Raw genomic sequence first — 72089 nt, 5'->3', positions numbered from 1 at the left:
TCAGTCCATAAGGATTATGAGGACGTTACATTGGCTGGATAAATTTATCTGAGCCTTTCTTGAGAACTTAGGTTTTAAGGAGTTTGGACAGGGAGTAGGATGGAGAGGGGAGAGGGTAGGGATAGTGGATGAAAGAAGGGAAGAAGTAATAGTGGATGGAAGAAGGGAAGAAGTAATAGTCCAGGGTAAAAAGAAAGCAAAAAGGAGAACCTACAGGGCTGGGAAAAACTTGTCTTCTTTCTAAGCCCTGTAGGGACTGCACTGATGTGCAGTATACTATATACCTGGAGATATGGGGATATAAGACTATTATGTTTAAAATACCTACAAGATCATACATCATGGTAGAAATTCCAATGCTAATACTGATCTCTTGGGATGTGGGGTGAGTCACTTCACTTACCTTAGATATCCTATCTGTTAAACAACAGGGTAGACTAGATGATCTCTAAGGCAATTTTCTATTCTATTTTAATGGGAATATGGGTCATTTGGAACAACAAGTAGGGGAGTGATTGTCCTGAGGCTTACTTAACTTGGTAAAGAGTAGGGACAATATTAAAATCTAAGGTCTTATAACCCTTTCTTGATGTACTACCAGAGCATTTTCAACACAACAGCCTACTGATCAAACTGTATTGAATTCTATACTTTCAACCTTAAAAGACCTCAGCCAAGTTCAGATGCATTTTGAATAATGGACGTTTCATCTCCATGGTAGATTACTCTGCATTTTTTTCTTTCCTAAGCTCTTGTTCAGAGATGCCTAACTTGTGGTTCTCCGAGTTGGTAAGAAAACTTTTAAAGTGTTTCATTAAAAACGGAACTGTTATCTACAAAATTCTAAATTTCAAAGCCTTTTCCCAGAAAACAAGAGTGCTAGATTATGGGGCGCCTGGGTGGCTCAGTTGGTTAAGCCTCTGCCTTCGACTAGGTCATGATCCCAGGATACCCGGATGAGCCCCAGCATGGGGCTCTCTGCTCAGCAGGGAGTCTGCTTCTCCCTCTGCCTCTCCCCCTGCTCGTGCTCCCGATTGTGTGCTCTCTCTCTCAAATAAATAAATAAAAACTTTTAAAAAAAAGAGTGCTAGCTTATATGTTAAAATTCTAATTGCTGTAAGAATTCAGGAACTAGAAAGATCATAAATGGTCATAGGTATTCAGAAAAAGCTTCAAAGTAGAAATGGGGCTTAAAGTTCGGCCTTGAGGAAAGGTGAGACTGGAATTGTTGGAGAAAGTGGCTTTCTAGTTCTCAGAGTTTCTTAACAAAGAGCAGGACTTCCCAAACGCCGGTTTAAGAATCATTCTGGCTCAGAATGAAATTTTCACTGATCCATGACTGCCCAGAAAAGTAAAGAGCAATATAGTTAGATGTGTCCAAAAACTAAATATAAGCTATTTAAAGGACCATCCTTTATTTGAGACAGTGTCCTTCCTTTGTTTTAGTGTTAAAACCTCCTTTTATGAAACGATGTCATTGGGATAGTAGATGTTTTTACTTGGGGAAATAATGGCTTCGAATTTGGCCTCCATATGATCGTCTCTCTTTTTCCCTTTGAAATTTTATTGGCTACTGAAATCCAAAGATCTGGGCACCACCAGTTAAGTGAGTATTCTTGATATGTGGCATTTACTGCCGCCCTCACTCATGTAGGCCAAGAGGTCGAGTACAGCTTTCTAGCAAGGAAAAGGACCAGTGTGTATTAGGATTTTATTTACCTGTTCCTGTGGTATGTCATGGCAGTAGACGCTGATCAGGCTTAGCCATGATGTTGCTAGAGTTAAGTTTAATATGCTGGACGTAGGACATGTCCCAGGTCTTTCACTATATAGCACCCTGGAAAACACCATCTGCTTTGTAGCCTTTAATTTATTTTAAATCTTCATGCCACGTTGGCAGCAGGAGATCTGCCAGCCTGCTTACCAGTGTCCCTGCTTTGTATTGATTAAATAAAGGAACTTGTTCACGATCCTTCCTTATTCCATGGTTGTAGATTGCTAGATGGTTGGATTTTTACTTTAGTCCAGGCATGCTGAGTCCCTCTCGAAGAAGCCAACCTGGGGTGTTTAACATGCTCCTTCGCTCTTGCATTCAGGGTGGGACCTTCCCTCGAGGCCACATGTAAACAACTCATTTCCATCTGGAGGAAACAAGTGTGGGGACACAGTGTTTTATTACAACACTTCATAGTTTTCTGTTTCCAAAGTTGCCCCTTCCCACCCCCGTCCGCCCATCTCCTGGCCTCATATTAAGGAGTATACCAAGGAGTAGAAGGAAATTTTAATGGTGGTGCTAGGGCTGGTGCTGTGAAAAATTAGCTTTCTATATTTCCATAGGCAAATTTTATACATGCTTTTATTAGCTCACTATGATCTTTGAGCTGATATGGAAAAAAAAAAAAAAAACACTTTAGAAACACAAATTCTGATTTCATCGTTTTCAACTCAGAGGTAGAGGAACCAGAGGCCAGGTTAGATAGTGAGTAGCTCAAGGTCACCCAGCTAGTTAGCCGAGGTGCAAGGACTCGAAGTTGATCTAGTGGTGTCTCTCCTACCTCCCTCCAATACCCCACCGGAATTGAAATCATTGCAATAGTGACTACCAAGTACTTAACAATGGATATTTGTTGGTGGTCCTTTCAGTCTGTGCCGGGGTGGTTTTCACTTTTTCCCTTCATCAGCACAGGAAGGCAAGGACATTGCACTACCTCTAATATTTCATGCTTAGCTCTGGATTCCCTTGGTTTTATACTTCTGACTCTTCCTTCAGTTTCTTGTAGGGCTTTATGATTTAATTTAATTTCAGCTTATGGCTGGCTTTGGTACCCAGAAGAGTGGTAATTTGTCCTTTAAATTATTCACCCAGGGGAGTCAGTGTTCTTAGAAAGTGAGGGAAGAGAAGCTACGGGCTTCGTCCCCTCGGAGGGATACGTGACACACACTGATGCCTCACTCACTGGTTCTCTCCCCACAGTGCCTTATCTCCTGTGTTCAGCCCTGGTTCCTATAATACCTTGTATTTCTGCAGAGCTTTTCACATTGACAAATAAAGCAATTTATTTACACGCTGACTCATGACTAATTATACACCCACAAGTATACACTCTGGACAAGCAGCATTCCCCTACATTAAGTTCTCTGTAGGAAGGTGTCCTAGAGTTATTTGCCGAGAGAAACTTGGGGCAACAGTCTTGGCTCTGACATTCAGTTGTTCAACGTAGGGACAGCTTATGTGATCTGGGATGCACCTCTGGACCTGGTAGCTCAGGCCCGAGGTAGGTGCTGCAAGGGTTACAAAAGAAGGGAAGGAATGGGTCACCATGACCCTAGCAGATCTTGCTGAAGTTGCTGACAAAACCAGACAAAAACGTAAGCAACTACTTGTGAAGAACACAGGGTGTTCTTCTGTACCAAACACCCTGGCCCGCACAGATATACAGCTTCTATTTTATGCATACCCAGAGTCCAGAATGGAGAGATTGTTGCCATTTTCAGTTAAAAGATAATAAGGGTAAGAGATGGGAGTGCCTGGGTGGCTCACTCAGTCAGTTCAGCATCTGCCTTCGGCTCAGGTCATGATCTCGGGGTCCTGGGATTAAGCCTCATGTCAGGCTCCTTGCTCAGCGAGGAGTCCGCTTCTCCCTCTCCCTTTGCACCTCCTTCTGCTCAAATAAATAAATAAAATCTTAAAAAAATATGGGTAAGAGATGAATAAGATTAACAGCTACTATTTAGTGAGTGCCTACTAATGTGCTAAATCCTCTCTATATATTCTTTCATTTAATCTCACTGTCAGGGGCACCTGGGTGGCTCAGTCAGTTAAGCGTCTGACTTTGACTCAGGTCATGATTTCAGGGTCCTGGGATTGAGCCCCGCGTCAGGCTCGCTGCTTGGTGGGGAGCCTGCTTCTCCCTCTCCCTCTCCCTCTGCTCCTCCCACTGTTGTGCTCTCTCTCTCTCTCAAATAAATAAAAAGTCTTTAAAAAATTAATCCCACTGTCAGTTAATCCTACTGTCATCCCCATTATCACATAAAATTTACTCTTCTAAAGAGGTAAAATCATGTTCCCCAGATTACCCAGCTACCTAGTGAGGGAGAACAGGAATGAACTCTCAGGTCTGTCTGACTCTTCATCATGTGGTTATACCTTCCCCACCCTAAGAAGGGGATGAGAAGCATTAACAAGAGGTCAGTATCTAGCTTGTAAATGTTGAGTGGGGTTATGCAGAGGAAAGGGATTGCTAGCATTCCATTTATAGGCACTCTAAGAAAAGGAATGAAATATTTTCAAAGCTTAATCTTTGGCGATACAGTGGACTGGAAGCAATGGAAAAGCCCCTAATAAACTGATACGACTCCACAGGGTCCTCTCTGATGAATTCAAACAGAAAACAGACAAGCAATCATGTTCAAAGGTAAGACAGCAATGTAAGCCTGTAAGAATATTAGACCCTAATGGCCAGGATAGAGGGAAGTATATGAAACATGCTAAGCATCTGAGGATGTGTACACTTATGTAGAGAGAAGGAAGAACAAGTAACAGATGGCTTTGCCGTGTGGTGCCAGGGCTCTGTTTGCTGGGCTCTGTTAACCTGGTACCATTCTAAATACCTGTGTGCAAATTTTCTGACATTCCTCTCATTGAGAGCTGGAGTCTGTGTCTCCTTTCTCTGAATCTGGACCAACCTTAGCCATCGGTTGACCAAGAGAGGATGGCAGAAGTGATGCCATGTGACTTAAAGGCAATGAAGCTGCTCCCTGGTTTGATCCACAGCAGTGGATGGCTGGAACACCTGGTGGGAATGTCAGACCCAAGGAGATTGGCCAAAGGCAAGAACCCATTTGCTGAGGAGGGGCATTTACCCTTGGGGGACCAAAGCAGGAGCCAGAGAGTTAAGAGCAAAGAGAAAATCGGAGTATGGGGGAGTAGTAGGTCTCAGGAGAGAAGCAGAAGTGAAAGATGAAAGTAAGTCCGAGGGTCAGAGTGGAAACAGATCAGACTGTGAAGTGCCAGCATTTAGGACTGGAGTTGTGAACAATCCAAATGTAAATGGTTCAGGCCGGAGGTAATAAGTCACACAAAGCACGTTTTCATAGATGGCACAGAAGTGTGCCCAAAGTTTAAGGAGCCTACTACTTGCAGTGTTAAAAGAGTAGAGGAGGAGAGTAGAACCACTTCACTGCTTAAATTCCTATGCTTTCTCCAGCTGAAAGATTGCCAGAGAAGGAAAAGCAACCCTAATACTAGTTTGTAAAAGTAAGGTAGGGAAGAAAGCTGTAAGAAAGCACTGGCTGTTCAAAATGCATATAAGTCTCACGGCTTGGATGAGGCACATTTCCTAGAGAGTACAAGAATCTTGGGATAAAACCGAGGAACTCCTGTCAATAATTTCTGAAGAACCTTAAGAATTAGGGAAAACTGAAAATGGACAAATGTCTTATTCTCAAAGCAGAGGTGAATCCTGTGAGTTCTGGGAGATGGGCTTGACATCTGGGGAATTTTCTAGAACAAAGCATTAAAGAGATCATTTGCAAGCTCTCAGCAAAGGAATCGGCGTCAGTTAGTGAAGATGAAATAGTTAGCCTGACTTTCTAAATGCATTTGCCAGGCTGTAATGACACCACTCTGAATGAATATAAGCTGGGCCTATAGTAAACAGAATTCTTTTTTGATGAATGGATTCATGTCAAACCAAATGGCAGGGCTCTCTCCAGAGCCCACCACAGGCCTCTGTGCTTGGTGCTGTACTATGCAAAGTATTGATTAAGGACTTGGGATAAGATTCTGATGGCATGCTGATGCAGTCTGCAGGTAACACAAGGCTTAAGGGGGCTCATCATTATGTTGAACAGTGGAACAGTGGAAAGAAATGGTTTAAGAAGAAGAAATTCAACAGGAAACTCATAATCTCTTTTGTTTAGGCATCCACCCATCATCCTCAATGGAAAACATGGAAAAATCGAAACACCCCCAAATTCTACCCTCAACTATACAGGAACAGGATAGAGAAAATATGGTTTGTGCACATGGAAAGGATTTAAGAGCTGTTTAAATTTAACAACTCAATACAACTTAATAGTAGGATATGACTGCCAAAAATGCTACTGTAAAGGGGCATTGTGTTCAAGGAAGTATCTAAAATGGGGGATGTGGTGATGCGGCTTTGGTGTTTGTTCTGGAAGTAACCCTACGGAGGGGATGTTGGTAGTCTGAAGCATGTCCAGAAGAAAGCAACAATTATGGTAAGGGGATGGAGAACCTGTCATATGGAAAATGGCTAAACAAATGGTATCTTTAACGAGGACAAGAGTCTGTGGGGAGCTCAGAGCAGGAGGAGAATTTCACAATTTCAAGGTTGTCACATGAAGTGGTGTCAGTGGGTGGGAAGCCATCAAGAAGCTGGATATAGTTGAACTCCAAGAGGAACTTTCTTGCACCTAGAGCTCTGCAGAGATGAAACAAGTTTCTTTAAGAGGTGAGGAATTTTCGATCCTGGACGCATTCAACAGAAATAGGAACATCATTTGTCAAGGAGAACATCAAAGTGATTAATGGTAATACCCACATAACTATGACGTTTTATGACTACTTTATTACATGTATTCCTTATGACAAGAAGCACTTCAATGATGAGGAAATGGAGGATCAGATAAGGCAAGTCACTTGCCCAAGAATAACCAGCTGGTAATAGAGAGCAGAGCCTGGAACCCAGATATTCCTCCTTCTATGCAGCGCGCATGCTTTTCCTTTACCCCAAGCTCCCTGAAATAAAACTGAGCTCTCGGAGTGGACACCACAGCAATTTTTAAAATAACAGAGGAGCAATGGGACCTACTGGAGCTCAAGCGTCTAAGAAAGCCTCTGAAAATAGTGAGCATCACCAGGACTCTCCAAGCCATCATTGAGCCACACATATTATTTTCCAGCTTGGAATGTCTTTTCTACTCATGGTTTTATCATACTTCAATACTAACATTACTTTTATGAATCTAAGATCTTCTTCTGAAAAGTCTAAGTTCTTTTAATGATCTCTAATCACTATTAAAGCATTGATCCCTAGTCTTTAAAAAAAGCAATGCTTCTCAAATTCCAAAGGAAATAAATTTAAAATCATTTCAAGCGATGTCTTTATCTCTACAGAAAATTCTTTTGGTAGTTTCCGTTTTTGGCAAATGTGAGTCCCAGAAGAAATCTAAATCCAAGCCATTGACTTTCTGTAAGTGTGTTTTATGTCTGTTACATCACCTAGCCTTATATATATTTCTTCTGGGAAATTTCCAACTATTTGATTGTTTGTGTCTTCCATTTGTTATCAGATGAAATCCTCTGCTTTTGTGAATCAATTTATATACATATACACATATAATTGGCAAACCAGAGGAGGTTCTCTTCTACTTTTTTCAGTCTCTTATAAAAACAGTATATGCTCTTAGACAACTATAAGTCTAGCTTAATTTCAACTAGAGATTGGAATACACATTTCACCTTTGGGAGAGACTGAATCCTACGTAAGACCCCAGTGTGTGAATTCGATTAGAATGCAAGAGTGTCACACAACAGAAACAACAGTGTGGTGAATTAGCAAGAGAGAAATCCCTTAGAGAACACCTTGTTATGTTTTTTGACCGCAAATTGCAATGGGCCCTTGTAATAATTAATAGCTAGTGTCGCCTCTCTGTTCTTGGTCTCTATCATTGACTCTCTGACAAATAGTTTATAGTCTATAGTCTTTCCAGGTGTCTTCTCACCCTGATGTTTTATACCTCAGTGATTTTGTCTTAGAGTTGTGTTCTGCATTTGCTTGCTCATCCGTGGTGACCTTGTTTGGGCTTTGTTTAGTTTATTTGTGGCCTGATGATACATACCAAGCCTTACAGGGACCATTTGACTTTATATACATTCAGTTTATTGACTTTAGTTGCCACTACTTCCTAACAGTCCCCCAAAGCACCCTGACAGCATTACACAAAGATCACTACTAAAAGGTGACTGCCCTTCTTACTGACCTCTTCCTTCAGAGCTTTGGGGGTTCACCCTGCCCCTGTTCTCTGTCCTCCTCCCCTCTTTGGCAACATGTTGTTTTTTTCCTCTATAGCCAGCATTGATCTTACTAATAATCACAGATTGAAGCAGTGCAACCATGAGAACTCAGGTTAGTTTGCCTCCTTGTGACTAGATTAATTTATAAGCACCTCCATCACTTCGTCTCCCACCCCGACCCTCAATTTGTTTGCATGTGCTGTGGAGTTTGCCACCAAACAAAAAATTATAAAAGCAGGCTAAGGTCGGTAATTGCAGAAAACATTTAATGAGTTTATATCCAAGAAGATAAACATCCCTATTATAAAATCACCTCACATTTGTAACTATGACCGAACGGTTGGTAACTTCAGTGTATTTTCAGTCTAGAGTTATGAAAAGATAGACTGAATATTCTGGGCATATTATCAAGGAAACGTACAAAAATTTTATCTACAAATATACCAAGAATTATTATCATCTCAGAGTGTGTTAGGCTAATACAGTAGAAAAAAATTCTTTTTACATGATCTAAAAGATTTCAAGCATGGTTCTTAGATCAAGATGAATTCTATTAAAAAAAAAAAAAAGGACTGAATTATGAACCAGCAGATCTGATTTCTATTCTGACCCAACTGCTAGTAAACCTTGGGTGAGACTTTCCTCTCTGTGAGCCTCCCCTGTCTATCTCACAGCACTGAGAAAGGGTGTAAGAAGGTCTTACACTTAAAGTAAAATGCAGGTCTCCTTTCCCTGGTAAAGCAGGCTCCGTTCCTGGGGCTAGTTACCCCCTGCACATCCAGCTCCAGCAAGTAGATTTTGTGTCCATCAAGAGTCCACTGTGATTATTGCCAGTTATGTTGTTGTGACTGCATAATGTAATTCAAAATTTGGAAATTGATGAGGGCACCTGAGTGCCTCTGTCAGTTGAGGATCCCACTCTTGGTTTCAGCTCGGGTCATGATTGCATGGGTCATGAGATCAAGCCCTGCATGGAGCTCACCAGTCAGCATGGAGTCTGCTTGAGATTCTCTCCTTCTGCCCCTCATCCTACTCATGCGTGCTCTCTCTCTTTCTCAAATAAGTAATCTTTTAAAAAATTTGTAAATTGATTAAATGGAAATATTGAAAGGGCAGGTTTTTTTTCTAGGACAAATAAGTTAAAAGCTATGGGTGCTTGGTTAAGGTGAGTGTTACTAAAAAATGTGCACATGTATGAGATGTGGGCTAGACATTTGTAAAAGACTGGAAAGACATGCAGAAGAAGCATTCAATCCACAGGTATTTTGGACTCCATCAGTCTAAGAACACTTTAAACAAAATTAAAGACATGAAGTTTTTGAATTTACTGAGGTGGAATGAATTTGGAATGCTTTGCCTGAGGGTCAGCTTGTGCCTACATTTCCACAGGTACTTATTTATGTTTTTATTTCCTTCTGCTCTACTCATTTCCGTGTGTGGGTGGGGAGTGGCCTCACTTCCCAGTACCTTTACGCCAAAGGTGCTATCCTTTGCTGTCCCACCTTTTAAACCTGAGCTCTCTGAATCCCCAAATTAGCAGGCCCCAAGCTTTTACATTTGTCCTCTCGTCTGAAAAGTCTATCAAAACAGAATTTCAGTTTTTTTTCCAACCAGGAAAACATTTCAGGGCAAGTAGCTTTCTTGCTCTGCTTACTTCTCCAGGGTCCTACTTTCCCTTATATTTTGGCCTGGTAATCTTTCTTTATCTTCTCAGCTCTTTGATGATACTTAAAATATATTCCAACAAACGCTTTTGTTTTCAGTAGGAGGGCTTTTCTTTACCACCCGATCTACATTACATGGTATAGACTTTCTACTGGCCATCTGCTCATGACTCTTATTGAGAAACCAGACTGTCTTGGAATTGGTGCATCCCTCTGGAAGAGGTTGGTGCCAGGTCTGAAAGTAGAGAATGCCATAACTCAAACTTTTTCCTAAAGTAAAACTAGAACCACTGGGTCACTTTGCATTATATAATTCTTTCTCCAACATGCTAAAAGAGGTTATAAATTTTAAGGACAAATTGCTGGGAGGTAATAATTTAATTTCAACTCTATTTCTTGATTTTTTTCCTTCCTTGTTAGTATTTTGAGGAAACTAAGTTTATGTAAATCGTCTAATACAGGGCTTTCCAGTAAAATTTCATGCGATAATAGAAATGTGCTGTAATCTGCCCTGTTTACATGGGGTTATTGCACACTTGATACGTGTGACTACAGAACTAAGTTTTTAATTTATTTCATTTTAATTAATTTAGGGGCACCTGGGTGGCTTAGTCGGCTAAGTGTCTGACTCTTGGTTTTGGCTCAGGTCATGACCTCAGGGTCATGAGATCAGCCTGTGCTGGGCTTCACACTCAGCAAGGAGTCTGCTTGAGATTCTCTCTCCCTTTCCTTCTGCCCCTCCCCTGCTCACACTCACACTCACTCTCTCTCTCTAAAATAAATAAATAAGTAAATAAAATCTTAAATTAATTTAAATAGCTGCACATGGCTAGTGCCTGCCATATTGGACAGTGTAGATTCTAAGACAAATTTCTTTATGATACTTCAGGATAAATATTGGTTATATGACAGGCTTCATAAAAACACTTTTGTGACCATGGTCTTCTCTCCAGAAGATATGTAGTTCATTAAATCAAAATAGCAGCCACTGCTATTGACATAAAACAAATAATACAACAAAATACTAATTAACCCCCAAAATATTTATTGAGCTTGTATTATGAAATAGGCACCATACTAGGCATTGAAAAGTGTGCCATATGCCTGATGATGCTTCTGCTTTCTATGTAGATGTTATTGATTGACAGATGACAGAGGATTTTATAAACAGCCTTCACTGTAAAATACAACTTCATTCCTTCAACTTTCCGTAAGTGTACTAGACCGAAATGTTTGACAATATGTGAACATAGTCAAATACTAGCCCTGTGAGATGCCCTGAAGGAGGGAAAGAATCACATGTTCCATCGGACAACAGTGTCCTGGCATGTTAAAGGATTTCAGAATTCCCATATTGAAAATATGTTTCATTTTTTTCTAATCCAATGCTTACCAAATACAAATGTAGAACCCCATCCCCCTCCCCTCACAAACTACCTGTTAATATTGATTCTATGGGATACATTTTGAGAATTGGAGATTTATGCTAAGGAATTTTACAAAGCATAAATAATCAAAAACACTGGATAATCTAGGATAGGTTTTTTGTTTTTTTGTTTTTCAAAGTGGCATCTGCAGATCTTTAGGGACCATGAATATATTCTGAATATATTCTTAGTATTCCATAATTCCTCTGAAGAATTTTGAAATGATGTGATTTTACTTACATGATAAACTTCAAATATTAATACAAGCCTGTTCTGGATTATGTTGATCAACACATTCTAACAGAGTATTGTTACATGATTTCTCTTAAGATTGCCCTGTAATTGTTTTACATTGATTTGCAAAAAAAAGAGATGGATTTAAATGACCATTTGCCTCAAATAAAGGCCCAGTAATGGTGGGTTTACTATAAAAATAAAGGTTTAATAAAGAGAAGTGGTGAGAGAACTGAGCCATCACATGACATACAGTATTAAAAGCATGTTTTATCTTAAAATAATCCATTCTGGAGCAATGATTTAAATATTTACTGAAATTCTTCAAGTTCAAGAAAACACCTTTCACATTACGATTTGAAGCTTACTTATTTTATGCTTCTGTTCCTATTTATTTTGTAAGGGTTCTGGTTTATAGAAGTATATGGGCTTAAGCCTAAGAATTTTTTGTCTAGATTTATGTCTAGAATATTGTAATTTTTGTAGGTTTAAGTAATATTAGGATAAAATAATTGAAGTCAAAACTAGGGGTGCATAAATGTTATTTATGTGTGGAAACACTGCTCTAGGATATTTCTATTACATTTCTGAAGGCATCATATTGTGTTCTTAAATATTTAGCCAATATTTAAAATTGGTTTGCATTCCATGGCCATGCATCATCTGTTAAATTTGATGTGAGGCTAGGGAAATTCTGGAAAGTATTAAAAACTCATCACGGACGATCATGAGTTGACTGTATTTAATATCACTGCAGATAAAAATAGATTTATTGAACTATTCAAATATGGCAATGTCAAATTTGGTGGTTTTTTTTCCTCCCTGATCTCTATTGTCTTTTAAAAAAAATTCCATACATAGCATACACATTATACAAAGCTTGGTTTCAGCTACCACTTATAAGTCAGTGACTCCAGATCTTTATTTCCAGACTATTTGCTCATTTGAATTCCAGATGCACACTTCCAGTGGTCTACTAGATATTTCCATCTGAATGTTCAACAAGTATTTCAAGCTCATTGAACCCCATTCTTGTGTTCTTGATCTGGGTGTTACTTCCACTCAAACTCAAAACTCCGAAGTCATCTTCTACTTCTTTCTTTCCTTCCTTCATCCTCTCATCAATGTTCAGCAAGTCCTGCCAATTCTCTTTGTACCCCTGTCATTGTCTTAGTTCAGCCTACAATTGCAATAGCCACCTACCTAGATTTCCTGCCACCAGTTACCTTCCATGCCAATCTAGCTCAAAATTGGAAGGAAATACACAGAGTTTTCAGTTGACTTGCTTCTACCTTGTGTGAGCTGGCCTAGTTTCATTTACTGAGACTTCTGCCTTACAAGGCTTGAATTTATTTAAGGCACAGGCTCTGTCTCATTCATCTTTGTGTCCCAGTGTTTAACAAAATTCCTAGCATGCAAGTGGTGTGTGCTACATGTTGTTGAATGTAGACGGTGCTAATGGGCAGCTAAGAGCACAGGTTTTGGAATCAGATAGATCTAGATTAAGTTTCTGCCTCCTCTGCCACTTACTTAGTTGCTAAGTGACCCTGGGCAAATTGACTCTAACACAGTGATTCTCAGCTTTGGTTGCACATTGGGATTACACAAGGAATTTGTTAAAATGATTCAGCTCCTCTTCTCAGCCCAGTTAAGTCAGAATATATATGGAGGATGAGGCTCAGACACAAGAAATTTCAATAGATCCATGGGTGATCCTAATATGCAGCCAGGATTGGGTATCACAGCTCTTGGTCTTAATTCCTCATCTACTACATAATATCTATTTTAAAAGAGTTTTTGAGCAGGTCAAATGAAATTAAATTTAGCAGTGTCTGGCACATAGATTGAGTATGTGCTCAATCACGATATTAATACACAACCTCAATTTGTAACCTCTTCCTTCTCAATTGCTACCCCCCAGCGATTCTATCTTCTTTTCAATTCCTGGAATATACCAACGTTTTCCAGCTTTAAATAAATATTTAAACTAAAATAAATGCCTCTGTAGGCTAAAATTTTCCATAAGGATTTTCTTGAAGGCAATTTCTAAGTGTTTGAAAAAGATGGCTTAGGGGAGACATGAGCTGGATGAATAGAACTCATACTGTTTTACAGAGAGTCTTAATGTCAGGACATTTTTGAGATTGTTGTCTCTTTAGTATGTACTCTTCTCTTTTTCTTTTAAAATTCCTCATCCATCCGTATAATCTGCCCAAATCTTATTTTACTGGTGGTATAAAAACCTATAGAAGAGAAATTTATGGCAAATTTATGGCAAAATATCACCTGGGTGGCTCAGTTGGTTAAGCATCTGCCTTTGGCTCAGGTCATGATCCCAGGATCCTGGGACCCAGCCCTGCATCTCCAGCGGGCTCCCTGCTCAGTGGGGAACCTGCTTCTCCCTCTCCCTCTGCCCCTTTCCCCTGCTTGTGCTCCCTCTCGCTCTCCCTCTCAAATAAATAAATAAAATCTTTTAAAAAAGAGAGGGGCACCTGGGTGGCTCAGTCGTTAAGCGTCTGCCTTCGGCTCAGGTCATGATCCCAGTGTCCTGGGATCGAGCCCCGCATCAGGCTCCCTGCTCCGCAGGAAGCCTGCTTCTCTCTCTCCCGTTCCCCCTGCTTGTGTTTCCTCTCTCGCTGTGTCTCTGTCAAATAAATAAATAAAATCTTTAAAAAAAAAAAAAAATTTATGAGCTACAGGAAACAGAGTAAACAAGAAAGATCATATAAATACTTGCCTAGATGCATTTTGTTGCAGATTTAATTTAGACTTTAATTTTGAGAAATAAGTGTACTTATATAAAGGTTGGAAACACAAAAATCCATCTTATTGTTAACCACTCAAAGAAAAAAAAGAAGGTATTTCATTAACTGATACTTTTATGGAAAGCTCTTAAACAATTACGCGAGGCCCAAATTTCACCTAAAACTTTCCTCAAGACCACTGTAACCTGATCACATCCATATTACAGCACACCTCCTAACAAAGATAAGATTCTGTATTTCCTCTACTTTTTTATCCACCTCTAAAGCTCTTCCAAAGAGGTAGCTCAAAGTGTGCTACCTGGTCGAACTTGGGGAACGATTATCAATAAAAACCTTGCGAAGTGCTGTGGGATGGAGATGAGAGAAATATCAATCATGCTTTTATGATTTAGTAGGGAAGGGGAAAATGTAAAGAGTAAAGCCCGGCAAAAGCACAAGGTACTGAGTCAGCGTCTCCGGTGGGAGATCCGGCGGCCTGCGCTCGAGCCCTCAATTCCCTTTGGAGCAGAGGGACGCGCTGAGGGTCACGCCTCCCAGAGAGTGTGCGTGTGTTTGTGCGCGATTCTCTTACACCGCCCACAGGGCCTGGATACTCGTCACAACCCACGACTGCCTGGTCAGCAAACAACAGCTGACCTAGCCACCTCCCACCGTCTAAACAGTCCACACCTACAAGCAGTGGCTGGTTTCGGGCAAGCCGGAAGCCCTTTTGCCCCGTCTCACGGGCCTAACAACAAGTGCGGGTACGAACCGGAAGTTCCTCTGCCCCGATCGTCGGAGCACCGCCTCGTGGACTGCACAGGCGCAGTGGGGCTCCGGCGGAGTTGTGGGAGGGGAGGAGGAAGAGGCGGGGGGAGGAGGGGGGCGGCAGCCGGTCCCAGAAGATGGCGGAGGCGGGGGTGAGTTGGGGTCCCCCTGCGAAGCTCGGGAGATATGGTGCTGAGGGAAGCGGCCTGAGGAGGGGGATGGCCTTCGGGAAGAGGAACTGCTTGTGTTTTTGCAGGCTGGGAACCCTGTTGGCAGGTGCGGGTAGCCAGGACCACAGATGGGGCCTGAAGGGCAAGGGGCCCCGCTTACCTGGTGAAGGGTCGGCGAGGTCCGGAAGGAGACAGCGGGGTCGGGCGGAGGTCATGGGAGAGGCCGAGGCTCCCCGGACAGTGCAAGAGTGTCCGAGCGGAAAGAAGACTGGAGGACGGCGGGAAGGGCGACCCTGGAGATTTGATGAAGCTGGAGGTCGGCGAGCTGTCAAGCATAGAGCTGTCAGGACTTGGGAGGCTGGTAGCCAGGGAGACTCAGGCTGGGGAGGAGGATGGATCCAAAAAGGTGGCTTTTGTAGTAAGTTTAGAATCCGCAAGAAGGTATGTTGATACGGGGTTGAGGAGTGGGACTTTGGCATTTTGGTTTGGAATTGGACACCTTTGGAGTAGGTGTGTGGGTCAGTCCAAAGAGAACACTTGCCAGGACCTAGAAGTCAGCTGGTGATAAGCTACTGGGATTTTGGGGTTGCTCAGTGGGGATTGGCCATCTGGAAAAGGAAAGAGGTGTGGATGATAGGGGACGGGGGGTGGGGGTGGGAGGAAGTGTGCTAAAACCAGTGATCATGACCCATGCCGTTAATGTTGGAAAAAAGTTATAAAAGTATGGCGTTAGCTTGATAGTCTAGGAAAATATACCATGAAGGGCTTCCTGTTTTGTAGGATTGATGAGGAGATGCTTTAAGAAGGAATGGGTAGACTTGACTCCTGGGCCACTGAAACTGGCCCAGATCAGTATTGGCAATGGGGCTGAGGATTGCAGGGGAAGGCACGCTCCAGTGCTAGGTACAGGGAGAATGAAGGCAAACAGTGGCTAGATTGTGTTTTCCAGCTTTGGGGCTTGGCCCTGATTGCCACCCACCGAGTGAAAATGAATGAAGGGATACCTGACTAATAGGGTCTCCAGGGAAAAAATATTGGCCAGGTACTGTTCCTGGGACTCTTCCTATTTTCCGCTTTCATTCTTTCTCTGCCCATTATGTTGACTAGTGTGATTTTTTGTAGTTGTCAGTACATATCTGATACAAAGTGGAAGAGGTTGATTCTTTTTAAACTGACAACTGTTGTTTTTAGGAATGGTCTGCTGTAAAGGAAAGGAGAGAATGCAGTTCAGTAATTTGTTATCAGAAAATTATTCCCAAATGATAGAGTAACCTTTTTAGTGACTGAGACTTGACATTTAAAAGTAGTAATGGGATGTGAATGCTGCTTGTTTAATGGTTTCCGTGTTTGGGTCTTAACATAGAAAGGAAAGATGAGTTGCATTGTCTTAAGACAAAATGTTTGTCTTTCTAGAAGTTTTAGTGTGCATAGCCTATGATTCACATTTGTGTTTATTTATTTAAGGAGAGTTAAATTTTTTCATTGATATAAATGTATTTTTCCTGATGTTTATGCTTATTCTGTTTTGAGAATGCCATTATAATTAAGAGAGCATCTGATGAAAGATGTGAGGTAGTAATTTAGTTTTATTATTTAGTAGCCTATCTGACCCAAACACTTGAAGAGATAGGGTGATATGAGGAAAGAAATATACTTCTGTGGCTGTTAATCATTGGAAGATGAATGGTCTTGTTGGATTGAGGTGTAGAAATTGATAAAATACAGCCGTTTCTTAAGGTTACTAGAAAATTGTGTGTTTGTTGTTTTCAAATGCTTATTGCCTGAAAGTTGTTTCAGTGGAAGACATAAACTTTGATTTTCATTCACAAATGAATTCATTCACAAAGTCCTGAATCACTTATTACTTATTTTTTTTAAAGGAATAATATCACCCATTAACAAACGGCCATATAGCTGGATTAATGTTTTTCCAGTTTTGATGATTTGTTATTGATCTGTCTAAACTATTTGAACTATTTTTCTTTTTGTTCAGTAATGTACTTTATATAAATTGTAGGTCAGGGCTCAAGGAAGAATAAGAATTTCTTATATACTGTGGGAGATTTTTCTTTGTCAATTTTTGGGAAAAACCCCCCCACATTATTTTGGTATTAACAGTGGTTGATCAGCATGACTTTAAAAGCTGCCATTGTGTGGCGAGGTAATTGTTTTTGTATGGTGTTTGTACTTGGAGCAGTGTGGTGAAATGGGAAAGAACTCTAGAAGGAGCTAGAGTGTTGGGAATGTGGGGGAGGATGCCAGTCCTGGGGCTACCTGGTAACAGTGTTATCATCTCAGGAAGTTACTTAACTTACTTTGTTCTGTAAAATGGGGATTAAAAACACTTGCCTCGGGGCGTTTGGGTGGCTCAGTCGTGCCTTCGGCTCAGGTCATAATCCCTGGGTTCTGGGATCGAGCCCCACACTGGGCTCCCTGCTCCGCGGGAAGCCTGCTTCTCCTTCTCCCACTCCCTCTGCTTGTGTTCCCCTCTCTCGCTGTGTCTCTGTCAAATAAATAAATAAAACCTTCAAAAAAACCCCAAAGAACCAAAACACCTCTGTACCAGGATTATCATTGAGGATCTATTGAGGTATTGGTCTCTCTAAATAATATCTTAATACCAAAGACTTCTTCCCTAATCAGCAAATTATTTCTTGAGTAATCTAAATTTTTCAAATATAGATTTTTTTTTTTAAATTTTGGAGAAGAATCAAATTTATCATTGATGTAAGAGTAATATTTAAAGGTATAGGTACATTTTGTTTTAAGAAAAAAAATATCAGTACCTAATCAGAAAACCCGAACTTTACAATAAACAGATTAAGGGGATACTTAATCCCAAGAGTTTTCATTTAAATAACCCACTCCCCTGTTTTGTGACTGATATTTAAACAGCATGCTTTTTAAGGAACTGAACTGTTGCATACTAGGGAGTGAGTGGTCTTGTGGAATTTTTTATCCCTTTAATGAGCCTGTTCATTTCCAGGAGTTCACTTTACACATTTGTGGTAGCAAGATCTAGTAGTACACAGCCTTGATCTTGTCACCTCACTTGACCACTTTGGGTCTCATTTGATATGCCAGTAAAATGAGAAAACTGTTAGATCACTGGTTCTTAACTTCTTTGGATCATGGGCTTTTTAAGTATTTGATATAAACTGTGGAACTCTCCAGAAAAATGCATATATACACAACTTTTTTTGTTTTGTTTTGCCTCAGGGCTCATGGACCCCCTGGGATAGATGATCTCTCAGTTCCCTTCTATTTCTTAAATTTTAGGTTACTGTGATTCTAAAGCATCCTTTTATTTTTGTCTCCAGGAATTATATAATATTGTATTATTATGTAGTCGCAAAAAGTAGCTTGTTGGATTTTTAAAATATAATCTTTAAAAAGAGAGCTCGTTCAAATATAGTCCTAAAAATCAGCTTTTTGGATTTTTAAAATATGATCTTTAAAAAGAGAACTCATTCAAATAAACAGCCGCCAACCAAATATTGTGTTAATTTTAAAGAAAACTTTTGGGGTGAAGTAGGAAACTATAAACAAGCATTGCCAGGAAAGGTTGAATAGACAGCTGTGGTAGAATAACATAAATAAACAGCTTCGAAAGTCTCTAGCTTGAGGAAATAGTCTGTGGCAATCAGTGGTCCTTAATGGGAGGGCATTGCCTCTCTGGGGGCATTTGGAAATATTGTAGGAACAGTTTTGGTTGTCTCAAATGGTCGAGGGGGCATGCCCTTGGTATTTAGTGGGCACGAGCCAGGGACGTTAAGTGTTTTGCAATGCCTAGGGCAGTTCCTTCTACACAGCAAGGAATTGTCCTGCCCAAAATGCCAGTGCCCTCTGACAAACACTGGTGATTGTGAGCTGGGACCTGGCACAACTGAAAAACGCTTTTTAAGCTGAAGTTACTATGCTCTTTTAGAAACATAATTCAACACAAAACATCCTTTGCCATTAATTCCCGCTTGGAAGGATCACAGACATAAAACGAGGATTCACTAGAGGAATTGGGGCTACTTAAAATTATATACTTTGTCCTCGAGTAGCCATTTTAACAGCAGAAGTTGGGGCACGTTGCTGTGTCTACTGGAAGTCTGGGAAGTGAAGGGTCTTACGCGGTATGGTGGTATACAGTATGTAAGTTGTCCATATGATTTTTTTTTTTTTTAAAGATTTTATTTATTTATTTTGACACAGAGAGACAGGGAGAGAGGGAACACAAGCAGGGGGGAATGGAAGAGGGAGAAGCAGGCTTCCCGCCGAGCAGGGAACCCGATGCGGGGCTCGATCCCAGGACCCTGGGACCATGACCTGAGCCGAAGGCAGACGCTTAACGACTGAGCCACCTAGGTGCCCCTGATTTTTTTTTTTTTTTAAGATTTTATTTATTTATTTGACAGAGAGAGACAGCGAGAGAGGGAACACAAGCAGGGGGAGTGGGAGAGGGAGAAGCAGGCTTCCCGCGGAGCAGGGATCCCGATATGGGGCTCGATCCCAGCACCCTGGGATCATAACCTGAGCCGAAGGCAGACGCTTAACAACTGAGCCACCCAGGCACCCCCTGATTTTTTTTTCTTTAAAACATCTTTTTACACCTTGATCTAGTAATTTTGAAGAAAATTTCAAGGCCTTGGTACATTTACTCTCATGGTCTTTGTGCTATTATACCTACTTATATTGAGAATATATTATAGTTGAGTTAGTTTTTCTCATGTCTACTGTCTTTTCAGTAACCAAATCCCCTTCCATAAATCCATGTGCCAAAAAAGAAGTCTGAGGAGTTGGGCTGGAATGGGGCTCAGATTTAGAGGGAAGAGGATGGGTTTTGGAATCAGACCTAAGGTAAAATTCAGTTCTGATACTGTGTGTCATGTGATGATAAGCAAGTTCCTAAATCTCTTTGACTTTGCATTTCATTTGTAAAATGAGGGTGGTAATACTTACCTTTGGATGATTTTGAAGATTAGGGTTAATTCTATGTCTGCCATGGAGTAGGCCCTCCATAAATGGGTGCTATATCAATAGTCATGATGATGGTGATGATGAAGAATCCTGTAGCAACTAAACACCTGGCATGCTAATTTGCTGGATAGCACAGCAAGGAGGAGTCTGCAAGATCAGATCAGAAGGAGCTGTGTTCCAGGCGTTTTCAGCTGGTGTGTAGAGTGTATTTCTCCATGAATCAGCCGGAAGACGTACTATTTTCTGTAGTCCTCTAAGCTATAGAGCTCAGTCATGCTATAGACTAAGTTAGGTTTATGAGGACTAGCTTGAGGACAGATGTCCCCCTGTGATCTGGGCCCAGAGCTTTGGATGTGACAGAGGTCAGTAAAACAAACAAACAAACAAACAGTCTGTTGTCTGTGTTTATCACGTGGAACTGATCGGCTATGAGAGTTACTAGTACTCGTAAATGTTCTCATTTTCATACTGGTTATTTCTAAAGTCAGCACCCCTCTCCCCAACCCCCAGTTTCCACATGGGTTGTGTGCTCACAGAAATGTCAGATGTTCTTTGTCTTAACCAGATGAACACAAGAGGAAGACTACTTTCTGTGGCTTTCAGGAGCCAAGTGGCTAAAACTCCTTACAATCTAGCCATGAGGTTACTCTTCATTTTCTTAGCTTCCTTTCTTCTGCTTCCTATTGCAACTTTGTCACAGTAGCTCTGTGGTTGCAACAGAGGGCTGACAGGGTCCAGGCAGGGGTGGGACACAGCTGTGGCCCTGCCAAGAGTCGGGCAGGTCTGCTTTCTGGGCTTGGTGTATGTGTAGGTAAGTGGGTGCCAGTGTATGTTTTGTAAGATGCTTTTGTGCAAAAATTCAAATACATAACCATTAAACGTGAAAACATTTTGTTCCCCTATGGAGGTCATCCTCATGAGCAAGTCACATTTTATTGTGAGCAGTATAGAATTTTCAGTTAGAATATGTTGATTTTCTGTATAAATTCATTTATCTTTTTGTAAAGTATAAAGATTTTTATCTAAATTTCTAGGCCCATCTGTCCTAACTGATGGGGTTGAAGATGGAGATTTAGGTAGAAAAAAACAGAAACCTGGATTTTAATCTTCCAGATTCTGGTGGAACTATCTCAGGTAACCTGCTCTGCTTTTCTCTGAAGCAGAGCAAGCTGTTTTTATTATTATTCTAACCTTTGAGCCTCGCAGGTCACTTAGGCTGTCCTAGGAAATATTAAGTGTAACACTTTTTTATTATATCATGCTTATAAGAATGCTTTTTAAACCACTTCTTATTTAATAAATAACTAATTTAAATAAATAGATAAGCTTGTCATTTCATTATTTGTACTTTGAAATTAATTAGTATTAAAATCAAAAAAATTGTATGATCATTTATTAGGCAAACATTGATTTCTTTTTTCTTATCTCTTACAGGATTTCTGGTAGGTCCTCTTTTAGGATAAGATGCCGTAACTGTTGAAACGCCAGTCTGCATTGATTGACAGACAGTTGGCTTTTCAGCTGGAAAGCCTTTTTCTCCCTCCCTTGCTGGTTTACTGAACGTATGAAACCATGGCAGAAGGAGAGACAGAGTCACCTGAGCCCAAAAAGTGTGGCCCCTACATTTCTTCTGTCACTAGCAGGAGTGTGAACTTGATGATTCGTGGAGTGGTACTGTTTTTTATTGGAGTATTTCTTGCACTAGTGTTAAACTTACTTCAGATTCAGAGAAATGTGACGCTCTTTCCACCTGACGTGATCGCAAGCATCTTTTCTTCAGCGTGGTGGGTACCGCCATGCTGTGGCACAGCCTCAGGTATGTGTAGGTTGCTTCTATACTGCTTAGAAAGGAAGGAGGGCACATGAGTGTGGATGTTGTCTGGGCAGTACTTGTTTTTCAGCTTTAATTTAAATGCAGGACAGTGGACCTGTTTTAAATGAACAGTTCCATGAGTTGAGGCAAACACTCACCGTCGTGTAACCAACCACCACAGTCCGGCTGTAGAACATTTCCATGACCCACAGATTCTTTTGTGCTCTCTTGCCGTCCGTTCCCCACCCTCAGCCTCAGGCTTCCACTGATCTTCCTGTCCCTAGGTTATTTTTGCCGTTCCCCCATGTAATATAAATGGAATCACAGGGTAGGTACTCTTGTGTCTGATTTCTGTCTGACCTATGAACTTTAAAATTTTAAGCTTAAAAGAATCTTGCTTCCCTTTGGGATGAGGCTTTTAACTTCTTACTTTTGTCTTTTCTTCAGCCCACCTCATATTAAGTCTTACTCTGAGTTATTTTGATGATCATCGTCACTGTGGTTTTAAGGGTTAGGTCTAGGTGTGTTATGGCCTTGTTTTTGAAGCAGATGAAAACTTGAAAGATGGAGTAGTGTTATTCAAGTTTAAAGCTTCATGTTATTTTTTATTTTTTTTTTATTTTTTAAAGATTTTATTTATTTGAGAGAGAGAGGGAGAGAGTGAGCACAAGCAGGGGGAGAGGCAGAGGGAGAGAGAAACGGAGAAGCAGACTCTCCACCGAGCAGGGTGCTCAACGCAGGGCTTGATCCCAGGACTCTGGGATCATGACCTGAGCTAAAGGCAGATGCTTAACTAACTGAGCCACCCAGGTGCCCCAAGCTTCATGTTATTTTTTAGATTTTTGTACATGCTTTTTTTTTCTCGGTATCTCATTTTCAAATGTGTTTTAAGGATAAAGAATACTTAAAGAGATTAATAAGTAGATTCTCTTTGCTTAAAGTCATTATCCTATTTCAGTAGTTATTTTAGATCTCTTTTGGTGGACAGTGTGTCACAGATTAAGTGGAGCATTTCAGAAAGCGTACTTAATGGGGAGCTTCCATAATGGATACTCTTTAGCTTTTTCTAATGACTGAGACCACTAGATTAATAACATTTTATAAAAGGAAGTAATAGGAGGAAGCCATCATTGTGTGGTAGAAGAAAAATCTGATCGAGGAAGAAAATTGCTTTTTAGAATGTCCATTTGGTGTCTCATACTTAAAATACACCAATACCTTGCAGTATAATGTAGATCCTTCTTGACTTCCATCCTCAAGCTGGAGGTTGAAGGGGGAGGAATTAGGTGTGAGATGTTTTAGAATGACCTCGTGGAACCTACTGGACAGTTGCATGGATGGAAAGGCATGTTGTGGTAAGGTTTCAGTGTGGTTTATGTGTCGATGTCTCTATTACAATATTCACATTAAAAGTTTATAAAGGCAGTGATTCGTAGTTTCCCCAGGGTTATTACATTTTCTGAGAGACTAGGCAAACTCGTCCAAATAGAGGAGAAAGCATAAATTATATTTTATCATTCTCTGTTGTGTCTACTAGTCCTCATGTATTTTCTTTCATCTAAACTCAAAAGAGAAAAATTAAGTTTTCCCATCGTCTCTTTCTAGTTTGTTTATTTTCTTGTGTGGTGTAGCTGCTGTCTGGCTACCGGTTGAAGCTTCTTGGGATTCAGAAGAACATGTCTTTTCAGAATAGACAAAAGGAAGGTCAGGGGAGGGACACTATTACTTACTGACTGCCTCCTAATGTGCTAGGCCCATCCCTTAACCCCAGGGATCTGTAGGGCAACTTTGGGAGTGAGATTTTGGCATTGTGCCTACTTTGGGGAAATGAGGAGCCTGAGATGAAGAGAGGATGTCATTGAGCCCAGGGTCTCAGAGCCGGTGAATGGTGCAACTGGGTCCAGCATCACAGGCCAGAGAAGGGGAAAGAGGAAGCTCCTCACACTTCCCCATGACTCAGGGGGCCTCTTTTGAAGCTTGCAGAGGAAGTGCCAGGCTTGGATGGAACATACTGTTGTGTGCTGGACATTTGTGGCTGGGGCAGGAGCACTTGACTGAGGTTTCAGTGTACCTCCATTAAGGAGAGGACCAGGGCCTGCGTCTGTCCGTGTGGCGTGGGCACTTTTGCCACAAACTCATATTTAGGAAGGAAAATTCCAAATGTTAATGGCACATTTCAGTTACTTTGTCCCTGCTTTCCTTCCTTTTCCCAGCCATTAGGTCTGTTACACTTGCAAACCTAACTTCATACTTCTCCGTTTGGGGGATTTACATTTACATTTCTTGCTTAAGTGTTTCTCCTGAAAGCAGTGCATTCCACTAGGTACATGGGCACACGGAAGTAGAGAGGCATTTGGAAATCTAGATTCCAGTTGACTCTGCTACTGATTTTGTTGGGTGAGTCATGGCATTTAGTAGATTAGAGTGAAGATACCAGATTTATGAAAGTTGCCAAAGGTGGAAAATGGATTCTTGCACCTCCTGCCCCCAATTTTAGGGAAAATATCAAGGAAATAAGAAGTTAATGATACAAGAAACATAGTGTGTACATGTTTACGTGTGTTTGAAGTATGTATATGTTTTTGTGTACATGTGCTGGTATGCATTTTCAAAACACTCTAGTTCTTACCATCTTAAGTCAGAAAAACTGATAATTGTCCTTTGCTTTTCCTATCCAACTAATATTCATAGACAGAGCAGCTACCTTCTGGAGATTCTGCAGAATCACCACTTTCTGCATGCAAACAGAAGGGTCCCTGGCTATTTGCTATCTTCCCCTATAGCACGTAGTGCTGGAAAATTTGTTAGCAGTGCTTCTGGAGGGACACCCAGTAGAGAACTCTGGTACATTTCCTTTGATCTCATTTTTCTTTTCTTAGTTCTCTATTTTTAATTTAATAATGGCTGGTGTTTCAAGTTGATTAACTTCTCAATGTGTGCAGTGCATTAGAATCAGAGTTAGAAACCTTTTGAATGTTACGGAGGGCTGCAAAGGAATCTTTCTGAGGAATGAAAAGAGGAAAAAGATAACCATCATTGTGTGGGTAAAATAACTAGGGAAATTGACTTGAAAATCGCAAGTAACCAAGTTATATTCATACCTATGAAACTAATATCTAACATTAAAAGAAAAAACAAATCTTTCTAGTTTAGCCAGGCAGTCATTTACCCAGTTCCTGGAGAGCCTTGCAAGACTTCTGCTCCCACCTCCCAAGTTTCCAAGTTTCCATGTTGCCTCTCTCTCTTGGACCAGGCCCTCTACCACTGTGATGGGAATTTTCAGGTTTTTCTTTTTCTGCTTCTAATTTTGTCCTCTGACCACCCGCCAGTCCCCTGTCCCCATCATGTGTTGTTGTACACTCAGCACTGTAAGAGCGAGCACCTCTCTATCTGCTACAAATGCAATGGCATTATTTCCTGATTCCCCAGTGTCTGCAGGGTAGTCTCTGCGATATGACCCTTGCCAACTTTTGTCTTTTTCAGAGTCTTTCTGAAGCTCCCTTTTTGCCTAAAGCTTACAGTTTCCAGGTGATGGTGGATATTTTGAACTGCCCATGCTTTTCCCCAGAATTTCCCTTGGATTAGAAAACCATTTCCACACCACTGACCTGCTGAACTTGGCTCCTACCTCGGGGGCCACTTTTTCCGTGAAGTTTTCCCTACACTCCAGCACCCTGCCTCGCCTTAGCTCATGCCAGGAGAAGACTGGGCCCCCACTAGGCCCTGTCAGTGCCACCCCTAACATATTACTGTATTGCATCATTTCTGTGCTCACTTTGGGGCTAGGATCATGTCTTATTCTTTTTTCTTTTTAAATTCCCAGCAAATAATCAAGAACTTAAGTGTTTATTGAATGAAACATTGCATATCCTGTCGTAGTTTTCCATGAAAGTCTGTCTCATTCAGTGGCTTTGTTTTTTTCAGCCCCTGCTCCTTGCAAAACATTTGATTTAACTGTTCCTCTTAGTGCATCACTGAATTAAACACACTACCGTGAAAAAGTGATGCCTTAATATTGATGTTTTACAAACTTCTTCTGGTTTTGGCTTGGTATGCTGTAACTGGTCACTGGGAAGTAACTTAAATCTATCCCAAGAAATGTTATTTTGCATCAGAGAGCCCTCCAATTAAGCAGGACGATGTTTGCATATAATGTTACACGGGCATGATTTTAACAATCTCTTGTTAAAATAAAAAAGTCGGGAGAAAGAGAAAAGAAGCCCAGACATACTTATGCTGAGCTCTCAAACGGTGGAGCCTCCCTGTGCCATAGATATTGCTATCAGACTCTGCCATGCCTTTATTTAAAGGGAAGGAAGAAGATGTTAATGGGAAGTGACAAGCTTCCTCGAATTCTCCTTCTCAGTGAGCAACCGAGAACCATGCATACTCAATGGATTTGATTTTTATTGGCAAATCCCAAGGTTGGCAGCGTGGCAGTTTAAATTCCTTTTTGTGTTTTTGCTTTCTCTCCTCAGTTGTCTCTCAGTTGTGAGTCTGACATCACATGCATACAAATCTAGTCAATTTTACTTATTTATATCTGTGCACACACGTCAGTATTCTCTGTGTGATAATTCTTTACCTATGGCATCAGCTGCTGAGGAAAATTGACTTGGAATGCCTGATCTTAGTTGATTTTACTCAGCAACAGGCAAAGGGAGGAGAGAGAGGGAGAGTGAGAGTGAGGAATGACATGAGCTGTTAGTTTCATGACCCCTTGAGAAAAAAAAAAAGAGGTAATATTCATTTAGATGTATTTCAACTGTTAGGCATGCTTATTGCCATTTTAATTTTGTAGGAATTTGGAAATGCTGTCAGTTAATCTCCCAGGATTTTAGAGCTGAGCCTTTTAAATAGGAATATGATATGAAAGTTTTAAATTTACTGACGGTTGTTGGAGGTCCGCATTGCTGAAATTTGTTGTTAATCTCTTGATGGTCTGTGAACCATCTATACTCAGCAAAAGCCTAACTCAGAAGAGTACTTTCAGATTTGTGGATTAGAGCACACATACATCATTGCAGCCGCTCACCCCCAGATGGAGGGGTGACTCTGCGGCCTCTTTTTAATACTGCTCCATTGGTATGCTAGCCTGTGATTTTTGATATTAATTGATTTCTGTTTTTCCTTAAAGGTTGATTGAATACATCATTTGTAAGATAGAGCTAGCCAACGCCAGGCCAGGCAGGGGGTTCCTGATACTCAGGCACTCGGATTTTGGTACAGTAATTTCAAGATACATCATAGGTAGCACTGGACATTTTAAACATTGCTTTCAACCGATGTGACAATTGTGTCTTTATTACTTAATGGCAACATGACCATTCTGTTTTTAGGAAGATTAGCAAGTCAAAGCTGCCTGGCTATTTCCTGTTAAATTTAATCTGTAGAAGTACATTTTCTTTAGAACTTGTTGAAGAATATTTTGGTTCATTAAGGTCTTTTTTTAGTGACTAACTTAGCATTTAAAATCTTCTCCCATTACATGAATAAAATGTTGAAGTTTGACATGTATTTTAATTAAAAATTGGGTGTGAATAATTGGAGTCTCAATCACAAATAGACATTTTGCCTACAGTTATTCATAATTACATGGTTAACATTCAAGATGTTCTTTCCAAAACTAAGAAATGTACCAAAATGACTTCCGATTTTTAAGAGTGAATTTGAATTTTAACCAAAAACGTATAGTTCTTATAGATTATGTTTCCTAAGTTTTCCTATGTGCAGAATGAGGCTTACATGTAGATTTCTATTGCAAGTTTCCCTGTTTTGACAGTATGACCTAGGGACTCATTAGAAGGCCAGGGGGGAAGGGAACGTCAGGACACAGCTCTGGGCGCAGGAGACAAGCTAGAGGCAATAGAATAATCTGTAGGCCGGCTGTAGCCATCCGAACAAACACTGTGTGTGGGGTGACTGTATTGTACACATTTATACTTCCAGCTTCTCTTTAGACAGTTTGGGGCATTTTATAGCGCGCTTCATGCTTGTGTGGTTCAGAGAGAACATTGTTTAACTGCCAGCTGGTTTGATGTTTTCAAATCTCAGAGATAGTAGTCGTAGAGAAGTAGCATGAACCATCTAGTCCAAACTGCTAAATTGTGAATCATACACTGAAATAGCACTCTGCCAATTATAATTTGGAATACTGTTGTAATCATTTGCAGTGCTTTCTGCAGTGGTGTTATCTCTTTTTTTTTCCTTTGGGGAGGTAAGTTTAAAAATATGGGTGATTGATGTTAAGTAACTTGGAGAGCTTCTGAAACAATCTTTCAAATGCTTGTGGGGGTTGTAGTGACTCTTTTAGCTTAAGTTTTGCCGGTATAGCATTGGAGATGACTTAATTTTTTTTCTCCTTTTTTCCACAGCTGTGATTGGGTTATTATACCCCTGCATTGACAGGCACCTAGGAGAACCACATAAATTTAAAAGAGAGTGGTCCAGTGTGATGCGGTGCGTAGCCGTCTTTGTTGGTATAAATCATGCCAGCGCTGTATCCTTTCTGCTGTAACGAAATGCATAATCACAAAGCAGCGCCGACAAACCAAAGGTTAAATAGTCCCTTGCAACTGCACTGTTGTCAAAATGTGGTACTTCCCCTTAGCATAGAAAGAATGTGCTCTATTCGTGAAACATCACAGTAGCAGCCTTGCAGTTACTGGGCGGGGTATAGCCTTCCATTTAAATCCCCGAGTTTCAGGATCACTGAGAAGCTTTGCACGTTTAAACATTTTGCATGTTTTTCTTAAATTAGGTTACATAATTCCGTATAGTTTTGGTAACTCCAAGATTGAAACAGATACATTTTCAAAGGATTTCTTTCCTCTCTCTTCATTTAAGACTTGCCAGTGAGGACATGTGGTGGCTTCCGGTGCTGGCTGTTTTTTGGTTTGTTTTTAATTTAAGGAACCTATAATTTTTTTCCCAAAAAAAGGACTCATCTTTTGGTTTTAATCGACGCCAGCAAACCGCATAAATGTTCTTAAAGGTGGCATAAGTGGAAATGTTCAGCTTAGACATTGGCCAAAAAGAACATTTGTCCCTAAGGTACATATTTTTAAAGTTTGATCATTTAGGGTTTTGACATTTTATTTCGTGAGTAATGAGTGTTTTTAGAGTATCCCAGCTAGAAGGGTAAAGTAGCCTCTATTTCCCTTCTCCCCGATACCACAGAAAAAAATGTCCACCCCAGAACAAAAGTTTTTGCCCTCATAAGACTTTCATCCTGTCATCCTCCCTGCTGCTTCTCCTCTTCTCCCCCACCCCTGTCCTTCCTTTGGAGAAGAGAGCCTGTGACTGGCTAGTTCAGTTGTCCCTTTTCTAGAAGATGTGGCTTAGAGAGTGGAGGGGGCAGGAGCTTTGGTGCTGGGAAGAGCACGCAGTGCAGGTCAGGCTGCCCAGGGTTCTCTCTTGTGGCTCTGCACTGGGCTCACGGCTGGTGGTTAGCGGGAGAGAGGGTGGGTCACGTGGCAGGTGGTTTCCTGTGTCTGTTATGGGAAGTATTGCGGTGTTCTGGAGAAGCCTGGGAGAGGAACAAAGGCAAGTGGCAAGGTCCTCCATTCTGCAAACATATTTGCCTTTCTGTTCCCAATTGTGCTAGCCCTTGGGGATCTGTGAATTTGGAAGCCCCCCAGTGGCGGTTACTAATCTGTTTTTCCATTTCCTTTTGTATTAAAGAATTTCCCAACATGTTTAGCTTGGAGGAATCTTTGAGATTTAGGATTTTATAACAAACAAATCTAGTGGTTGGGAGGGCTTCAAAAGATAGACTCATAGAATATTGTACCTAGAGGAAAACTTAGAAATCACCCAGTTCCACATTTTCTTTATTAAAGATAGTAAGACAAATGAAAGCTAGAGGGGTTAGGTACTTTGCCAAGGCACTCATACTGCGAGGCTGGGACAGAGCTGAGACCAGACCCCAGAGATCCTGGCTCAAATCTAGGGAAGGGTTCCTTCTCCCATTCAGGAGCCCCCTAAGCATGTAAATTTCCCTCCCAACTGGTGGGTTAGGCCGTTCTATCCCAGATGTTTCAGGTGTTTTTAAGTAGAGAAATTTAGATAGCCTTTTCTGTAATTTAAAAACCTTTATATATCTAATTTAAAATTTTTGCTTCAGTCATTCTTTTCTTTCTCTGTCAATGAGATACTTGAATATAGCAATTTTTAACTGTTCTGTCCGCCATTGAAGCAAAGTCCAAAATGTCTGCAAAATTTATAACATAGACTTAATAATATTAGGTCCCTTAGACTAGAGAAAATCCCATGGCACTATTTTTCAGGTAGAAGTATTTTACCTATTTACCCTAGAAACCTTATTTTCCTCTGACCCTTAATAAAGTTAATTTAGTTATCAAAGATAGAACTCAGTGAATATCAAATTCTACTGTTTATAAGAATGTCTATTGCATAGAAAAATCAGAACATATAACCTTTCCTTTGGAGTGTTAGGTATAATGTCTGCTAAAGAATAAGGAAAGCTTTTGCAGAAAGCATACCATAAGCTATAGGGTTTTTTGGGGTAAATCAAGCCTAGTCAAGAAATGACCTTGAGGGAATGGCCAGCAACAGTCCTCCGATGCTGAGAAGTAAGTGAAGAGGGAGTTGGAGATACTAGCTGGTGTGGTAAGGGTGGGGGTGGCTGGTAAATGATGGGATGTTAAAGGAAGTGGGGAAATAGTTTTATATGCATTTTTTGAACTTCTCTCTTCTCTGTAGTTGCAGCATGGCCAGTTAGTTTGGCGAGCTATCTAGTTTCCCCTGGGGAGCTGGATATAGAGCCAAGATGTGGCCTTTGGGACATAGATAATGCCCTTTTAATGATATTTGAAATTAATTCCTTTAGTGTAATCCTCTAGCAAAGAAATGAGAAAATTGAATTTGTAAAGCTTTATTTTGCCCAGAGATTTTGGAGTAGAAAAGGACCGCACATTTGTGAATAGATGCTTAAGTAAGTGACGGAAATAAAATATCATTTGAGCAAACTGTCCTATACCAGAAAGTCTCAGGCACCAAAATAGCTTGGCAGGTTGCAAGATAATGTTCACTTCAAGGCTTTATCCTCAACAAATTAAAACTAGAACAGTTGACATAATAGAAAGGGATACTGTGTCCTTGGTCCTCTTGTTTCTGAACTGCATTATTATAAAATGTGTCTGTCAGTAAATCATATAGAGAATGTGGTACCCTGTTAAATAGCTGTCAACTCTTCTATTTTCAAGTTCTTGTATGATTCGCAAGTAATTCTGAACCTGTTTGAGAAGTAATATTGGTTTCTTTTTTAGCAAAAGTGCGTTCCTTTAGCAGTACTTGTGTTCCGAGACTTCTGGTTACGTTTTTAGCAAAGAAAGCATTTCTCAAATAATGGGTCTGATCTTATAATTGTGAATGTAGAAAGAGGGCTTTTTTGGGGGGCTGGGGGGAACTACAAGTAGGTGGGATCTATTAATGAAATATCATGCCCTCTGTGTATCTTTAGTAAATATCAGAGACAGTTTTAATCTCACCCAGTGTCCTGCGTTGTATGAAAGGACTGAACTCACCCTAGAATAAGCAATCAAGTCCCATCTCAATAGTAACATCTCTTATTTTAGAAAAATGAACAGGTGGTATTATTTGGTTACAAGTTTTAAGATGACTCTTTAACACTGATCTCAGAAAGTAGATTTTGATAACAACATACAGTTGTCTCTCACACTGGCTGCACTCTCCATTGGACTCTGGTGGACCTTTGATAGATCTAGAAGTGGTTTTGGCCTTGGAGTAGGAATTGCTTTCTTGGCAACCTTGGTCACTCAACTGCTAGTCTATAATGGTGTTTATCAGTAAGTATTCTTTTCGGTGCTTTTGCTAAAAGAAATAAATGACAACTGATTTCAGAATTGAGATTTAAAAATTGGGTTAACCACTTTAATGTACAGAGTAACTTATTTCCATTGTAATTTTCTTAATGATTATCGTTGTATACTTCCTCTGTGGGTTGTTAAAAACATTTCTGTTATTCTAGATATACATCTCCAGATTTTCTCTATGTTCGTTCTTGGTTACCGTGTATATTTTTTGCTGGAGGCATAACAATGGGAAACATTGGTCGACAACTGGCAATGGTAAGCTGATGCTTATTTCATCTGTTATTGAGATGTAAGACAAGTTTTCTCCAAGCCAAGCACACTAAAAGTCGAAGGAACCACTGGGTAGAAAAGCTAAAATGTGTTACGGATATGGTGATAGGACTTACTCTCTAATTTTTTTTACTAATCTGTAAAAAAAGACGCTGTTGGTCACCTCTGTCATGGATGGCAGGGCCAGGAACAGCATCCAAAGGCCACAGCAGTTTCACGAATAGTGCTGTCACTTACATTATTGTAGCCAGCTAGGAGAATTGAGTGGCTGTCTTTTTGATAATCTGGCCACCCCATTATCTTAAACCCATTAGTTTCCTTTATCTTGAATTGGGGGTACACATCTGTAGCTGTACTTCTAAAATACTGTTTTTGACCAGAAGATTTTGCTAATGTAATAGACTTTTCCCCTTGAAATTGTAAAGTGATTTGAGAAAATATTACCTGAATTCACCATATCAGTCCCGTCCTTAAGTTCATGACCTTTCCTTTGCTGATTGGCCTTACCAAGCACTCAGAGAAACCTATTTTGCCTCCCTTTGTGTTGTAGGATTGATCTGAATCATACTGTTATTATTTGCTTGTAATGCAGAAACCTTGTCTTTTGCCTGCGTTTCCATGTCTCTTTTACTTCTCGACCTGTGAACTTTCTTTTTCCCTATCACATTCGTCATTTGCTTCTAATCCTTGCATAACTCTCAGATTCTTTGACAAATAAAGTGGGCATACATTAATAAAGTATCAATTTCTAGTCTGTGTGGAAATTGCTATTCAAAATAAACATTAATCTGTTAACCTTTTAACCTTTTAATTTTTACAGTATGAATGTAAAGTTATCGCAGAAAAATCTCATCAGGAATGAAGAAGGCAAAAATATATCTTTTGTACAGAAAAACAAGATGAAAAGGGCATGTAAATGATAGCTATATCAACAAAGCTTCGGACTGTAAAATTGCCAGGATGCAGTTTTTCCCTTGATTGGTGTATATATATGTGTGTATGCGTGTGTGTGTATGTGTATATATAGATATATATGTATATACACACACACATACACACACGTACATGCATGTACATGCACACATGCATATATTACTGCAATCTGTGATTGCTTCATGTGTAAAATCAGTTACAAACCTTGATGTATTTGACTTAAATAACTAAAATATATATGCACTACATGAAACGTGTTCATTAATAGATGAAATTTTTTAATTAATTTTTTTAAACATACTATATATTGTATCACAATGTTGATGTGCCAAAATACTGTTATTGTCACGCAGAGTATAAGAATGCTTGAACAGTTTATAAACTTAGTGAAATAAAATAAGAGGAAAGCCAAAAAAGAGAAAGAAAGAGAAAAGTGGAAAGCTGGTATATTCTCTTTTGCTTACTGTTGTGCCTTTTCATTTTTCTAATCACAGCAGTATGAATTATGGGTGCCCTGACGTGTGGTTAGTTTCTATTTTAATGTTGTCTCAGAGAGCTTGGGGTATTTTAAGTGATAATGAAAATGAACTTCCATAGAACATTTTCAAACCTGCATTACTGGAGAGAGTCCAAAAAGGAATTCTACTGGAGATAAAAGCAATGAGCAGGAGAGGGTTATCAGCGTTAAATTATTTTAAGTCTAAGTCTACAAGGCTATATATAATTAAAAGAAGGCACTGTTGGGAAATTTAGCTAGAATAAATATGTTATAGAAATACCAAAATGACTTTTAGCAGTGCCACAAGTGTTAAATGATACTGTCATTTGCGGTACAGTAACCCATTGCTTTTGCACATGGAACACCCAAGAAACCCCAAACAGATCGACATGAAGTTTCTAATTCTCTTGGGTTCTGTAATCTTTTGGGTTCTACGAAGCAAACCACATTAGCTGGGCTGGGTCACGTGACTGTCAGTGGAATGCCATCCGGGAAATGGATGAGCACATCTCTTTTTACGTATTCATATATCCATTGGTGAACAGTTCGAGCCTGTTCCAGAATGTGCTGAGTATGGCATATACTGTGCATGTTAAAGATCTCGATAGCAGTTTTGTGCATATCTTTCCAACAATGGGAACCATTTAGGTGTGGTTTAAACATATTGTTAGTTAACTTTTTTCTCAATTTTTATTTTTGAAATTGATGACACTTGTCTGATACACAAGGGTGGAACTTTCTGCTTACTTTGGGTTTGTGTGTCTGTGTGTGTATGTGTGTGTGTTGGATGGAGTGAGAGAGAATGTACATGTAGAAATGTATGTGCATGTGCCCATGCTCTCATAATATGTCAACTAGATATTTTTAAAACCATTGCTGTCAGACTGAGATCTCCTATGCCAAACTTTAATCTGCTTTTACATTTTAAGGCTGAAAGTGTGAAGATCCTAAAGGGATTTCATATTGAATATATGTACACAATCTTAACTATAGTGGTGGTAAACATACTACTATAATTTATTATTCTATCTTCCAGATAATGTTATTCATTTAGAACAAATAAGGTATATTTTTAGAATCAACTTTGTAAGCACTATAAATCTTTAATAAGTTATAAGGTCTATGATGTGTTTACTTTGAAAATTGCTGTTAAAAGCAAGATGTATTAAATATATAATTATCATCTTGGTTAAGAGTCTTTTTTTCTTCCTCGTGCTAAATCTTAGAATCTAATACTGAGGATTAGTTTAATAAAATTAATGTGTATGGTTGAATTTGCTAAGAAATAATGAAAGGAAACCAAGTCTGATGTTCCAGGAATTGAATGATTATCCCACTTGGGAATTCTCAAGTTATTTTCAGATCATCTAGAAAATAAGAAAAGATATTAATGGCAAAAAGTAAAATTGTTTTGCTATTTTGATAAGCATGTAAATATATTACATCCATTTTTTTGCAACGAAAGAAAGCGGTAGACATCTTTTAACATTGCTACATAGACAGCGCTTCCTTTTATTAAAGTTCTGGAAAGCAAATGCTTGAAAACTGAAACTATAGATTCTACAAAAGCACAGGAAAACAATTAAAATTAGCTAGCCAGAATCCTGCTAATACTTGTGTTATAAAATTTATTTGTTTGCACTGAGCTATTTTACTTTAATCAAGGGCACTGGAACCTCTTAGTGGTGCATATATTCACACGTCTTATATTTTCTAGGTGTAATCCAGACTTGGTCATTATTAAATAGCTCTCCAATCATCTTGGCTCACTTGCCTGCCCAGTGAAATACAGTTGGCCCTTGAACAACGTGGGAGTAGGGGCGCTGACCCCTGCACAGTCCAAAATCTTTGTGTAACTTTTGACTCCCCCAAAACTTAACTACTCATAGCCTTACTGGTAACATAGTCGATTGCCACATATTTTGTGTGTGTATTGTATATTGTGTTCGCATAATAAAGAGGGAGAAAAGAAAATGTTCTTAAGAAAATCATAAGGAAGAGAAAATACATTTACAGTACTGTACCACATCTATAGAAAAGAAATCCACATATAAGTGGACCTGTGCAGTTCAAACCCATGTTGTTCAAAGGTCAACTGTGTGTTCTTTGTAAGGTAATTCTTTCAGTGATGGTCTGTGTGTAGTAGAGTCCTAGCTTTGCATGTCTGGAAGAATCTGCTTCATTCTCCCAGAACAGTTTAGCAGGCCTTAGATTTCTAGGTTCATAGTTCCCACCCACCCCCCGCCCCCATTATGTTGAAGACTTTTTTTTTTTTTAAAGATTTTATTTATTTATTTGATACAGAGAGCATGAGAGACAGAGAGCATGAGAGGGAGGAGGGTCAGAGGGAGAAGCAGACTCCCTGCCGAGCAGGGAGCCCAATGCGGGACTCGATCCCGGGACTCCAGGATCATGACCTGAGCCAAAGGCAGTCGCTTAACCAACTGAGCCACCCAGGTGCCCTATGTTGAAGACTTTTAACTCATTGTTTATGCCATCTAATGTTGCAGATGGTAAATCTGCTATTAGTGTGATTTTTCTTTCCTTTGTAGGTCATCTTGTTTTTTCTCTCCAGGAGCTTTTACACAGTATTTTCTTTATCTTCATCGTTACTCAGTTTCAGTTTGACTTGTTTAGCTTTAGATTTGTTTTTACTTTTCTTGCTTGCTAATCAATATGCACTTTATTCTGTGTGCTTACAGCTTCAATTCTGGGAAAATTTTCAAATTGGCTGCATTTTGGAATCATATGGGAACTTGTAAAAGTATGCTGATGCCGGGTTCCCACCCCCGGAGACTCTAAAATAATTGGCCTGGGGTGTGCCCTGAACATGAGGATTTTCATAAATTCCCCAGGCGGTTTTAATGTGCAGCCCAGATTGCCAGTCATTGGTGTAGACGCGTATAAGATGAGGGGAATGTTCGAGGTGAGAGAGAGATCCTAACTTTGGGAACGAAGGGTGAGGGACACACTGAGATACATGTTGGACTAAGTCATCTGAACTTGATGACTTGAGTGTGAAGGGTGAGGAAGAGAAGTGTGACTTAAAATTTCTTTCTTGGAAAACTAGGTGGATGGTATTCCCATAAACCAGAGAGGAATGCAGAGAAGCAGGTGAGCGGGTAAAGTTAATGAGTTTGATCAGTTGAGGTGGAGCTATGTCCGGGACATTGGTAAAGATGCATCATAAGCAATTGGACATTTGAGTCTGGGTTATTAGATGAAAATGAGGGAGCTTGTCGTTGTCATGTGTCCATGATCTTGGAAGCTGTGGAGGTGGATGAGATCCCCAAGGAGCATGTTACAGCAAATGGAGACGAGATCTGAGGCCTACTGGCGTGTTGGCAGAAGAGCTGGTGAAGGAGGTGGAGGGGGTGTGGTCAGAAGTGGGATGAGAAATAGAAGAGTGATGTGCTTGAAACCAGAGCCACTTTGTGGCAGAGGGGAGCTGGTAGTATGGAGTGCAGTTGGAAGGAATTACTAACCTTAGAGATAAGGGAGATGTGTCTGATTGTTTTATGTTGAAAAATGCTTTTCCTAACCTACTTTAGCTTAACATTTAAAATATTTCATTGTATACCAATAGCTTACAAAATATATTTGGGACAAGTCTGATCATATACTAAGTCATATATTACAAGTGAGGGGAGCTGGGGTTAGCTAGAGAACTTTGAGGGAATGGTGGAGATTTGGACAGCCTCTACAGGGACTGACTAGAGATGAAGAAAGAATTTCTAGAACATTTTGAGGCCTTCAAGGACTCCGGTGAGGCTCAAGATAAGATTCTTGCAGTGGAGCCAATCAATATGGATGTGCCATGTCTTGGGGGCCGGAGAGGGCCACAGTAACCCAGGAGTTTAGGGCAATTGTGATGGGATAGATTGATACTCATTGGGAATTTATCAGAAGACATGGCACAAAGGCTATGTGAAAAATGAATGGAGGCTCCTAAAGAAAGATCAAGGGATCTTTTATCATGGGATCCAGGCAAATTGGGGAAGGAAGTTGAATCAACAGTGCTGACTTAACAGTGTGAAAGAATAAGGTGAGCTAAAAGGACTGCATGCCCTGAGGTAAAAAACCCTTTTTCACAAGAAAGGTGAAGGCTTGGGGTTTGTAGTCAGGAATTTAGTGGAACATTTCCAGATCCTGAGGTCCAAGGTGTGATCTAAACAGCTTTGTCTACATAGTTCACCAAAGTGGGTGGAGATGCACAGCAGTGGAGTGGAGACCCAAGGCCTGGGTGCCCAGCTGTTAACGGCAGTATTGGTGTTACCTGGAAGGACCTCAGAGGTCAGGTGGAAAGGCTGGTCTTATCTGTAGTCCTCCCAACCATTTGAATGAAATACTTATCCAGATGCCTTGATTGGATTGGGATTTAAATAGAGTCCTTTCTCCCTTTTTTTATTTATTTATTTTTAGATGGTTTTTTTTTTTTTTTTTCCATCATCTGAAATTTCACCACAGGTTGTGTAGGAGGATTTCTTTTTCTACTAATCCTATTCAGTCAGAGACATTTCCTCTTTACTTCAGGCCTTTTTTTGGGGCGGTGGGGGGTGGATTGTTCTTATTATTTCTTTGTTCTCTGTTTTTCTTCTCTTTCCTTCTCAAATTCCTATATTCAGAAGATCTTTGACCTTTTGTTTCTGTTTTCTATATATCCCTTAGCTTTTCTCTGTTGTGCTATACTCTAGAAGAATTACTTAACTGGATCTTCCAGCTCTGTGTCCACTCAGCATTCAACTGTCACTGGGTTTTTAATTTCAGTGATCACACTTTGAATTTCCAAGATCTTTATTTTATTTTATTTTTTTGTGGAAGTGTGTCGTCATTCTTGTATTTTCTGGGGGTATTAATTATTCTACTTTTTTAAAGTTCTGAACTTTTCAGCCTGTACCAGCCTGTCTGTGGATGTGAGTGCTCTCTTGTTGGCCTTGGGTGCACTGCCGTGCTTCTATGAACTTAGTCCTCACTCTTACCACTTTCACCTGGGGCAGATACTGTGTTGTCTCTGTCCGGTCCAAGATGGGGGAGAAGGAGTGTAGAGTCGGCCAAATGGCTGCTTCCACAAGAGCCTGCTTGAACCCATCAGGTCGGTTGGGTATTTTCATCTCTTGAGAGTCAGCTACCTCTGACCAGAATGTCTCTGGTTTCATTTTTAGCAAGTCCCCTCCCTCAGGGTCTTTGAGCTGTCGTTTCTCTCCATCTATCTGCTGTCAGTTGTTTTCTTGCTTTCAGGAGTTCCTTATAATGTCTGGTCCATGGAGGATACATCTTATTTGGCAGTATAGTTGTGGATTCCTTTTCTTTTTAATTTTTTGTTGTTGTTTCTAGGAATCTAGGATAGGAGAGAGAAGCTACAGCTTAAGTGGTCTGTCTCCCTGATTCAACTTTCTCCACTCCTTTTTTTATACCATGAAATCATGCCATCTGCCTGTTCCTTTGTCTTTATGTTTCAAAAACTCAGTTTAGTTAGGAGCTGAGATAAATAGGTTAAGTCAGTGGCTTCTTGTTTGGCCTCAATAAAAATAAAAATTGAGATATTGAGATTATTTTTTCTCTCGAGATACATTTAGTTTGTTGAGTTCATTGTGCCAGGGGGTTAAGTATACTAGTATCTGTTCCTTTATGCGTCCCTTCTTTTTACCACTGATGAAATCTGTGAAGCCTGTCAGCTTTCTTTGTGATTTACAAGACAGACTTTTCCAGGGTACATCAACTGTTCTGAAGACAATGTTGTTAAGTATCAGATTTGGCAGATCAGATAGAGAATGATGTGCCTGGGAAAGAATGGGCTATTGATGAGCCTCGTGTCCAAACTGATTGCCATATATGGGCAATTTTTCCCTTTCACCGTTTCCCTGGCTGCGGACTCGGTGAGGATTTCATGAACAAGGGGCAGTTTTGATTCCAAATCGAAACCATGCTCTGGTGCAACTGCGTCCTTCTGTTCTGCTTTCATGGCAGGATTTGCAACTGCTAATCTTCCCGTGGCTTCCCCAAGGTGGGCTTTAAAAGTAATGAGCCCTTAGGAAGTATACTGCCATTTAAAAATAATCCTTTTTTATTACTGCTTGCTCTGACAACAATAAATTCACTCCGCACTACTGTGTCTCCATATGATTGTTGTGTTTGCAAGATTTGTCTCTTTCTTAGAAAAACACTTTTTAAGGAAACTTGTACAGAATGTGATCATGGACTGATTCATTGTGATGAGCAATTGAGGAGACAAAGGAAAGCAAAAACCCAAGTGCTGAATCTGTTTGTTTTAGAAGAAAAGTTTCTAAAATGCATTCCCTGGGAATTTCTGCCACTGAATGAAACTCATTTCTATTTCCTTTATAGTCATCACATGTCACTCCTAGATCTTCTGGGAATGTCTACCCAACCAAAGTATGACAGTAGGAGTTCTTTTTTGAAAAAAAAAAAAAAAAAAAAAAAAAAAACCTTCCTGCGTTTACAAAAGCCTGAGATTTTCCAGCAGGACATTATAGAAAGACAAAGTGCTCCCCCATCATTTTAGGATCAGCTGGGCGCAGCTGCTGTGTGGAGTCTCTGCATATTGGCTTGGGGAGCTCGTAGACTGACACTCGAAGATGAAGCTTAAAGATGTTTGTAAAGACAAACCTTTGTGGAATTCCTGTGCCTCACACCTAGTGCGTGTCAGTGTCACACCTGCCTAAGAGAAAGCAGGTGAAGCACATCTTTCCAGAATGTATGTGAAATTCATAATAAGGTTGAGTCAGGTTCAGCTTTTTTTTTTCTCCAGAAAGAATAAATCTGTGCTCCTTAAATGTTTGATAGTATTAGTTCTGGTTCTGGCTCCACCTAACTGTAACGGGGCTGGGATGTGGAAGAATCTGTAAGAGTAAGAGCATGGTGTTAACCCGCTGTCCCTGGAGGACAGAAGAACCACAGACGGGTGATCACTGGTAGTGTCCCCCACGGTTGGTGTAAAACGTTTTCTGGCACTCTCCGCCCGCTAGCGTGTTTTCCGTCCTAAGTGATTCATAGTGAGCACAACTAGGAGAAAATAAAAGACTTTTTTTGGTGGTAAAATTAAAATTATAGTCTTTAAAATACATAACATATAAACTTAGCATCCAAGTTCTAGAATGGTGGGAAAGAAGGAAGGGCCTCACCTTTGCCTTTTTCTGTCATCTAAAAGAAGAAGTGACCAGGGCTGGGGGGTGGGGACAGCACCTGGGTGGCTCAGTTGGCTCAGGGCCTGTCTTCAGCTCAGGTTGCGATCCCAGGATCCCGGAATCGAGTCCTGCATCGGGCTCCCTGCTCAGTGGAGAGTCTGCTTCTCCCTCTCCCCCTGCCCCTCTCCCCGCCAACTCTCTGCTCTCTCTCTCAAATAAATAAATCTAAAAAAGAAGAAGAAGTGAGGGGAAGGAAATGAATCAGGTGTTTGCATTGTGCCTCCTGTGACCATCCCTACCACGCCCTTCCAGATACGGACTGTGTTAAACCTGCCAACGTCCGTGTTCTGAAAGGCTGAGCAGGATTTCAAACTCTGGTCTGACTTGGCTCTAGGACCAAGGATCCTCCTCCTCACCACAGGGCGCTGGCCCTGCCAGGCCCTGCCAGGCCCTACAAGTGGTTTCCCATAAGTAGTTTCAACAGATTTCTCTGGCCATCCCTTAGAGTGAGTGACTTGGAGGCATTTCTGACTCGGATGCAGCCTCCATTTCACAGAAGCAGCTTATGGTTAATCCGCTACTCCACTCTGGAACCTGGCTTATTTTAGAAAGCTAATGTAAGTATTCTGAGAGAGCCTAACAGCTTCAGCTCTCCATGAATGCCTAGACATGGACCTTGAACCTCTCTTGATAATAGATGTTCTACCGCAGCCTCCTCAGGCGCAGTCCCATGTGAAAGTCTGATAGACTAGAAAGGGGATACAATTTTTTTTAACAGGTTTTGACTTCTGACCTTTTAAAAAGTTCAGTCTGGGAGACGGCTGTGTGAATTATTAATGCTGGGTGGTATTGTTTTTGATGTGCCCCGTAATACATGAGTCCTGGCCTTGGGGCATCTGTGCAAATGCGGGGGGCGGGGTTGTATAGACGGATGTTCTGTAAGAGTAAGAACATGGTGTTAACGCGCTGCCCAGGAAAGGCCTCCGAAGGGTGGGGACACAGGTACTGATGAGGTGTGAAGGAAGGGTCAAACTCAGCTCGAGGAGGGGAGGGCATTTCTTGGTGGCGTGGGATGGACAGGAAAACAACATGGGCAGACAGGTGAATGTACTCTGGAGAATCCAAAGTCAAGTCTGGAAGTAGTGAAGATGGCAGGTAGAGGAAGTGGTGGGAGGTAGGACGTCAAACATGGGGACTGACTTCTCTTTGAGGGTTTAAATGACTCCCGTAAAGCCTGCAAGCCCGCATGCTTCTTGGGAAGAGTCCACAGCTGCCTGTGGGGGTTATTCCAGAAGGCTTACAAGTTGAGACTGCCCCATCTGCCACAGTTCATAGCATCCCCATTATTTATCAAGTCACCATCATGATCAGACTTTTCTTGAAAAAGAATGTTCTGAGGCTAATTCAGGTATGATCCTGAGGTTTGGTAGAGTGTATCAGGGAAAGAGCCAGCCTTGGAATCCGACAAACCCAGGCTTGAACGCCCCATGAGTTCCTTATAGACTGGGACCCGGGGCTAGTCCCCCAAGCTTTCTAAACCTCAGTTTCCTCGTCTATGAAATGGAGATACACTATCATCTTCTTTTGAGGCCTCTGAACATCAAATGCAATAATATGTAATGTAAACAGGCATCCAGTTAAATATTTGTTCCTCTCCTTTTTCTTCTTGTTCCCACTTCAAAGTATGGGTACTGAGCCAGCACGTTAGCATTTCCCTTGCATTAAGATACTCTCCTAATGTTTCTGTTGAAATGAAATCATACACAAATCCACATGCCAACCAACCACCACCCACAGACTCACTTGTCAGGTTCCTTTCAGGGACCAGGTTCCTAAGGAAGTAGGGCAGGGAAGTGGCTCGTTGTGATTATACTGAGTGATTGTTGGGCTGGAGCCTTGGCCAGGTTAGGCTGGGGAGTGTCATCCACGGAGAGAAGCTCAGAGAAGGTGTCACAGGATGGCATGAGGCCACCAGCGGAAGGATGTGGGAAATAGGAGATAGGTTTTGTCAGCATCTTATTTTTGCCTAGGGATGATGGCTCTGTCCTCATACTTTTCAGTGTCACCACTGTGAGACTGCAGTTTCCCCAAGAAGGAGTTACATTTTAATTAGCCATAGATACCCAACTTCTGATATATCAGTCCTTTTCCCCGGGCCTCCTTGTTTCCAGTTTTTTGCTCATGTCCGCCACTTGCTACTCCTTTTATGTGTATCAGAAGGAAACCACCAAGCAGCCTGGAAATCCTATTACCAGACCTCCAGATATTAATTGTCGAGTTCTCCCCCACGGTTACACAAGTCCTGAAAAAGTGGTTCTCGTTCAACAGTGTCTTATCAAAACGCCAGGCACAGTTTGTTTTTGACATTTGCTGCTACTGTTAAATAATAGTCTTGCTTCTGTCATAGCTAATGTTGACTTGAAGGCATTTGGAGGGCATTTCTCAACTCTAGCCTTAACAGTGAGACCTGGGTCTCGACAGATATATTTTTTTATTTTTTTATTTTTTGCTTGCCCAAGGCAACTGAATGTAAGGGTTGCAACCTTTGCTTTTCTAACCTCAAGAAAATTTCAAATGGGCACGCACCAGTTGAAACTTTAGATGAATCGTGTGCATGCTCTTGCGCTCAAACATAAATACACACACACACACACACACATACACAAGCTGGAGTTCTTGAAGTTTTGCCATCCTAGGAGTGACGTTTGAATCCATTAAATAGTACCTCATTTTAAGGCCTCTTAAATCCTGGCTGTTCTGCCTTGGTAAACCTTTATCTGTTAGAATGTCATACTTAATTACAGGTCTCTTTAAAATCAATAAGCAGTTTTATTGTTTCTGTATTTGCAATGGTGCGAGCCCTTGAGCACTGCCCAGCTAACAGCATGCGCCGCGTGCCATCTGTCAGAGGGAATCTGGGCTCTTAACACATAGCACTTTCTTCTCTGGCTATGTCCATTAGAAATTTAATTTATGCTCTCTTCCCCACTTCTGTGAGAAAGCATCTCTTGCATTTTACCCCGAATGTCTTCTAGACAAATGTGTAGAGACCTTCTAAGGGCATTGCAATTTCTGAAATGTTCACCATTTGTGAGATAATAGAGGGGAGACTAAAACAAAAAAAATTGGGCAAAGCAAGTGAAAATTGTACAAGAATTCTGTGGAATTGCGTGGGAGTTGGCATTGATTGTATGTGAAGAGGCCAAGAAATGCACAGTTGGTTTCAGAGTAAATACCAAAGGAATGGTTAATTAGACTGTTCTGTTTTGCAGTTTCAGAAAAATAGAAGTATGCCAATCATTAGCATTTTCAATAAGTAAGGCAGCTTGGGTCTGGAGCTGTTATGTGGAACAGTAGACCGTAAGCCCAATGGGGAGGCGTCCGTCATGCCCTGTGGCACACCTTTTCTCTGACGACCCCTATGTCACAAAATGCATCCTCAAATTTTGAGAAATAACTTTTAGAGATTTCCAAAATTACAGATGCTGAGCCTGTGAATTATCATACCATTATATCACCTCACTCTTTCTTTTTATCCTGATGCTGATATTTGTCTGGGAGACTAGGTTTAAATGGCAGCAGTTTTTCCTCTGAAAAGAATATGGACTCATTGGAAATCAGGGTGTAATTATCACATGATGATTCATAGGCATCACGTGGCCACCGAACTGAATTCTAAGATGCACAGAGAAGAGTGGTATAGCCGGAGGGGACCCTAACATTCATCTAGGATAAATACAATTAGGACGGTCTGGTCTTGGCATTTTGCACACACAGAAGCACAACTCACATCGCTTAAGTGCTTGTCCCAGGTCACATGGCCAGCTAGTAGCAGAAGGAGACATTTCAGTAGCGTTAAGAGGGCAGTAACATTTCAATTAATGAAAAGCGTAGATTTGATTTTATAACTCTGGCAGATTTATGGCGGTGTTGACAACTGGTAGGAAATGGGCATTCGTGAGTTGTGAATGTTTTTATTATGAAGGGCAAGTATTTGTTACCTTAAGTAATAGCTGGTAAATGAGACCGAGTATCAGTTATATGCTTTACATTTACCACCTCATTTACTCCATTAAAGCTATGAGGTCAGTATTATTATCTATAAAGATGTAAGATCAGTCCTTTATATGTGAAGCAACGGAAGCCTACAGAGGTCATAATCTGCCAGTGTCGCACAAGTAGACTCTACGGCCAGAGACAGAGCCCAAGTGCTCATTCTTCTCAGGATGCCTCTGGGCTGCTTGTGATGTCAACACAGGTGTATGTATGTTGGTGGAAAATGAAATGTTAGACGTGGAACTTAAACATGTATATGAAAGTCACGTCCTTGCCCTTCCTAAACAAATTTAAATTTTAATTGGAATAATGAACAACGTCACTGGTACAATTCTTGCCTAAGAAATGATTTCTGAGCCTGAGATTTGTTATTTTTTGATGAAATAAGTTAGGGTCTTGAAAGAAGATGTGTGGGAAAAGATTATATGAATCATGACATATTAAAGTGGAGATATTTTTAAATCAAAGAATTAAGTTAAATATTCTCATAATGAAGAAATAGGATGTAATGCACTTCTTACCAGATACATTTTCATTTATGACTTAAATCTGAGCTTCCAAGCTACTCTGTTGTCTTCAATTTTAAAATTAAAGTTGGCATATTGAAAACATTTTCGAAGTAGTTGGCACATCCACAAGAGAATAATGACAAGATGGACCCGTCATTTTCTAAATTTCCATTAGACTTGCATAATGAAAAAGCATCACAGGCATTATTGGTGAAGTTGGAAGTGATTTTTGCATGTTATCCCCTATATTTTGACATTCATGACCTTAATGAAGACAGGGAAAAAAATATGATTAGGCCTATTGTCAGATCAAGGACTCTAATTTTACTATAAATTCAAGAAGGTAATTACTTCCTCTCCCTCTGTCCCACCTTTAGCTCTGCAAAGGGTAGCCCTACATACCACTTTAAACTACTCCTTCCTGAGCATGCCCTTCCTAACTAAGCCAATGAAGAAACTAGAACTGCAAGGTCATGGTGATAAATGGGGTTGGCTGGGTGGGGATCCAGGGCTGATGGCTATATCAGCTGGGACTTTGGGGGTTATGCTTGACAGAATACCTGATCCAGAATGACTTAGGCAAGCAAGAAAGTTATTGGCTCATGAAACTGGCTTCACATATAATTGGGATTCAGGTTTCCAAAATTGGCATCAGGATGTAGCTGCTTCTGTCCCTTTGGTCTACTGCTGTGTCACCATTAGTCTTGGGCTTCCTAGAGGCAGGATGGTGTTGGCAGTGCCAGCCTCGTGTCCTCTCCCACTCACAAACCATCTCTCAGAAACCTCAGCAAAGGTCTCAGTGTATCTTGTTGGCTCTGGTCAAGTCAAGCGTCCACTGCCAGACCAACTCCCAAGGCTGGTTCTCCACAGAAAAAATGGGACGTGATGATAAAAATAAAGTAAATGTAAAAAAATAAAAACAAATCCCAAAATACCAACAACAACCAAAAACAAGAACAAGTGTCCTGTATCAGAACCATAAAGTCATAATGAAACAGAAGCTGGAAAAGCAAGAGAAAGGAGCTAGTTGCCGAGAGAAACAGACAATAGGATATGAGAAAAGAGAAGAGAGGAAAACCATTTGCTATCTTTCTATCTTTCTACTCCTCGTGAAACCTACATGTTCCTTCCAATAAACTCTTTAAAAAGGATTTAAATTGGTTTTCCGTTCTTTGTAACTAGGTGACCATGACTAAGATAGTTTGCTACTGTTCCCTTCACTGATTAAGGCTGGATTCCAGGTAATACATAACCTATAGGTGCCCGGCAGATAACTCGTGTCCTTCATGGGAAGAGAAGACTGCCCACCAAACAGATTATCCAGATTCCTGGAAGTCATCAGATGTATGGTTTGAACTAAATGAACTTGGAGCCCCCCATGAAACCTGAAGTTCTGAGGTGCTCAGAAAACACCTACACTCAGTTTCATGCAAAACTCACCTTTTCCAACCCCTCTCCCCCTTTTGCCAGATACATTTTAATTTATTACTTAAATTTGAAGCAAGGGAGAAAGTTCCCAGCTCAACTTTCTTACTTGGCTCAACAGAGGAGACTCCTGATAATCCATGTGTCAAAACATGAATTGGCCACACTTCCTTTTAAATAGGATGTTCTTTTGCAAACAAGAACGTTAGGGTCAGTGAGGCTGGAGACCCCCACCGAAGCGATTCCCTAGAATCTGAGCCAGACCACAACTCAACAATTTCAGTCTCTCGTTTGAAAGGAAAATGAGGCAAACTGAGAAAAGAGAGTCTAGAACCTCTCCCAAGGAATCCATCCTACATTTTTAGCCGTTGTCCTCTTCATTTGGCATCTACCAAATGTGAGGTTACAAGGCTTGAGAGATTGATTTGCACTTGAGGATGAGAGGAATGCATTTTATTCAGTTTCTGCTGCAAGCCCCAAAGCAAGCAGGTTGTGGGACTACCTTTGGACAAATCTTTTCATGATGTCATGATTCAAGAGAAAGATCACAGTTTCCCAGAGATTCTGTGCTAGTAGAGGACAGGTTTTCAGGGCTGCTTGTCCATCCCATCTTGCTGACTCACCATGAATGGATCCAGGTGGAACACCTCCAGCTCCAGCATCAGAATCAGGTTCCCTAGCCTGTCTCTAGAAGTCTCTGTGGAGTTGTACAGGGATACCACCTGTAGTCATATGGCTCAGGTCCCTGTCATATTCAGCTAAACAACTTTGATTTTTGGCAAGCCAAATAATTCCACTAGTATAGGATGTCTTTACACTTTCAGAATGAAATTGTCTTATTTTGCCAAACCATTGTGTCCTCTTAGTAAAGTTGATACACTGGGTCAGTCTCCCCTCCCCACATGTCCTAAACCCCTTTCTCTCTTCATAATTACTGGAATACCTATGGAATGGAGCAAAACAAAACAAACAAATTTTGCCCTCCGAAGCCAAACTATGTAGGGAAATGTTAGGTCACTCTTGGCAACTGAGAGCTGAACTTGAAGATAATACAAGAAACTCACCATTTCTGTGTAGTTTTTTAATGATCCTCCTCTCCCCCATGGGTTGATTAGTGTGTCTTTCCATGGGCTGTACTCAGTTCTTGTCCTAGGAAAGTGCCTGTTTCCAAGCCTCACACCCACAACCTATAAATGAAGAAGGAAGGTCATGTGCACGGGAGTTGCAGAGTGCAAGGGCTATCTATCAAAAACACAAGTCCTCTCACCTAGAGCCTTTATCCCTTGTAGAACCTTAGTTTTTTGTTATTTTATATATCCTAATCATATTAAAAGTGAATTTATTTTACACTGAATTATTTCTTCAGAAATCAAAAGTATACATCATTCAGGTAGCATTCTATTGAAAACCTCTTTCTTTGCATCTGCTGTGGTCTTAGCTCTGCAGTGCTATGATGTGAGGCAGGCACAAGTTGCTGTCAAAGGATTAGTCCATATCATCCAGCAAATTACACCCTCTTTCTAGGACAAAATACTGCTTCTGTGCACATGAGGGTTAGTGCTGTATGGTGGGAAGGTTCTGGATCAAGGTCCAAACCTCACGGATCTAGCTTTAGCTCTGCTAGTAGTTTGTCGGCTGACACAACAACTTTGAGTCTGTTTCCTCACCGATAGAATGAAGCCACTGGATGGGCTGGTCTCTGAAAGAGGCAACAGAGCAGAGTGACTAACGTTGGGGTCCTGGCTCTGCCCTCACTCATGGATTCAACTTGAGGAAGTTATTTTACCTCCATCTGCCTTGCTGTTGTTGTTGAATCTGTAAAATGGGGATGCCATGAGATGATGCGAGGATTAAACAGCCTCAGACATACAGAGTGCCTAGAAGAGAGCTTGGCTCAGAGTCAGTGCTCAAATGGTATTATCAGGAACATCACCAACTAAAATCCCTCCAAGCCATCAATAGGACCTTGTCCTACCCACCATAGAAATGTAAAAGAAGACTCGATTTTTTTAACTTGATGTGGGGAGAAAAAAAATCCGTTCATGAAAAAATTAGGAGGGGTGCCTGGGTGGCTTAGTCGGTTAAGTGTCCAAGTCTTTTTATAAAATATTTTATTTTTTTACTTATTTAGAGAGAGAACATGAACAGAGGGAGGGGGAGAGAATCCACTGAGCATGGGGCTGGTGGTGGGGCCCGATCTCATGACCCTGAGATCATGACCTGAGCTGAAATCAAGAGTTGGACGCTTAACTCCAGGTGCCCCATGTGTCTGACTCTTGATCTTGGGTCAGGTCTTGATCCCATGGTCGTGAGTTTGAGCCCTGCGTGGGGCTCCATGCTGGGCAGGGAGCCTACTTAAAAAAAAAATAGGAAACAGTACAAAAGTATCTGATTAAATGAAAGATAGATTCTCCTGTCAAGTAGTATCAATAAAAGTTAGAAAATAGAGACCTTGGTCAATCTTGGGGGGCCCTTTTCTTTATGGCAAGAGTGATTTTATCTTCTCCCCTCTGGCAACCATCAGCTTCTCTGTATTTATGGATCTGTTGCTGTTTTTGTTTGTTTGTTCATTTGTTTCGTTTTTAAGATTCCACATATAAGTGAAACCATATGGTATTTACCTCTCTCTGTCTGATTTATTTTACTTGGTATCATAACCTCTAGCTCCATCCATGTTATTGCAAATGGCAAGATCTCATTCTTTTTTATGGCTAATATTCTATTATATATGTGTGTGTATATGTTAGATTTATATATTATACACACACACACACTACATACATATATCACATCTTTATTCATTCATCTGTCAGTGGACACTTGGGCTGCTTCCATATCTTGGCTTCTGTAAATAACACTGCAGTAAACGTGGGGGTGCATATATCTTTTCAAATTAGTGTTTGGCAAGAATGATTTTTGGGTGGAGATGATCTAACAGACATCTCCAACAGACCTTATGATTTTTTCATACCCACTCTTCCCCTGGAACTGGCTCCTCCCCAGGCTTTCCACATCTCAGGAAGAGCAACATTCTCTCGGATCAGTTGGACCAAAAGTGAATAAGGGTACAAAAGACTTAAGTAACAGAATCATAAAGGTAGATGTGATCAATATATATCAAACTATGTGCCCCGAAGGTAGAGAACATATTTTTGCTTTGTGTGTCTGTGGAATGGTTATACTAATTGGCCATACTACCGATCACCACAAATGAAATCACAGGAAGTTTCAAAAAGCAGAGGTAACGTGGACGTTTTCTATTCACAATGCAGTAAAATTTAAAATTGATAAAAAATCAGAATTTTAGGGCGCCTGGGTGGCTCAGTCGTTAAGTGTCTGCCTTCGGCTCAGGTCATGATCCCAGGGTCTTGGGATTGAGCCCCACATCGGGCTCCCTGCTCAGCAAGGAGTCTGCTTCTCTCTCCCTCTGCTGTTCCCCCTACTTGCATGCTTTCTCTCTGTCAAATAAATAAATAAAATTTTTTTAAAAAGACTGAAATAGGGCACCTGGGTGGCTCAGTCGTTAAGCATCTGCCTTTGGCTCAGGTCATGATCCCAGGGTCCTGGAATCCAGCCCTGCATCGGGCTCCCTGCTCCGCGGGAAGCCTGCTTCTCCCTCTCCCACTCCCCCTGCTTGTGTTCCTGCTCTCGCTATCTCTCTCTCTGTCAAAAAATAAATAAAATCTTAAAAAAAAAAAAATCAGAATTTTAAGAAAGTTGTCATTTAAACAACTTTTGAGTTAAAGGAAAAGTACAGATTCAAGCTGCAGAATTTCTAAAAGCCAGTGATAATGAAAATACTACTACTTATTAGATTTTGAATCTAAATGATTGAACTAAAGCAGCACACATGGGAGATGTCATAGCCTATAAAAGGAATATTTATTTAAATAGAAAAGGGATGAAATAGAAGGAATCAAGAATCAACTCAAAAAAGTTAGGAAAAAAAGGACAACAAAATAAACCAGAGGAAAGCAGAAGAATTAAAATAAGAAGAATTCATGAGGTAGATAATGGGGGAAAACAAAGTCAGTAAGTGAATACCTGGATCATTGGGGCAAAATCAATAAAACAGATAAGCCTTCTCAGACATCAAGGAAGAAAGAACAAAGGCAAAACAAACAAACAAAAACGACAAGAAGAAAAAATGCAGAAAGCAAGGAAATTTTAAAAAGAATTTTATGCAAATTTATCTAAATTTGCAAATTTGAAAGAAGTGGATACTTTTCCAGGAGAATATAATTTACTGAAACCAACTCCAGAACGTCTAAATAAGCCAATTTTCATAGAAAATGCTAGGTAGTATTATAAAGGAGTTAATATTTAAAAAGCACCAGAGCTAGAAGTTTCCTGGGCAAATTTAGCCAAACATTTAAAGGATGGATGGTTCCAACACCATTTAAATTGTTCCAGACCAGAGATAAAGAAGGGCAACTTTTTGTTAACCCTGCTAGGATAACATCAGTAACAAAGGCTGTAGAAGAAAAAAAAAAGAAACAATAAATGAATCTCATACATGAATATTTATGCATAAATCCTAAATAAAATATTAGCAATCAGAATGCAGCTGCATACAAAAAGAATAATTCTTCACGACCAAGTGCCGCTTATTCTAAAAATGCAAGGACAGTTCATCAAAATAAATCTAAGGAGAAAAATCATATCATCATTTCTATAGATGCTGAAGATGCATTTTTGAGAATCCAAACTCACATAAAAAACCCTGGGAGGACAGATCAGAAATTGTTGAAACTGGTGACTCATGGGGCAGAGAACAGGGATACAGAATGGGGCAGATATAGGCATGAGTCGGGGACCAGGTTCTCAATGTATATCTTTTTATATCATTTTCATTTTTGGACTATGGGATCCTTTTACCTGTTCAAAAAGTAAAATTCTCGATGGATGTTAGATATTATTATCTAGCTACCATTGTATTCCGTGCCAGGAACTTTGAACTGTGTTCTTGTTGAGAAATTAAGCTTCAAGTGAATTACAGACAAGAGCAACACTATGTGTTGGGTCGGAGTTAACTAAATAAAAACCAAATGTGCTGGTTACCTCCCTTCTAGAAAGAAGAGCTCTCTTTGCTCCATCTTGACCACAGGGTGGAGGCTAGCCCTGGACTAACCTGAACCAGAGACTGATACACGAGAGCTGCTGACCTGCATCTGCAGCAACTCGGCCATCCACATCCGGGTCTTCAGGGTTACACCCAAGTAATGGAAATGAGGATGGCCACCTTATCCACCCACCCCCACATAAGTAGGCTCAGATGTGGCCCTTCTTGTACTGCGTACAGTCATGGACCTCCTACCAGAGCCGCGTAAGGAAAAGCCTGTCCCCTCATAGCCCAGGGGACTCTGAATTGAGAGGGAGAGTATTGTCTCTTGTTGGGCCCAAGCAGTGGGTCTTCCTGAGTCTTTGTGGTCTGTAACCATTGTCCTAGACAATAAAAACTACCCAGTAGTGTTATAAACAACAACAACAACAACAAAACACACACAAACAACACAGCACAAACAACCCACTTACGGACTTTGATAAGTCATGTATTATGTCCCAAGCCCACAATGCTGATGTGACTTTGTCATTTGATAGGGGAGGAAAACAAAACTGGAAGTGACACCCTCCAGTCATGGCAGCAGAGCTCTGGCCTCCAATACGTCTTCCTCAAAAACAAACTGTGAAGTGGTTAAACGGGCAGTGTCGGCCAGGACTACTTGAAGGGTGCTGACATTGTCCTTAGACACTGACTCCACTGCATTTATTGGGGACCTGCCCTGGGCCAGCTTCAGGGACACAGAACTCAACGTTTCCCCACTCGCCTCCAGAGGGCTCAGACTGGAGAGGCACACGTGAGCTGGGGCCACCTGTTAGTGCCCGCTTCTCCAGACGTGAGCAACAGGTACAGAGGAAGCTCTCCGGAAAGCTCCGCCACCCAGCCAGGGCCTCCGGGCCAGGCAAGGCTGCCCAAGTTTTCAGGGGTGAGTTGGAGTTTGCAAGACACAGAGGTGCCAAGAAGTGGTGAAAGCCACACCTCTGCCCAAAAGGCCCTCCGTCTGCTCTGCGGACCACTCTCATCACTCAAGTCGCCCCCACAGAGGCAGTTCGGGCAAGGGCACCCTCTGAAGGCACAGCACCTCCCTCCAGCTTCCAGCACCCATCCCGACCTCCATCTCCAAACCAAGATCCTCAGAGTCGGAGGTGGTTTCACTGCAGGGAACCAGGAGAGGCTGCAAGTGTAATGACTCCACCCCCAGCTTGACAAAAGGGGGAAAAAAAAGAGAGAAAGGCTAAAGGCTGCCAACCACTTTTTGAGCCTTCATGATAAGTGTATACCCCGAAACTCTATGGTATGGATTGATATAAGGCAAGAACAGTGCCTTGTATTCAAAATACCCATATCTTCTCCTCAAAGTCTGGCCCTCCACAGAATACCAGTCTCATTGACCTCAGCCAGGAGCTGCTCACCCCGTCCAATCGTGAGGAAAATGTGTGGCAAGGCTCTGGACCATGAACAAGACACCGGCTCTTTCTGAAATGGTCAGAGCCCGTTAGCAATGGATACTGCGGTGAAGAGTTCAGTTTTCAGGGCTAACCACTGTGGAAGGACAGATGATTTTAAGCAGGTTGGGAAGTTTATTCACTAACCTTTCGAGCCTTGACTGGCCCGCCAAAGTTGTCCACGTCGCTGAGCTCTGCCTTGAATTATTTCTATGTGTTCCCACATCTTTGAGAAACTCCTCGAGATTCAGATCTTGAGTTGTGTTGGTTCAGGTCCTCTAAGAAGCAGACACCAACACAGTGTTACACAGGCATGAAAGAGATTTATTGGTGGGGTTGGGGGAGCGGAGAACGCCTGTGGAGGAAGAAAAGGTAGGAAGGTAGAGTCTTCAGACAGAGATACAGGTCTGACAGCTCTGAAACGAGGTAGGAGGAAGGGAGAGTGGGCAGGAAGAGTGTTGGGCCTCAGGGCCGTCCTCCGAAAGTTTCAACCAGACCAATGAGGAATCCTCAAGCCAAAGGTGTTTTGAGACTCCCGTGTCTGTAGGAACGGGCCTGCCTGAACGCCCCAGCTATGTTCAGCCTTTGGCTGGGAGCAGCCCAGGGGAACTGTGGCAGGAACACGAGGGTGAATCAGAAGGGCGGCAGCTGGAGCTATCAGTCAATTACGTTTCCCAGAGCTGGAGATCTGGGCACAGTTTCTTCCCCACCACCCCCCTGGGTGGGGACATCTGATGATCTCTCCCAGATCGTCAAAAGCCTCTTAGCCACTGGTCAGCTTTTTGTGTTGGGCACATGGATCCAACCTTCTTATCCCATCCGGGATCTCCCACTCCAAATAAGGAGGGTTGACAGGATCTTGAAGTCCAAAAATGATAAATATCCAGCATAAAAAGAACTTTGTGAAAGGTGTTGTAATTCTTCCCATAGGAAAAAAAAAAGTTTCTTAGCCAAAAGAGTTCAGAAAACACCTGTTTTTAAACAGTGTTAAACAGATTTCCGGGATTTCTTACAGCTGTTACCAGGCTGATATATATCTTGAGTTTTCAAGGGAACAAAATAGCGTGTAGAGTTTGTCAAATTTATATGACCATCGACTGCCCCTCCACCCCCAAATTTTATGATATTTTTTAGAGTGTCTTATGAGACATGCTCTTGGAAATGCTGAATATACTGTATATCTCCTGTGTATCCCTCCAGAGCCACTCCCCAGCTTTCCCTACCCTGCTCTGTGCCCACGAGGCTGACCTTCCTGGACAGCGGCCCTCCCTTGCCCTTTGTCAAGCTTGTCCAAAGTAGAACTTTGGGATGATGGAAATACTCTGCATCTGTGCTGTCCTGTAGGAGAGCCATTAGCCATAATGGCTATTGAGCACTTGAACTGTGGCTAATAGGACAAAGGACCTGAATTTTAAATTTTAATTAGTTTAAATAGCTACATATGCCTAGTGGCTCCTGTCCTAGACGGCAGGGTTCTAGATTTTGGCTTGGTTTTGAGCAATAAGAAGCACCAGCGGGAGACGCAGGGGTAGAAGGAGAATAAAAAAGTTATTGATTTCCCTGGCCCCCTCCTGATGCGGGTTGGCTGAATCTTCTATCAAAAGCTTCAGCTCTGGTCAGACAGCCCTTTATTCTGACACCAGTTCCAGTGTGTGTGGGTTTTTATCCCCACACAAAGCAATTCTCCAACAATTCAGCTGAATTCTGACTATTTCCTGGAGATAGCGTTGGATCCCCCAGGTTAAGGGCACAGTCCTATGAGACTGTCCCCTCCTCCTACTTCAGATGCTAACTCAAAGTTCAAGCTGTGACCTGCGCTTCTTACCCATCGGCTCTAGACCAGAGGTTCCAACAACCTCCTCTTTGGGTTGATTAATTTGTAGAACTGCTCACTCAGAGAAACTCAGAGAAACATTTTACTGACTAGATTAAAGTTATTATAAGTGATATGATTCAGGAACAGCCAGATGGAAGAGATGCATAGTGAGGTGTGAAGAGAAAGGGGTGTGAAGTTTCCATGCTCTCCTAGCACCTCCCACAAATTCACCTCCCTGAAAGCTCTCCACACCTGTCCGCTTAGGTTTTTGTGGAGGCTTCGTTACATAAGCATGATTGATTAAAAAATTGGCCATTGGCAACCAACCTCCAGGTGCTCTCCCCACCCCCACACAAAGGTCAGTGGGCTGGGACTGAAAGTTCCAACCTTCTAACCACATGGTTGGTTCTCCCGGCAACCAGCCCCTCATCTTCAAGAGCTTTCCAAAAGTCACCTCAATAGCTTAACTCAGATGTGGTTGGAAGGGCTGGAAGGGGTTTGTTGTGACTCTCAGGACATCTTTACTGCTCTTATCACTCGGGAAATTCCAGGGTTTTAGGAGTGTGTGCCAGAAATGGGGACAAAGACTGAATACCTATTTCTTGTTATAAATCGCAATATACATAGGGCTCCTGAGTGGCTCAGTTGCTTAAGCGTCTGACTCTCGGTTTCAGCTCAGATCATGATCTCAGGGTGGTGAGACTGAGCCCCACATCAGGAGTCTGCTTGGGATTCTCTCTCTCCCTCTGCCCCTCCCCCCATGTGCGTGCTCGCGCTTTTTCTCTCTCAAATAAATAAATCGCAATATACACAACCCTCTCCATACAGCCACCATCTACCGGGTTCAGCAGACACTTCCACCACTCTGAGGCTGTGCACGGTTGGCAGGCTACTGCGCCAACCTTGTAGGTTTCTCTGTGTCCCCTGTCCATGCAATTATAAATAGTCCTGGGAAGTTCTGCTCAATTGCTCAGGTTGAGCATGTCACCTCTTTCCTGCCAGGACTGTGCCTGGAGCACTGATGTAAAACTGGTGGGTTTTATTTCTGAAAAATATCCTGTAGTAATAGTGAAAAAGTCAGAAAACATTTATGATGAGGATGAAAAATCCTTGCCCTAAACACTCCTTGCCCTTCCACCTGAGACACAGAGGCAAGAACCTCAAAACCCTTTCTGGTTTTACTTTGAATGATTTCTTCCAATACCTCAAAATAATATGCGAAGGCCACTGTTAGGGCTCAATGGACTGGAGACATCATCGATGCCTCTTGCTGGGCTGAATGAGAATTTCTGTCACTTACATCACCCCTTCATATCTCCTTCCAAATTTTGATCGTTATAGTAGTATTTTTAGCTTCCTCTACTGGTTGCCATAAAGCTTTAAATAATATATATTTAAATTTCTAATTCTTGTTCCATTGCTTTCAACTGTGTCTCTTAACCTTTCATTTTGCAAAATGAAGGCAATGACTTTTCAATTCTTCTCTCTTCTTCCCTCCTCCCTTTTCCTCTCCCTGTTTCTGTCCAGCTATGTCTTTCTCTTTTACATTATCATTGTGGATAATATTTACCTTCTGCTTTGTAACAACTAAGTTTTCTATGCTTTGTCTATGAATTTTTTTTTAAGATTTTATTTATTTATTTGAGAGAGAGAGCGAGCACGAGTGGGGTGAGGGGTAGAGGGAGAAGCCAACTCCCTGACGCAGGGCTTGATCCCAGAACTCCAGGTTCATGACTTGAGCTGAAGGCAGACGCTTTACTGAGTCACCCAGGTGCCCATGTCTATGAATGTTTCCAAAAACTAAAAGCCAATAATCATCATTTACATTATGTCTATATTGTCTAGTACAGAACTAAGCAGCATGCATTTTCTCTTTTTCTAAGTTTTTTTCTTTTAATTCCAGTATCGTTAACATACAGAGTTATATTAGTTTCAAGTGTATAATATCTGATTCAACACTTCTATACATTACTCAGCACTTATCATGGTAAGTGACTCTTAATCCCCATCCCCTACTTCACCCATCCCCCCCCACCTCCCCTCCGGTAACCAGCAGTTTGTTCTCTATACTTAAGACTCTTTCTTGATCTCCCTCTCTCTCTCTCCTTAGCTTGTTTTGTGTCCTGAATTCCACAAATGAGTGAGAAACCCTACAGTATTTGTCTTTAGCTCTGATTGACTTATTTCACTTAGCATTATACTCTCTAGCTCCATCCATGTTGTTACAAATGGCAAGATTTCATTCTTTTTTATGGCTGAATAATATTCCATTGTGTGTGTGCTATATATATGTGTGTGTGTGTGTGTGTGTATATATATATATATATATATATATATCACATCTTATCCATTTATCTATTGATGGACACACTTAGGCTGCTTCTATAATTTGGCTATTATAAATAATGTTGCAATAGACATAGGGGTGCATGTATCCCTTTGAATTAGAGTTTTTATATTTTGGGGGTAAATATCCAGTAGTGCAGTTACTGGATTGTAGGGTAGTTCTATTTTGAATTTCTGAGGAAACTTCATACTGTTTTCCACAGTGGCTGCACCAGTTTGCATTCCCACCAACAGTGCATGAGGGTTCCTTTTTCTCCACATCCTCGCCAACACCTGTTGTTTCTTGTGCTGTTCATTTTAGCCATTCTGACAGGTGTGAGGTGATATCTCATTGCATTTTGATTTTGATTTGCATTTCCCTGTGATGAGTGATATTGAGCATCTTTTCATGTGTCTGTTGGCCATCTGTATATTTTCTTTGGAGAAATGTCTGTTCACGTCTTCTGCCCATTTTTCACCAGATAATTTGTTTTTTGGGTGTCGAGTCAGATAAGTTCTTATAGATTTTGGGTAATTAACCCTTTATTGGATACGTCATTTGCAAATATCTTCTCCCATTTGGTAGGTTGCCTTCTATTTTTGTTGATTGTTCCCTTTGCTGTGCAGAAGCTTTTCATTTTGATGTAGTCCCAATAGTTTATTTTTGCTTGTATTTCCCTTGCCTCAGGAGACAAATCTAGGAAGATGTTGCTATGGCCGATGTCAGAGAAATTGCTGCCCATGCTGTCTTCTAGGATTTTTATGGTTTCAGGTCTCACAATTAGATCTTTAATCCATTTTAAGTTTATTTTTTGTATGGTATAAGAAAGGGGCTCAGTTTCATTCTTTTGCATGTAGCTGTCCAGTTTTCCCAACACCATTTGTTGAAGACATATTTTCCCATTAGCATGCATTTTCTCTTTTCCAGGTCCAATGTCATGGTGCTTTGCTAGTCAAAAGGGAGCATTCCTGGCATCAGAGTCAAATGTACTTTTCCTCCCTCTCAAACTTGCTTTACTTTGCGTGGTTTTCTACTTAGACCATGACTATTTTGTACAAATTTTATTTCCTCAAGTTTTGATTCTTTTCCTTATAAAGAGGAAAACACATATTCTCACTATGTTCCAAATATCATCCCGCTCCATACTCATTTAATTAATTTCTTAGAATCCTTTTCACTTTTCCTCTTTAAGGCTATATTCTTGAAATTTGGTGATTTTTTCCAGTTGCTTTCAAGACCTGTGGCCCACTTTGTAACCGGGGCTCCTTTTCACTGGAATCCTGGTTGCTCTACAATTTTCTATATTCCACAGTTCCCGCCTTTCTTGGTTTAACCCACTTGCCCCTCCCCACTCTCTTTTTTGGGAGCACATCCTTAGGTAAATTCTTTCGAAGAAAATGGATGCGTGAGGCAAAATATTCTGAACATGTGAGGGTCTGAAAGCGATGTTCTTTTTCTCGTTTTTAAGCTGGACATAGAAGTCTAGGTCCAAAATAATTTTACCTTCATATTCTGAAGCCAGTGTCTTCCAGGATTCTTTACTGCTGATGAGAAGTCTGATCCATTTTGATTCAAATTTCCTTACAATTCCTGGTTTATAGTCCTCCCCATCCCCACTGAGATCTCAGAAACACTTTCCTGGGTTGATTTGATATTTCATCATGGTGTGTCAAGAATTTAGTCTTCTTTTAATTAATTCTGACCAATATTTGTGTTTCCCTTCAGCTCTTGGAATTATTTTATTGTCTCTTTGATAACTGTCTGCCCTACTTTCTTATTGCTTTCTGAACGTCTCTTAATTGGCTATTAAACCTCCCACATTTATCCTTCGTGCCTCCTTCTTCTTCTCTTATCATCCTTCCTCTGTCATTTTGCTCAATGTTATAGGAAATTTCCACAATTACATCTTCTAATCTTTCTATTAAAATTTTTTAGTTTTGGGGGCACCTGGTTGGCTCCATTGGCAAGGCATGCAACTTTTGATCTCAGGGTTGTGAGTTGGAGCCCCATGTGGGGTGTAGAGATGACTTAAAAATAACATCCTTAAAGAAAAATTATTTTTTAGTTATTATTTTTTAAAATTTGGGCAATTTAATTTCCCAGAAATATTCACTGTTTTTTCATTTGCGTTTAAAGAAAACAAAATCCTGGCTTCCTGGTTTTCCTTCTGGATATAAAGTCTTTTCAAGTCTCTGTTTTCTTGAATTCTGTATAGGGTGCTTTTCTATTTTTTCCCCTCAAGTCTCTTAGTTGTCCATTAATTTTTAAGAATGAATAAATAGAAATGCTGTTTTATGATGTGTTTGTTTATCTTTTCCTTTTAAATGTTTGTTCATATTTAAGTGTCAACTCATTTTTAGGAATGAAGAATAGCAATGCTGTCAGTTTCTGTGTCTGGGGGCTTGTCATATCAACTGGCAAGCTTCTCTCTAGGGTATTCCTGAACAAGAAAACCTTACTTTCGGATGTCAATACTCACACCAAACAAAATAATTAATATCTTCAGAGGGAAAAACTTGATTTTTTTTTTTGGCTGGGGTTCAGCCTGAAGTCCTGCCTCTAAGACGCACTCCTTTATCCACGGTCCTCCATTGTCACTCACCTCATGCACTCAGGGCCGCAGATACCTCTGCTCTGCTTTATCTGTCGACATACTGACATTTTGCCAAATGTGTTTTGTCTTCCTGAAATCTGTCAATAATTTCTTCTTCAGAGATGGCGCTCCTCCTATTCTCTTCACTATTATTGATTTAATCATTAGAAAATTCCATTCTATCATTTTGAAAGGATCTCGGAAGGGGGGAGGCAAATTCTTGGCCTCAGTTCACCATCTTGAAATAGAAGCCCCTGAAATATCACTTAGGCAGTCCACAACGTGCAGTCAGAGAGTGTCACCTCAAGGCTTTGACTGTGATGCCTTTATGAAAAAAGAAAACAAAAACAAAAACAACCCCAAACAGCTATTTTTGATGAAGAACTCTTCCCAGATGGAAGTTATTTATTCTGAGCTTTTACTTGGCAGTGTTGTGTTGCAGGTGACATAGTAGGTCTTCAGTAAATATCTGTTGAACAAATAAGTGAATGAATGAACAAATGAATGATTAAACCACTGGCTCAGTTGGTAGAGCATGCGACTCTTGATCTCAGGGCCCTGAGTTTAAGCCCCATAGTGGGCATGGAGCCTACTTTAAGAATAAATAAATAGATAAAATGAACCACCAATTAAACAGTATAAGGAAGTGGATAATATGTATGTTCAGTCAAAAAAATAAATGGAATGATTTATACATTTGTGCATTCTATTTTTCGATACATTATCTTAGAGATATAGATAGCAATGCAAACAGACTGACTTTTTAAATGAATGTCAATAAATGTGTACAATTAAATAATGCTGACCTTTAAGACAAGTGTCCTGAAAGTTACACCTTTATTCTGAGGATACTACTGATGTACATTTTTGGGAGGTTCTGGTTTGACCTTCCCTTTGGATTCTATGCTCCTTCCATCCATCCTTCCTTCCCTCTTTCCTTCCTTCCTTCCTTCCTTTGTTGCCTCAGTGAGGGATATCTTTAGTCTTTGAAGACATATTTTATTTTTAAAAATACAGCTAAATGCTACTTTGAATATATTTTTTAGATCAGAATGAATGATGCATTATTTTTGTGGCCAAAAGCATGTGATAAGGCAGATCTCAAATGGGGTTATAAATAGATTATGAATAGAAAACCCCCAAGAGGAGGTCCTTTTGTTCTTTGGGGTTTTTTTTTTGTAAGCAATAGCAGAAGCTTTTGAAGAAGTATATACTTTTCCAAGGAGCCCAATATAAAGAGGGTAACATTCACACCGACATACAAAATGAAACTCACTGCTTTATAACCACCCACCATGCATTGTCTTCATTGCTATTTATGATAATGATTACTGTGAAGTTGGTAATAATGGTAGCTGTCTTAATAAGTGCCTGCTGTGCAAAGCCAGAAACTTCATATGCATGATTCATTCAGTTGGGTTATGACCCCCATTTTTACAGATGAGGAAACTATAATTCAGAAATTTTGTTTAATTCCAAGATACTCAGCTAGGAAATGACAGAGCTTAAGTGCATAATTGGGTCTGTCAAACCCCAGTGCTGAGTTCGTCCACCTCCCAGTTTTACTTGGACAAGTATTCTGTTTCCTATATGAGGAATCTAAGCCAGTTGACCAAGGTGACAGACTACGTGGTTCGGTTCCAGGGTCCCAGCCTAGCAGTCTGTCCACAGCTCTCTCCTCTTTACCCTTACTTGACAAAATCCCACTAAGCCAATGGTGAGCTCCCCAGCCAATGTCTGTGTGGCAAGGCATGGCTCTCATGCATGCTCTTGAATGGGGATGCAGAGTGAGTCTTCTGTGTACCTGTGCCCAGCCTCTTGCAGGGAGGTGAGAGGTAAGAAGCACCCTGGTCGTGTTTGTTCAAGAGGTTTGCCTAGTGTTCTGGCCTTTTCTGTGTGGTTATGAACCTTGATCCTATTCAAACCTGAGCTATTGGTTAAGCCTCTGGCTCTAGCTTTTATCTCTTTGGCTGCTGAATTAGACCTTTTCCCTTCTTATCAAAGCTCAGCTAGGACAAAGTTTCTTGGGCTGTTCCTCTGGAGGTTTGGGCATCCCTTTGGAGTTGCCAGAAGTTGAGGCAAATGGGATGTGGAGGCAGTCTTCTCCCTCCAGAGATGCCTAGGTGATCAAAAGTTATGGTTAGACTAGTCTAGTTCCTGAAATGTGGGGCACAGGATGATACCCAAGGGCAAATCTGATCATGAAGGGTGACAAGAAGCCAGCCAAATGATTCCAGGAACTTCTGAACAGTGTGTGTGGCGGGGAGGGGGTGGGGAGGTGTGCTGATGGTTGCCGTAATTCAAGAATCTGAGGGCTGAGCCTGGCAAGTGAATGCTAACCAAAGGTCCCAGTTGTGTTAAAATTTGTCCTATATCCAGGGGTAACCAGTGCCCTGAATAACAGGGCTATGGGACCCAAGAAATTGGAAGCTGGCAGCCCTTGATACTACCTGACATTACTGCAGGGGGTCTGGAGTATCAGCCCTTGAGCATTGGACAACCAAACAGTATTTGGAAATTCTGCTGGTTAGTGAACTGAAGGCTCTTCATACACTGACCCATTTGTTCCCCATTGGTTGAGGGTTAAGGCAATCTTCAGATGGCTGGATGCTTATTCTGAACACCAGGTGTAGTGCTAGCTTAGAAAGGGGTTGAAAACAATTAGCACCGTGAAATTTCTGAGGAAGTCCAAAGTACCCTATTCAGTGCCCAGCTGAGTAAAAGTGTGTTGTGCATAAGTCTTTTTGAGGTGGGAGAATATAAATCTATATAAATATTAAAATATAACTATGATTTTCTGGGTGATCAAACAGTGTATAAAGGACTGTGAATTGGTTGCAGATTTGTAGATTTTCCTAATGAACTATGGATCCATTCTCTTTTCCAGGGGATCATATTCCTACTCCATAACTCAGCAAAAGGTCTCATTTAGGCGGAATTCTTCCATAAAAGGTCTCCTTACTTGAGCTGTGGCTATCTCGACTATGGTTATCATTACCCATTAGGACTGTGGGCCAGATGTTTTTCTTTCACAACATCCAAAAGGCTTCTTTTCTGAGGACTTAGTAAAGTCAAGGGGAAATATTGAGTCAAGAGGAATCAAACCCATACTGTGGAGGAACCCTGGATGGTTTACTAACAATGACCCTGAGACAAGCACTCGCATGCAGTAACAAGATGCATATGTAACAGCGGGGTCCGGGGCTGAACTGCCCACTGTGTTTCCCGGGATCCTGTGTAATTCTTGGTTGCCTCTCTTGAATTTTCTTCCTTATTCAGCATGGATCTGGGGCAGTCCACAGGGCTGGTCACCTCCTTCTGTAAAGGTTGATACACTTTCTGCACAGGCTTCTCATCTGGCTGTAATTGCTTGAGATCTGTATTGGGAGTGCATTAGTCTGCCATGATCCAGAACTCTCGCAGTGATTGCTCCCATCAGTCACGCACAGTGCTGAGTGAATTCTGTAACTGCCACTGCCTGCTGCAACTGTGCAGAGTAGCCTTCTGGTGCATGGGCCTGCTGCCGCAAGATTTTGTAGAACTCCCTAACTTTGGGCAGGAACAAGTCCTGTGTTGGGCGCCATCTTGAAAATCTCCCATTAGTCAAAAAAAGAAAAAAGAAAAAAAAAAGTTTTACTCTTTTTTCTGGTGACTTCCTGCATTTGTTTCTTTTTTTTTTTTTTTAAGATTTTATTTATTTATTTGAGAGAGAGAGACAGAAATAGCGACAGAGAGCATGAGTGGGGAGGAGAGGGAGAAGCAGGCTCCCCACTGAGCAGGGAGCCCGACGTGGGGCTTGATTCCAGGACCCTGACATCATGACTAAGCTGAAGGCAGAGGCTAACTGACTTAGCCACCCAGGCGCCCCCACTTCCTGCATTTCATTGCTAAATATTACCTGTGACTCTAACCATTCTGTGATGCCAAATCATGTTACGACATGGACTATTTGGTCATATTGTGCCCAATTATAAGTGAACTCCTTGGAGGAATTTACTCCCACATTATCATTCAAATGATGGCATTATTGTTTTGTGTAATGCATTCTTTGCGTCTTCCTAGCTTCTAGTGGTTGCTGGAAATCCTTGGAAATTCTTGGCTTATACCTGAGTCACTGTAATTGCTGCCTCGGTCTTCACATGTCTGTTTTTCCTTTGGGTGTCTGTATCTGTGTCTTCACCTGGCTTTCTTCAAGGGCACCAGCCATTGGATGTAAAGCCCACCCTAATCCAGTCTGACCTCATCTTAACTAATCACATCTGCAAAGACCCTATTTCCAAATAAGGTCACATGTTGAAGTTCTGGGTAGACATGAATTGGCGGCTGGGGGCACTAGGCACCCAGTGTACTGATGGGTCGCTGGATGATGGACCCATTCGCCTTTCAGGCACTCCATGTCTGCTCCCTAACTGGGACTTTTGTAAGAATAGAGTCCTGCAGAAGTACCTGCAATCCTCTCAATCTGAAATTTGGAGGCGTTCAGAATTTGAGTACAGTAACTGGGTTCTGTCCCTGGTACTGCTATAATTAGGTTACCTTTATTCTTCTCTGAATCATTAACTTTGAAAACTGCTGGTTCAGTCTGTGACAACCAGTGATACATCATCTTTAACCAGTCTGCACCACCATAAAAAAAAAAAAAAAAAAAGGCTGCTCCAGGACTAATTTATTGCTCCACGACACAAATGGTGCATCTCAAACAAACTCAGCCAATTTTAAGGATGATTTCTGGGCTGTTTAAAAAGGATTCTTCTGCCAGCTTTTTGAAAAGGTTGCTTTACAGATTATTATTTTCTGTTTCAGGACAAGTCTATGAATTTGGCCCATTCATGTTAGCTATAGTGAGACGATGCATCTCTTGTCCATAAAACTTGAATACGCAGGTGTCAAAAGCGATTTTTCTGAAGTTAACTTTTCCCATACTTTGAGTTATCAGTTTCTGTCGTGTGGTGTGCATTTCAGCTGAGGTTTTATTACATTGTGTTGGCAGCACATTATGTTTTTTACACATGGATTTGATTGAGAAATGAAACTGGAATAAGAATGAGGGAGCAGCAGCATCTGCTGCAAGACTCAACTATTGCCATTGTCAATCAGCCTGATTGATTAAATATGGTGGTACACATTTTTATTAAAATGAAATACTTCTCTTGAAAAAGGCCCATTATGCTCATAGATGATATGACTGTCCTGAAGAGTGTGCCCGACGAAAAGGCCTCTTGGCGGAGTTCAATGACTGTAGATGGCTGAAACAAATAGGAGAGTTCAGATTCGCTCTGGGTAATTTTGTGAATTTAAGTTATTTTTTGGTGTAGGGAAGAGGTGAACCAACATTTTGGGGAACTAAGCCCTATGGAAGGGTTTGGGTTTGACTGGGTCCCCAGACACTGTCCCTTCATATGTTGATGTCCTATGGCCCACCTGGTTGTAAGGCATCCCGTATGACCCAGAATTTCTTTGAAGTAAGGGCAAACATACTGGTCCACTGAAGTGCCACTTCCCTCATTTTCCATTCAAACCCATTTTAGCTTGTTGCCATTTTATAAATCTGAAAAACTGATGTACAGAGATGAGATGAGATGAGATGAGAACGGAGACTCTTGAGAATGAGAATGGGTGGATTATTCCATTGGCTTGGATGAGGACCCAGCAGACATCATCACTGTCCACAAAAGCCTGAAATTTGGAGTAACTTCAAAGAGGAAGTGGTGAGGGATTGGGTATTAGACCATTAAAACCCCAAAGAGGTGAAACAGGAACTGAGGACTGCTCCCTGGAGGGCAAAGCACTGATTTGATTGGGCCCGTTCAGTTTTGATGTGGGTGTTTGTGTGTGCATATGTGTTGCTGTGGTCACCTGGAAGTCCTTGACTGGGGCTGGGTATTCCTGGAGTATTGATACTTTCCCTGGCTCAGGCCAGCCTAAATTCCAGGGAGCCTGTTTAATCGTGGTCCCCAGCAAAACGTCTCCTGTTGGAATCCATTTAAGACAATAATCCAAAAGGCTTTACATTAGTGTAAAACACAGGGCTTCAGAAGAGAGCTTTTCAGAAAAATAAGTGGGCAATAAGAAAGGAAAAACCTTTGGAATAATTCCTTTAACACAGAGAATGCTTCTGTTGCGGGGCTGGTGTCAAGACTAATCTTACAGGATTGAGATATTTTCAGCTGTATCCAATTTAGGTTTCGGCTTCTCCTCACAGAGGGATTGCTTCTGAAACAATCTTTCTCACTACTCTCCCTACCCTCGTCTTCTAAAGCCTGTTTGTAGATTTGGGGATTGCTAACAGATTTTTAGAAAAACAAGAAATCTCTGAAATACCACTCAGCTAAAAGCCAAAAACAGGAACACTTGGGAACTTGACTTTTCTTTTCTTTTCTCTTCTTTTCTATTCTCGTCTTTTCTTTTCCTTTCTTTTCTTTCTCTTCCTTCCTTTCTTCCTTTCTCTTTCTTTCTTTTTTTCTTTCTTTCTTTCTTTCTTTTTCTTTCTTTCTTTCTTTCTTTCTTTCTTTCTCTCTCTCTTTCTTCTTTCTTTCTTCTTTCTTTCTTTCTCTCTCTCTTTCTCTCTCTCTCTCTTTCTTTCTCCTTCCTTCCTTCCTTCCTTCCTTCCTTCCTTCCTTCCTTCCTTCCTTTCTCTCTCTCTCTTTCTTTCTTCTTTCTTTCTTTCTTTCTTTCTTTCTTTCTTTCTTTCTTTCTTTCTTTCTTTCTTCTTTCTCTCTTTCTTTCCATATTTTGTCAAGAGGTGGCCTCCAACTCTCAGTCAACTTTCTCTCTGGACTCAGCCATGAAGGATGAAAACCCCACAGAGATTTGTAGTTTTAAACTTGGAGCTTCCTGTAGGATCTCTAGACCTCCTTTTAGAGTATGACCTCTGTTTATCTGGTTCTTTCTTGGCATCTTGGGTCTTATCAATGCCAAATCCACAAACAGAGGCCACCAGATAAATGCTGGGATAAGAATATCCAGTAAATTGTCTGGAAGCGCACAGGTATCCTAGTTGTTTGGCCAGGAGTCTGAAGTTTTGCCATTATTACTGGCAGTCAGGAACGTGTAGGATATCAGTACCAGATAGGCAGCACACACAGTAAGGGTCAGGCAGATCTGTGGGCAAAAGCCAACCAAAGTTCAGAAGTCCAGGAAGCCACATCAGTGAGATCCACATGACATCAATCCAAACACCGTATTGTAACCTGATTTAGAGACAAAACGCCTGCTGATGAAGAGAATGGGTGTCAGTCTTACTGTACCTTAATCTTTCTATATATCACTTTCCTCATCTGTAAAGCAGACTTCTTATGGAGGGATTGGAGAGATACAATGAAATAATGTTAAATCTGTTGTCTGGCACACAGAAAATGCTTAACATGTAGGATTTCCGCTTTCCCATTTCTGATGTGCAGCCCTCAAAGGCAGAGCAGACATGAGTTTGAGAGGTGGTGAGCCCCCAGAGCAGGTGCAAAAGTGACCAGGTTGGCAGTGGAACATGGGAAGAAAGAAATGGTCCATTTGGGCCCAGCCCTGAGTGGGTCAATGTTCTTATGGTGAAAAATTGGGTGCACTTGTACTAGCTGATTTTTTCCCCTCCTCAGCTGCTGACAGTTTTGAAGAAGTTTTAGCTGCCCTAGTTTTGTTGCTATTGCTGTTATCATGGTGTATTTCATTTAATTTTTTGTTAAAGTATAACATACTTATAGAAAAGTGCATAATCATAAGCAGACAACTCAATAAATTTTAACACCTTGAGCACACTCATGGAACCGTAGCCAAATCAAGATCAGAACAATGTTAGTACCCTGAAAGCCCCCTTCCTGCACCCTTCTAGCCACTATTCCTACTCTACTATACCTTTTGGCAGATGAAACACAGAAAATGCTTAAGCCATTATTTTGACTTCTAATACCAGTGATCAGTTTTATCTGTTTTCGACTGTATATATATAAATAAAATCACACATACTACATGCTCTTTTGTGTCTCACTTCTTTTGCTTAGCATTTGTTTGTGAGATCCATTCATACCCTGGCTTGCAAGGTTCACTCATTCCAAATACATGTCTATAGTGTTCCACATAGTGTGCATATATCACTCGATTCTTCCTATTGTTGGTGGGCATTTAGGGTGTTTCCAATTTAGAGATAATATGAATAGTGCTTCTCTGAATATTCTTGGACATGTCTTTTGGTCGACCTGTGCACCCCTTTCTCTTGGGTATATCCCTAAAAATGGAATTACTGGTTCAACTACAGTAGATGCTATCAGCTTTCCAAAGTGGCTGTACCAGTTTACTCTCCCCGGTATAATATATGCATATTCTGGCTTCTCCACATCTTCCCCATTACTTGGTAGAGTCTCTGTCCTTTTGACCTTTCTGGTGCATCTAGTGTATTGTGCCGTGGGTATAAATTTTCATTTTCCAGTTGACGAATGAAGTTGGGCGCCTTTTCTGATTGGAAATCTGTGGCTCAAAAAGCTAGAAGTTCTCTTCAGAGACCTACAACTAACAGGTGATTATAAACAGCAGGTCTCCTGATACTCTACGTCAACACTCTCTTCAGACTGACGTGTGGACTTAGGCCATCATGATCAGAACGGGGGTGGCCAGTGCCTCCTCACACTCTGCATTGCCTCTCTGCATCTTGAGTAGTACGGAATCATTCTGGGCCCTACACTTTAAGAAGGATGAGGATGAACGAGGGTATGTTTAGAGGGGAGTGACCAGGTCAGCAGTTGAACCAGCAAGGGGAACAGTCAGGTGAATGGGGATTGTTCAGCCTGTAAGGAGAGGACAAAGGGGGAAACAAAAAATTGTCATTTAATTGATGGAGGGCTATCTTCCAGAAGAGGGGGCAGGCTTTTGCTATGGGGCCCATGAGGCAAAGCTAAACACTATAGGAATGAAGATTGAAGATGGCAGGATGGCAAAGTTCAGCCCGTCCTTATCTAGTTCTTTCTTCTGGCTCAGCCTGGTGATGGCCTAAACAGTAAGGCCAGTGCACTCCCTGCACATGTTACAAAATGTTCTCACCTAATTTGCATAAATTAGCTAGAATCTGTAAATAGGGGACACCTAAGAATACAAGCGGCACCTACTTCATAACGTCATTCTTCCTAACAAGTATTTATGGGCCCTTCCAAGCTGCAAGGCCCAGATCTGAGTTCTTCACAAATGCTGAATATGGTTATAACTGGAGGTCTTGCATATTCACTGCTGGATTCTTGAAAAATTGGTATTTGTAAAACAAAGCCAGTTGGGGCCAGAATAGGTAAACAGTCCAACAAAGAAGACAAATTAAGACCATTTGTTATATTTAGTGGGCTCAGGGTGAGTGAGAGATGCTGATGGCCAGGAGTGGGGCCAAGTTTATATGAGGCCAGTGGAGTCTGAGAGGTCTTGAAGGATACAGGAAATAATTTGATGGCTAAACAAGGGCTATTGGAAAGAAACAGGTGAGAAAGCCTGGCAAAGGAGGTAGGAGGAATCAAGTGCAAAAGCAAAGGAGATGAGATCCTTAAGAAAGTGTGAACGGGGGGTTAGAGTGAGAAGGTCAAGGAACAAAGGGTGGGAATTATGTCAAAGGTTCTGCAAATTCATATACATATCAAATATTATCTGTAGTTTATGCATAACATCACACACACAAATGTTTATGCTGAGTTTGAAATATGCACAGATGTTATACTGATTTAAATATCTTTTTAAAAAAGATACTGAATTCATAGTTGGTTTTATGATACATTTTTTTCAATCAGCAGATTCTAAAAGTTAGTTTCTCACATGTTTGAGTAAAGGGGATTTTTTTTTTTTTCATTTAACAGGTGTCTTACACTTGTAGCCATTGATAACTATTAGTCTTGAATATGACTATTGGTGTCAATTTACAAAAAACAGGAAATACAAAGAATTAAGTAGGTGAAAGATAGGTGAATTCTGAAAGGGAATTTGGGTTACACTCTTATCACTCTCAGGCCTGAAAGGAATGCAGGAGCTCATATTATACATTCCCCTATTTCTGGCCAGGCTCAGACCTCCTTCACCTTCAACAGATGACGGTCTATTTTGTTCTTTATCATTATCTGGATTTGTTTCCTCCGGTTTTTGTTTTTGTTTTTTTTTTGAGTGGAAACCACTTCAGTGGGTACCATGGGAAATACAAAGGAAAATAAAATATAATCCTTGCTTTCTGGAAAGAGAAATACAAACTTGCTTGGATCCTTCATTTTGAAATCATGTCGCTCTCTCTTCCAGGATTTCTTTACTGAATCCAAGTTTGATCTTCGAAGGACTGTCATGGAGTGTTCTCAGGATCCACATTTTATTTCCTATGGTATTACAAAAAGATGCTTGATGCATAAAAGACAAAAAGACCAAGAGGCTAAGTGCTCTCGATAAGCCATTTCATTACTGTTGACAGTACTATTCCAACAGCATTGGGGAAAATGTAGTAAGGACACTGATGGATCCTTGCTGGAGTCACAATGATGAGAAAAACATTCTCTCTCTCGGTCCCTCTGCACCTGTAGTGTGCACGTGCACACACACACACACACCTTGCAAACTATGCACTTGTAAAACAAGCTAATCAGTGCTGGAACAGGCAAGCAATCAAATAAATAAACAAAAGACATTTTAAAGAAGACTCCTATTTTCTCACTGACAGGACACACATTAACTTAGCAACAGCTGCTCTGGTGGGAAGACATTTTTCTTTGGGTTGTCAACAAGTTTGATCTCCACCCCACCCCCAACAGCATTATCCTAGCATAGATCTAGAAAAATTCCAATGTGATATCACTATTTTAGCAGTTAGCTAAATAGCTGGTGTAATGCAGGAAGCATTCTCTATCCCTTTCCCAGTGGAAGGATGGGGTTATTTCACTTTTCCAAAAGGCCATGAACTCTGCACAGAGAACACTACCATCCCACAAAATAGCATACCTAGAAAGAAATTTCCCAAAGGTAATAACCTTTGAGCTGAGCTTTAAATAATGAAATCTGCCACACCTTCCACCCTGGCCAGTGCATATATTAGTAGCTCAATACATGGTTATTAACTGATTGAATTAATACACCCCAAAAAAGCATACACATATATATTTAGCATAAAGATAATGCCAGGCATATAATGAAAATGAAAGGGAAAGTATGAAGGTTATTCAAGGTTGGTAACAGGATTAGAAATGCTTCATACTGATTAAGCCAAGGAAGGTGAGGAGTTAAATTAGCCTCAGAGGATCAAAAGGCCAGATGTGTTGGGATGAATCCAAAAGCTGGGATTGAAGAGGGAGAGAGAGGACTGTTGTTTGGGAACAATGAGGACCAAAGAGCTCTATGATATTTAAATACTTACAAGATGCAGCAAAAAACTAAGATGGCTCCAATACACAAGGAATTCACCGTCTGCTGGAAAAGATAAATGCAAAAGCACACAGACTAGAAGATGGTGAGGTAAATGATAAAACAGAGTAGACATAGTGTTTTATACGCTTATGCAGAATGGCCATTAACCCCATCTGTCCTTAGGTAAGAAAGGGCTTCTGCTAGAGGTTAGCCAGGCAGAGGATGTGAAACAATGTTCCTGGCAGAGGAAATTACATGTGCAGGAAAGCATAGTAAGTTAGGGCAGTGGTTCCTAAGTATGACCACATATTAGAACCACCTGGAGGATTTAAACACAACAGTTACCAATCAGCTTCCACTTCTGACTATGACTGAATAGCTTGCATGAGAATATATTTCCCAACAAAGCTTATATAACGCTCTATAAAATAAAAAAGCAGCTAACTCCTTGAAGGCATTGGAGAATAATCAAAGCAGCCAGGCTTTGTGGGGCCAGAATCCCAGAGAAAAGTCAGGCTCAATATTTTCTGGTGCTTTTATTCTTAACATGTTTGTTGATTTATAAGTAGAATGGTACTGAGAGACTGAGCAGAAAGCACCAAATCAGAGATTTTGGTAGTCTCATGGGACTAGCAAGATAAAAATTGGAGCTCAGGGCTACTAAGGCAGCAGGGACTTGGAAGATCAAGATCCCGGACAAAAAAGAACCTCAGGGAGGTGAGCCCAATATTCTGTCTTGCTTTTATCTTGAGGCATTTGCCAATATTTCTAAGTTGTGTGGGGTAGCATAGAGAGATTATAAAGCAACACAGAACTTTCTGCAAGCTCACAGTGCTGGGTGGACAATTACTGGAGTTCAGGACACAACAAACAAGAGGGCCTTATAAATAATGAGGTTTTCAATTAAGACCTATAAAGGCTATACCCTGACATTAAATGCACTCCAAAAATAAATCAGCCCTTATGGAAACCAAAAATCAAGTCTTG

General features: G+C 40.9%; 1 protein-coding gene across 7 annotated transcripts; it reads left to right on the top strand.

Moving 5' to 3' along the window:
- The first annotated feature begins 14963 nt into the window (after positions 1-14963).
- INSIG2 (insulin induced gene 2) lies at positions 14964-70399 on the top strand. 7 transcript variants are annotated; one of them, XM_064586426.1, is made up of 8 exons: positions 15179-15364; positions 19785-19896; positions 21051-21150; positions 21451-21832; positions 28204-28328; positions 31493-31659; positions 31842-31941; positions 70011-70381. In XM_064586426.1, exons 4-8 carry the CDS (start codon positions 21589-21591, stop codon positions 70152-70154), a joined length of 780 nt encoding a protein of 259 aa, XP_064442496.1. In that variant the 5' UTR covers positions 15179-15364; positions 19785-19896; positions 21051-21150; positions 21451-21588; the 3' UTR covers positions 70155-70381. The 7 variants fall into 7 exon arrangements, with proteins under 7 accessions (XP_045724949.1, XP_045724946.1, XP_064442499.1 ...); XM_064586425.1 differs by lacking the exons at positions 15179-15364; positions 21051-21150 and adding an exon at positions 15009-15030; XM_045868993.2 differs by lacking the exons at positions 15179-15364; positions 19785-19896; positions 21051-21150; positions 70011-70381 and adding exons at positions 14964-15030; positions 32777-34571.
- The last annotated feature ends 1690 nt before the right edge of the window (positions 70400-72089 follow it).

The sequence above is a fragment of the Mirounga angustirostris genome, unplaced genomic scaffold (genome assembly GCF_029215605.1).
Source record: "Mirounga angustirostris isolate CCGP_5_RB_7025 unplaced genomic scaffold, mMirAng1.0.hap1 SCAF_3, whole genome shotgun sequence".
NCBI lineage: Eukaryota > Metazoa > Chordata > Mammalia > Carnivora > Phocidae > Mirounga > Mirounga angustirostris.
This window is presented reverse-complemented; position numbering and strand designations above follow the sequence as displayed.

Excerpts from the sequence above, each read along its gene's own strand:
- INSIG2 (XM_045868990.3), top strand. The coding sequence starts at position 21,589 with ATGGCAGAAGGAGAGACAGAGTCACCTGAGCCCAAAAAGTGTGGCCCC. Across the intron at positions 28,329-31,492 it reads GTATAAATCATGCCAGCGCT|AAAGTAGATTTTGATAACAA; the intron begins GTATCCTTTCTG and ends CACTGATCTCAG. Across the intron at positions 31,660-31,841 it reads GTCTATAATGGTGTTTATCA|ATATACATCTCCAGATTTTC; the intron begins GTAAGTATTCTT and ends CTGTTATTCTAG.